Source organism: Cervus elaphus, chromosome 20 (genome assembly GCF_910594005.1).
Source record: "Cervus elaphus chromosome 20, mCerEla1.1, whole genome shotgun sequence".
Lineage (NCBI taxonomy): Eukaryota > Metazoa > Chordata > Mammalia > Artiodactyla > Cervidae > Cervus > Cervus elaphus.
The window spans coordinates 128,389,185-128,459,199 of NC_057834.1; the positions used below are offsets into that span (position 1 = coordinate 128,389,185).

At 49.4% G+C, this 70,015-nt stretch overlaps 2 protein-coding genes and 1 long non-coding RNA gene across 5 annotated transcripts; 2 read left to right on the forward strand and 1 right to left on the reverse strand.

Annotated features, from left to right (window-relative positions):
- Positions 1-809: 809 nt before the first annotated feature.
- On the forward strand, positions 810-25,428 carry MEAF6 (MYST/Esa1 associated factor 6). 2 transcript variants are annotated; one of them, XM_043876649.1, is made up of 8 exons: positions 810-968; positions 2,162-2,277; positions 5,735-5,822; positions 6,013-6,058; positions 18,381-18,573; positions 22,447-22,476; positions 23,261-23,294; positions 23,798-25,428. In XM_043876649.1, exons 1-8 carry the CDS (start codon positions 879-881, stop codon positions 23,804-23,806), a joined length of 606 nt encoding a protein of 201 aa, XP_043732584.1. In that variant the 5' UTR covers positions 810-878; the 3' UTR covers positions 23,807-25,428. The 2 variants fall into 2 exon arrangements, with proteins under 2 accessions (XP_043732584.1, XP_043732585.1); XM_043876650.1 differs by lacking the exon at positions 22,447-22,476.
- Positions 25,429-28,891: 3,463 nt separating this feature from the next.
- On the forward strand, positions 28,892-35,203 carry LOC122677651. Its single transcript, XR_006335879.1, has 3 exons — positions 28,892-30,037; positions 30,659-30,753; positions 35,020-35,203. It is a non-coding gene; the product is annotated as an uncharacterized LOC122677651 (long non-coding RNA).
- A 1,573-nt stretch (positions 35,204-36,776) lies between these two features.
- Positions 36,777-46,503, reverse strand: ZC3H12A (zinc finger CCCH-type containing 12A). Of its 2 annotated transcripts, none has more exons than XM_043877840.1 (6): positions 46,345-46,503; positions 45,010-45,484; positions 40,606-40,745; positions 39,408-39,642; positions 38,800-38,906; positions 36,777-38,393 (listed from the first exon to the last, which is right to left on the reverse strand). In XM_043877840.1, exons 2-6 carry the CDS (start codon positions 45,402-45,404, stop codon positions 37,519-37,521), a joined length of 1,752 nt encoding a protein of 583 aa, XP_043733775.1. In that variant the 5' UTR covers positions 45,405-45,484; positions 46,345-46,503; the 3' UTR covers positions 36,777-37,518. The 2 variants fall into 2 exon arrangements, with proteins under 2 accessions (XP_043733775.1, XP_043733776.1); XM_043877841.1 differs by lacking the exon at positions 46,345-46,503 and adding an exon at positions 46,062-46,308.
- Positions 46,504-70,015: the final 23,512 nt, after the last annotated feature.

The following is a 70,015-nucleotide window of genomic DNA, read 5'->3' on the forward strand; positions in this document are numbered from 1 at the left end:
TATAATGAGTATAGTTTGCTGTGCTATAGAGTAGGTCCTTGTTGGTTATCTATATTATATATAGTAGTGCCTATATATCAATCCTAGATTCCTAATTTATTCCTTGCCCCCTTCCCCCTTTGGTAATTGTAAATTTGTTTTCTGTGTCTGAAAACACAACAGAATAATCATCTTCCAGACCTCAGCTTTGTTCCTCCTCCTCCATTTCTGCCACCAGCCAGGTGTCTGTTCTGGCTCGTTTGCGCCCTTAACCACCACACATACTTGTCTCTCTAAAGGGCATTAGGGAGCCACTGAAAGGTTTTTACCCAGAAAGTGACACATTTGTTTTATAAAAACAAGTCATCCTGGCACCACTTTGGATAATGGATTAAATGGAGCTAAGGATAGAAACAGGAGGCTGTTGGAATAATGTCTCCAAAAATGAGAGCATGGATGAATGAGGGAGGTGGCAGGCAAAAGAAAAAACAGATTGGCGAGCTTTGTTGGAGTCAAGTTCACAGGACTTGGTTTTGGATCGGATTAAGGGGGTGAAGAAGGGTAAGGTTGGTACACAGGTTTCTGACTCAAGTAATTCCGCGGACACTAACAGTCATTCACTGACGAGACTTCCGAGAAGTCTTATTTTGGACACGGTGAATCTTCAGTGCAGAAACGCGGCCGGGACCTAGGGCAGAGGCCACCCCCGGGGTCCTGCTGGCAGGGGCGAGCTGAGCCCGCTGGCGGGAGCTCTGCGGGGGCGCCCAGCGCGCCTCCGGAAACCGCGCGCGCAGGCGCAGTGTGGCGGCGGGCGCCCCCTGGCGGGCGGTGGCGCGAAGGGACCGCCCCCAGCCTGGCGCCGCCGCCGCCGCCGCCGCCGCCGCCCGCCTCAGCCCAACATGGCGATGCACAACAAGGCGGCGCCGCCGCAGATCCCCGACACCCGGCGGGAGCTGGCGGAGCTCGTGAAGCGGAAGCAGGAGCTGGCGGTGAGGGCCGGCACCGGGCGTGCCCGGGTGGGGGCCCCCGCGCTTGCCCCCGTCTCCGGGCCCGGGCCCAGCCGCTCCGGGCCGTTCGTTACTCCCCGGGCGCAGCGCGGCGGCTCGGAGTCCGCCGGCCTGAGGACGGCTGCGCGTTGCGCGGCCCGCCGGCGCCTCAGCTTCCCGGCCGGGCGGATCTGGAGCCGGGAGCCGGGGGCGGGGCGCGGAGCGGGGGAGGGGGAGGGAGGCTAGGCCGGCGGAGGCGTGGAGGGAGGATGGCGCCCGCGGGTGGGGGCTGCCGTGTGGGAGCCCTGCAGCGGCGAGGGTCCGCGAGCTCCGCGGGCTGGATGAGGGCGGGCGGCTCTGGGCTCTTGGAGCGATTGGGCGGCAAGCGTGCCGGCAGGGTGGAGGAGATCGGCTCGGGCTTGGCGATGGGCTCTGGGGAGGTGTGGTAGGAGACGGATGTGGGAGGGGAGACCCGCACATCCATTCTGACCTTTGGAGGATGGAGGGGCGTTAGTGTCTTTGCGGGGAATAGGAGTAGATCCGTTGGATGGGGCTTTTGATGGGCAGGCGTGGGATGTGTTTGGGGACATCTTAGAAGATGACAGGTGAGGGGGAGCGGACTCAGTCTAGGGAATTAGGAATTGTGACACGCGCCCGGGGCCCCTTGCTCCCTGGTGGCTAAGCCCTCCCTCCCCTTGCGTTTTTGGCTGGAGCACCGGGAGGCGCATCTTACCTGAAGCTGCCCTTCCAGGTTTCCATAGCAACCGGCAGCCCAGTGCAGGCGGCCTTTCGGAGCTTGCAGGGAGGGGAGCGAGTTGGCGCTGGAAGGCTGCTCACCCTTCGCTCTCAGGTAGCGGTATCTTTTATGCGTGGGAGTGGAGACTGCTCACCTTCCTCCGCGGAGTTTCTTGACAGCTGGGTTTCCACGAAGCCTCTGAGTATATGCAGGCGTTTGCCTGGGTGTACATTTTTCTGGGGACAGACTCTGTTTCATTTTATTCTTAAAGGCACCCAGCAAGACAGGTCTAGACCGTCTTGTCTAAAACAGCCTGCCCCTGCCCACGTCATCCTTCTCCACACGGCTGCCTCGGTGTCGTTGAACTTGAATTTCCAAGCCTGATACCAGGATTTCAGTTTGGTCCGACTTAATGCTTGCATGTAAAAGGCATCAACTGCTTCCTTGTCTTTCATCTCAGGAAACACTGGCAAACTTGGAGAGACAGATCTATGCCTTTGAAGGAAGCTACCTGGAAGACACGCAGATGTATGGCAACATTATTCGTGGCTGGGATCGGTATCTGACCAACCAAAAGTGAGTGATAGAGGCCTGTAGTGTTGCTTTGTGCCCTAGTAATGTTTGCGTTTGTGGCTTCCCTGGTGGCTCAGTGGTAAAGAACCCCCCTGCCAATGCAGGAGATGTGGGTTCCTTCCCTGGGTCAGGAGGATTCCCTGGAGAAGGAAATGCCAACCCACTCCAGTATTCTTGCCTGGAAAACTCCATGGACAGAGGAGCCTGGTGTGCTGCAGTCCATGGGATCTCAAAGCATCTGACACGACTTGCAACTAAGCAACAACAACTGTATTTGTGATTAGGACTATGTATGTATTTTTGGTAGTAGCTTTGGAGGGAAGCAGTAGTAAGGTGGGGTGGACAGAGGTCTGCATTTGAGCTTGGACTCTGGTTCAGCCCCTGCCTTACTGAGTAACCCTGGACAAATTCTACATCTGTATAGTAGGGGAAGTCTGGCCAATGGCACAGGGTTGTATGAGGCTTAAATGGAATACAGCATATAATACTTTATATACCAGCATGCCTGTTGGTATTTTGTACATTTTAATCAGTCAAGAGTTCCACCCTCACAGGATTTGCCATACCTATATGCCAACTGTGCCATGGTTTATTTAGTAATATTATTATTAAAAACTTTCTAATTTTTTTTGAAAATTTTCGAATCTAGAGAAAAACTGAAAGAATAGTTCGTGATCTTTTGGTACCCTTCACCGATCACCGGTTGTTAACTTGTTGCCACATTTGCTTTCTCGCTTTTCTTTTTGTGTAATTTATAAGCACACATCCCTCTGCAGGCATGCCTGCTTAGTCGCTCACTGGTGTCCAACTCTTTGTGACCCCATGGACTATAGCCTGCCAGGCTCCTCTGTCCATGGGATTCTCCAGACAAGAATACTGGAGTGGGTAGTCATTACCTTTTCCAGGGGATCTTCCTGACCCAGAGATCGAACCTTGGTCTCCTGCATTGCAGGCAGATTCTTTACCATCTGAGCCACCAGGGAAGCCCATTCATCCCCAGATCTATACTTAAAATTAAAAAAAATTTTTTTTGGAAATAATTATAGATACATAGGCAAAAAACAATACAGAGAGGTTCCATATACCCTTCACTCAGTTTTCCCCAGTGGTTGGGTTTTATGTAACCATATAGTACAATGGTAAAACCAGGAAATTGACATTGGTACAATGTGTATGTTTAGTTCTGTCATTTTATTAAGTGGGTAGCTTCCTATAGCCACCACTGCAGTAAAGATATAGAACTCTTCTGTCACCACAAAGATCTCCCTCATGCCACCCCCTGTAGTCGTATCTCTCCTTTCTTCCATATATATGTATATATACTTTTTGCTAAACCATTCAGAAGTTAAAAGCAGATCTTGCGACACTTCGTCCCTAATTGTGTCAGCAGATACCTCCTAAGAATAAGAACATCTTTCTTAACGTAACCACAATTATGCCTAGAAAATTAGCACTGCATTAATAGTATTATCTAATATACAGTCTTTATTCATATTTCCCCTAATGCATTGCTATAGCTTGTTTTGAACCAGGTAGTGTTTGTGCATTGCATTTGGCTGTTATGTGTCTTTAGTCTCTTAATTTAGGATCTTCCCAACCTTTTCATGGAGAAGGCAATGGCGCCCCACTCCAGTACTCTTGCCTGGAAAATCCTATGGAGGGAGGAGCCTGGTAGGCTGCAGTCCATGGGGTCGCTAAGAGTCAGACACGATTGAGCAACTTCACTTTCACTTTTCACTTTCATGCATTGGAGAAGGAAATGGCAACCCACTCCAGTGTTCTTATCTGGAGAATCCCAGGGACGGGGGAGCCTGGTGGGCTGCCGTCTGTGGGGTCACACAGAGTCGGACACGACTGAAGCGACTTAGCAGCAGCAGCAGCAGCAGCAACCTTTTCAGTGGTGAGCTTGTTTATGACATTATCTTGTAGAATGTACAAATTCTAGGTTTTTCTTGCTGTGACTTCATGAGGGATCCTTTAAATATTTTTGGCAAAAATGTTGAATTACTGATTGTGTACCTCTTGTTTGCCTCTAAGTTGTTTTTTCTTTTTTTGACTGCCCCATGCCGTATGCCGGATCTTAGTTCCCTGACCAGGGATCGAACCTGTGCTCCTGCACTGGAAGCATGGAGTTCTAACCACTGGACCACCAGGGGAGTCCCTGTTTACCTCTGTGTTATCATACAGCTCATAATGACAGATTGCCCCATTGTTGGTGCTGCTGCAAAGTTTGATTCTGTAATTTCACAATTGCCAAAGTTATTTTTTTCTCTTCATGATTAACAATTTCAGAGGTTATACTTTTTTAGAAGTGTGAATATGCTACTCCCCCAATTTTTGTCGCTGGTTTTAGTGTCCGTTGTTGATTCATATCTGAATCAGTTATTATAATGGAGGTTGCAAAATGATGATTCTAATTTTAGTGTTCCTTTTACATTTGTTACTAGCATTCCGAAAGAAGAGTCGTCTCTTTTTATTTTCTTTCCCTTTCATTCTGTCTTTCTCTGTCTCTTTAGAATCCTTGTAGATGCGTGGATATAAAAACAAAACAAAACCCAAAAAACCCCCAGTGTATTAGGGTCTAGTACTGTCACTTTTTTACGCTAGAGGTTTATTTTATTATTTAGTGTAAATTCATTTATTGAAATCTATACAAAGAAGTACATAAATCATGAATTTACAACCCACTGACTTTTCACACCGCAACACACCCATCATTATTGTTCTTGATGCTTGTTTGTCACTCATTTGGGTTCAACTCTGCAACCCTGTGGACTGTGGCCCGCCAGGCCCCTCTGTCCATGAGATTCTCCAGGCAAGAATACTAGAGTGGGTTGCCATTCCCTTCTCCAGGGTATCTTCCCGACCGAGGGATCGAACCCCGGTCTCCCAAATTGCAGGTGGATTCTTTACCAGCTGAGCCACCAGGAAAGCTTAATTTGTCCAAAAAGTGCCCGGAGGGAGCCTCCCCAAGCTGATTCCTTTGACATGACCCTGTTATCTGAGCACTTTGTTGTTTTCTGTCACCCTGTACTTTGCTTGTCCCAGGCCTGGTATCAGTCATTTCTCTGAGGAACCCTGGTTCTTTCTTTAAATTTTTAAATTCAGGTTATTAAACAGAGATACTTCATAGCACTAGTCTGTGCTAGATGTTTTTAATAATAGGCATTAAAATAAATACATTTTAAATACATATTGAATACATGAAAATGACTCTGAACTTTAAAGCTAAAGTAATCCCGTGTGTCACAGTGGATCACATACCATACATTGGAAAACACTGCTATGTATGTAGGCATTCAGCATGAATGTCATTTTGGTCAATCCAGGTGGTGTGGAGGTGTTTCCATAATCAACTTCATAATTAAAAAAAAGACTTCCTTATATTTGTCCTGGGGCGTCCTCAGCTTGAACCATAGGAGTAGCTTGGTGCTTACAATGAGTTTCTTGTGTGTTTTAGAAACTCCAATAGCAAAAACGATAGAAGGAACCGGAAGTTTAAGGAAGCAGAGCGGCTCTTCAGTAAATCCTCAGTTACTTCAGCAGCTGTAAGTGAGGTGGGGGGCGTGGGGGGAGGATCTTTCTGTGGCCCATTGTTAAGGAAGCCCTCAGTTAAACTCCTGTGAGTTTTCCCTTTCCCTTCTGTCTATGAGTAGGTTGTCTCTTTCCTTTCTGTCTGTGAGTGCTCTCCTGAGACCTGTAATAATTTTTTTGGTAACTGGTAGTTTTTTCTTTTAGGCAGTGAGTGCTTTGGCAGGAGTTCAGGACCAGCTCATTGAAAAGAGTAAGTTTATTTACTTATTTTTTTACTTTTTCATCAATTTATATTTGAGCTACCATCACTCCTGTATTTAACTTCAGTCCAACTGTGTATCTGAAGACTGCATGTCTTTTTCTTGCCTCTTTCTGGAAGTTAGGAGCCCTTTTGGATATCCTTAATCATGTCTTTCTCTGTGGAAGAAACTACCATGTCCCTCCTGCCTTTTCAGTCACTTGAAGATTCACTTTAGCTGCTCAAAGACACAGAAATATGTTTTCACTCCTGTGAAGTCTTAGGAAATTTTTTTTTTAGTTAAAAATAACCCTTCTTGTCATGGAAAAGTTCAGACATATCTAATAAATTCCTGTGTACCCAATTTAATCATTCTTAGGAAATTCTGATGCTATGAATGGAATGTACCTGTGTGTTCTTAAATTTAAAATGGAGAGCAGATTGTATTTACTTTGTAGAGAAATTGTATCATTCTCTGTACCTAAGCCACACAGTCTAACTCCTTTCTTGTTTCTAGTAATGAGACTTAGAGCTGCACGTTTACCTTTCTGCATCAGACTCTAGGCAGATGCACTGGGTGCTCTCCCTGTGGGTCGGGTCACTCTGAAACTCACCCTGCCTTTTGTACTGTGGCTGGGTACTTGCCCACGGCATGTCTCGGTGTGGGATCCAGTTGTTTTGTTTGCATTAGGGCACTGGTTTGAGGAAAATGGGTTTTGGTAGTTTGGTAGTTTCTAATTAGAACTACCCAGTGGCTTCTATTATTATCTCTATATACAGATTTCTGAGTTTTTAGCCTCGTCCCTAACTCACTTCCCTGAGCTTTAGTCCTGCATTTCTAGAAAATTCTATAAAGTGTCTTCTAGACATTTCCACTCAGTCAGACTCATTTTGTCTAAAACTGAGCCATGCCATTTTCTTCAAAGTGTGTCTGCCCAATTATTTTGTTAAGAGTACTCTATTCTCCCGCCTTCAAAACTTGGTAGGTGGCTTTGACTCCTTTCTACCAACATCATCAGTTGGACTAAGTCCTTTTTTTTTTCCCCTTCACTATGACTGTCAGAATGGTTTGCTTTGCCTTTCACTCTTTTTTCCTTGGTATAGAATCTCTCCCTTATCCCCAGATTTTTGTATAACAGATTCTATGGAATGATTCCTGTGTTCTTGATCTTTGGTGGCACTGGAGGAAACAACCTTTTCTCTCAGAATTTGTACTTTTATGTCTTCAGATCTCAAGGATTTTGGAGTTTTGGAGTTTTGTATTTGGGGCATTTATTTTCAAACTGTTTTGAAAGTTTTCCTCAAACATGCATTGCTTTTGTTTCCTTTGGCTTCTTATGTACCTGCACTAGGAAGAGAATGGATTAGCATAGTCCCAAAGGGGAATTGTATGCTAATTAGTGAAGCATTGTATATTTTTGTTAAAAGAATAAAGTAAACCAAGAATGAAAAACAAAACAGGCAGATTTTATCCAGTTCTCCTGTAAAAGGATCAGCAGTCTCCCCTGTCTGTTTTACTGGGCTTCTCTGAAGCTTTCATCAAAGCAAACCCCTCCAGCATCTGCATCCTTGCGCAGGTAAGTGATGCTTGAGTGTAGTTCTCGGTGTCTTACTTTCTGCCTTGTAACGTTTCATGTTGATCTGAAGTCACTGCCTCAGACTGTTCAGTAGCTAGTCTTTCAAGTAGAGTGTCTCATTTGTGGATTTATTTAACTTAAAGTCTGATGTTACTTGCTGTAAGAATGAGTCGCTCAGTTTTATGTCAATGAGAGGCAGACTCGTGTGTGTTTTCATGGTGGCAGCGTCAGTCAACTGACCACCTTACTGTTGTACCCTGAGATATTGTAACCCAGTTCTCTTGCTGCCACTTGCCTTCTGCTTCCATGAGCTGAGGAAGAAAACGATTACTACTTTGTGGTTTCACTTTGTACTTTAACCGTGGTTAATCTAGTCTCCCTAGCTCCAGTCCCTCTTACAAACTGCTTCTAGCCTAAAAATCCTAAAACACAGATTTGCACAAAGAATGTAATACATATTAGTTGTTTGGTGTTACTTCCCTGTTCTGAAATTCAGGATGACTTCCTCTCCTTCTCGCAGCTCTTTTACTGCACATAACCTTGACTGATTGTTTGGAATTTGACTTGTGTGTTTGTAGATCTCAAACATGTTGAGATTTGAACACTTACTTCTGTTCTGGACACGAAGGAAACACTAGTTTGCATTATCTCATTTAATCTAAAGCTACTCCTTGAGGATACACATAGATTGTCAGTTCCTTGAAAGTAGGGAACATGGCTATAGCCCCCAGTGTCTAGCTCAATGTCTTAATCATAAGAGATACTCAACACATGAGAGACAGAATTCCTGTTTTAAAGACGAGAAAACAGGCTCAGAAAGGTTAAACAACAAATCAGTTCTTTTAACATCAGTTTGTATTGTCCCCCTAGATTAGATCTCCTAGTCTGATAGTTATGACTTCTCTCAACTGCCACTTCTCAAGCTCTCTGTTTAAGAGGTGGTGTTTGACTTATTTGTTCCAAGTACACCTTGTGTTTTCCCACCTCTGTGCTTTTGCTTGCGCTATTTTTTGTACTTATTTTGGCCTCTTGTTTCTTTCAAGGTCCAGTGTAGATTCCACCCCTGCAGTGAAGCTTTTCCAGAATAATCCACTCTTTTTTCTCTGACTCCCATAATACTTAGTATCCATATCAACCATTTAGAACATCACTTACTGCATAGGCTCTCAATTCTTAGGGCTTTGATTTGATGAAGGCAGCTTTGTGTTTGCACGTGTGTGGGGGTACATGTGTACCGGCTTTATAGAATATGACCAACTCATGCATCCGTTGACTCAGAATTCCCATAGCAACTGCCCCCAAATGAGTCAGCAGTTGATTTTGCTCCCGAATGTATTTGACTAGAACTGCAACATAGACAAAATTTGCCGTATCTAATTTGCCTTTTTCTTAACTTGTCTCCCACCTTTTTAGTTAAACCTTCTCTCTCCTGTGCCCAGCCCCTCCTCCATTAGTCCCATGTCCCTTCTTTCATACTGGGATCCAAAGCTTCCTTATTTTTTCAAATTTTATTTTATTTTTAATTGGAGGATAATTATTTTACAGTATTGCAATGGTTTCTGCCATACATTACCGTGAGTCAGCCATAGGTATACCACGTCCTCTCCCACTCACCTCCCTCCCCATCCCACCCCTCTAGGTTATCACAGAGCACCGGATGCAAATTTTTTGTGACCACATGCCCTGTCAGCCTAGTCCCTCCCCAGCCAGCGCCTCCACCACTTACGTTTCCAGTGATGGTTATTTTATTTTTTTAAATTTTGGCCGTGCTGGGTCTTTGTTGTGGTGCACAGGCTGTCTCTAGCTTTGGAGAGTGGACTTCTCTTGTTCTGGCACTCGGGCTTTCGAGTGCGTGGGCTCACTAGTTGTGGTGTGCGGGCTTTTCTAGTTGCAGCGTGCTGGCTTAGTTGACCCACTGCATAGACAAGTGTGGATTCTTAACCACTAGACCTCCAGGGAAGTCCCGGGAGATGATAAATTTTTACTTGAATAAATAGAATTGGGTAACAGAAAGAAAGACCGTCCTAACCATACTTCTCCATCTTACACTCATCTTTTTATATTTCATTAGATTTTTTTGGGCTTCCCTGGTGGCTTAGACGGTAAGGAGTCTCCCTACAATGTAGGAGACCTGGGTTTGATCCCTGGGTCAGGAAGATCCCATAGAGAAGGGAATGGCCACCCACTCCATTATTCTTGCCTGGAGAATTCCGTGGACAGAGGAGTCTGGCGGGCTACAGTGGGGTCACAAAGAGTCGGATACAACTGAGCCGGAAAAATAACATGTTCTCATTACGAGTGAGGCTATTCAGAGGTGAATGTGAAAGAGGTTATTTGTTTCCCGAGCTGCCCAGCATTAACAGCTTGGTTTTAATCTAACATATATTTCTGGACATAATCACACACACACAGAGCTGGAGTTTTTTTTTTTTAAATAGAGATAGTGGATCGGTGCATACTGTCTGCTTTTTACTGTTTTGTCACACATGGCCCTGCCAGTTCAGTACACACATTGAGAGCAGTGTTGAGTTGTGATTAAAGAGTGTGATTTGGAATTAAGCCATCTGGTTTGAATCCCAGCTCTACAGCTTCTGAGCTGTGTAACTCTAGGCAGGTTCCTTAACCTCTCCAGCCCTCTATTCCTTTCTCTGTAAAATGGACATCGTAACTGTAGAGCTTTTGTGAGGGTTCCGTGTATTAATATATTTAAAGTGTGTGCAGCAGTACCTGGCTTATGGTAAGGACCGTTGTGTCAGCTGTTGTTAGTGTCTTATATTCTTTTCTGTCTTTTTTTTTCTGGCCATGCCATGTGGCATGTGGGATCTTAGTTCCCTGACCAGGGACAGCTAGGGAAGTCCCATAAGATTTCTTTTTTTTTTTTTGGCTGCACTGCTCGACATGTGGAAATTCCCCAACTAAGGATTGAACCCATGCCCTCGGAACCCATGCCCTTTGCAATGTAAGCATGGAGTCTTAACCACTGGACCACCAGGGAGGTCTTAGCATCTTACACTCGTTTTAAAAGCTGAAAAATACCTGCCAGTCTGGTTGTGCTTCCTCTGTTGATGAATATTCCCATCATCTCTATTTTCCCCACTGTGAACAGTGTCACAGTAAACATCCTTGTAACCATATGCTTTTTTATAATGCAGTTTTAATTTCTGTATGACAGTATCCCAGAAGTGGCATTACCATATCAGAGTGATATTCATAAATATAGTCCAGTTACTGTCCGTGGCATCAAGGGCAAGGTGTATGTGGTCTTTGTCCCCTTTCCTGGCACAGAGCTCCTAAAACTCTAGGATGTTCCAGAATATAAAGAATGACTAGTATGCAAAAGAGCAGTCAGAGAGCTTCAGATGGGGGCTGTTTCCCTGAAAGACCAATCCTTGATTAGAAACTTGGAACTTTGAGCCTTACCCCTGAAAACTCTAGGGAGTGGTGAGTTTGAGATTGGAGGTTGAGTTAATTAATCATACCTGCATAGTGAATGGAAAAGGAAATGGCAACCCACTCCAGTGTTCTTGCCTGGAAAATCTCATGGACAGAAGAGCCTAATGGACTGCAGTCCATGGGGTCACAAAGAGTTGGACATGACTGAGCGACTGACCACGAGTAGTGAAACTTCTGTGAAAACCCCTAAATGATGGAGTTACTGTTAGTGAACATGATGCGGCGCTGGAAAGGTTCCCAACCCAGAGAAGGCAAGGGACTCTACTCGCCTTCCCATGCCTGGTCCTGTGTGCCTCCTCCTTTGGCCTGTTTCTGACTTGTATCCTTTATAATTAACCAGTGACAGGAGTAGTGTTCCTGAGTTTTGTGAGCTATTCTAGTGAACCATCGACCTCTGATTTATAGCTGGTCTGTTGGAGGTACGGGAGGCCCAGGATTGTGGTGTCCAAAGTAGGGAGCTCTCTTGTGGGACTGAGCCCTTAAACTGTCAGGTCTGCTGTGACTTCAGTAGTTAGGATCAGAATTAAGTTAAATTGTTGGTATCTGGGAAATCAGAGAATTGGTTGCCGGTGTTGGGAAACAACCGTGGACTTACCAAAAAGAATCTTGTCATTCCCATTCTTAAAGGCATACCTTGGGAGGAGTCATTGGGATAAAATAAGAGAGAAAAAGACCATTTTATTATTACTCTTTATTAGAGTAAATTTTCAATCTACACAAATAGAGACAAAATAACGAACCCCTGTGTACCCGTCACACTGCCTCCCAACCATCACACCATGGCTCATCCTGTCTCTTCCACACCCTGCCTGCTCTCAGCCCCACCGCCTGTGTCATGTTGAAAATCCCAGAAATCTACACCTGCTTCTTGTGTACACTTCACCTGTATCTCCTGATGGTCGTTTTTAACTTGTGGTGAGAACACTAAGCAGAAGATTTACAGATTTTTTAAGCGCACGACGTGCTGTTGATACCTGTGCAGAGTTGCAGTGCAGATCTCTCATCAAAGAATGACACCCCACTCACCCCCTCCCCCAGCCAGCTGTGCCCCCCCTTCTGCTCTCTGCCTCTGCGAGTTTGACTGTTTTAGATTCCTCATAAAAGTGGAATCGTGCAGTATTCATTTTACTGTGACTGGCTTATTTCATTTAGTATGATTTCCTCCAGGTTCATCCAGGTTATGGCACATGACAGGATTTCCTTCTTTTTAAGGCTGAATACTGTATTCCATTGTTATGTGTATATCATATTTTCTTTACCCAGTCATCTGTTGACAGACAGTTATATCCTCATCTGGGCTATTGAATGATGCTGCAGTGAACACAATGAGAGTGAAAAAGCTCACTTAAAACTCAACATTCAGAAAACCAAGATCATGGCATCTTGTCCCATCACTTCATGGCAAATAGATGGGGAAACAATGGAAACAGTGACAGACTTTATTTTTTTGGGCTCCAAAATCACCGCAGATGGTGACTACAGACATGAAATTAAAAGACACTTGCTCCTTGGAAGAACACCTATGACGAACTTAGATGGCATATTAAAAAGCAAAGACATTACTGCCAACAAAGGTCCATCTAGTCAAAACTATGGTTTTTCCACTAGTCATGTATGGATGTGAGAGTTGGACTGTAAAGAAAGCTGAGTGACGAAGAATTGGTGGTTTTGAACTGTGGTGTTGGAGAAGACTTTAAAGTCCCTTGGACTGCAAGGAGATCCAACCAGTCAGTCCTAAAGGAAATCAGTCCTGAATATTCATTGGAAGGACTGATGCTGAAGCTGAAACTCCAATACTTTGGCCACCTGATGCAAAGAACTGACTCATTTGAAAAGACTCTGATACTGAGAAAGATTGAAGGCAGGAGGAGAAGGGGACAACAGAGGATGAGATGGTTGGATGGCATCACCGACTCGATGGACATGAGTTTGAACAAGCTCCAGGTGTTGTTGATGGACAGGGAAGCCTGGTGTGCTGCAGTCCATGGGGTCACAAAGAGTCGGACACGACTGAGCGACTGAGCTGAACTGCAGTGAACACGGGAGCGCAGATACCTCTTCAAGATCCTGATTCAGTTCTTTTGGATAAATAGTCACAAGTAAGATTACTGGAGCATATGTTACTTATGTAAACGGTACACCCTTTATACTGTAATTGCACTTTAAAAACCCTAAACATAGCATGTATTAGTACTGCATTTGTTTATTTGTTTAGTTTGGGCTGCATGGATCTTTGTTGTTGCTCACGGGCTTCCTCCAGTTGCAGTGAGCAGGGCTGCTCTTCACTGCGGTGCACAGGTCTCTCACTGGGGTGGCTTCTCTTGTTGTGGAACGCCAGCTCTAGACTCTCAGGATAAGTAGTTTGGTACCAGCACGGGCTTAGTTGTCTCATGGCATGTGGAATCTTCCCGGACCAGGGGTCCAACCTGTGTCCCCCTGCATTGGCAGGTGGATTCTTAATCAACCGGAGAAGTCCTGCATCTCTTTAATGCTGAATAATACAGGCATGCTTTGTTTTATTGCACTTTGCAGATACTACACTTTTTACAAATTGAACATTTGTGGCAACCCTGTGCAAACCATCTGACAGATGATGGTTTAACATTGTTTAGCAGTAAATAATCAAATTGCCAACATCCCCTGGATCATGGAAAAAGCAAGAGAGTTCCAGAAAAACATCTACTTTTGTTTTATTGACTGTGCCAAAGCCTTGGACTGTGTGGATCACAACAAACTGGAAAATTCTTCAAGAGATGGGAATACCAGACTACCTGACCTGCCTCCTGAGAAATCTGTATGCAGGTCAGGAAGCAACAGCTAGAACTGGACATGGAAAAATCGACTGGTTCCAAATCGGGAAAGGAGTATGTCAAGGCTGTACATTGTCACCCTGCTTATTTAACTTACATGCAGAGTACATCATGCGAAATGCTGGGCTGGATAAAGCACAAGCTGGAATCAAGACTACTTGGAGAAATATCAGTAACCTCTGATACACAGATGACACCACCCTTATGGCAGAAAACGAAGAACTAAAGAGCCTCTTAATGAAAGTGAAAGAGGAGGGTGAAAAAATTGGTTTAAAACTCAGCATTCAGAAAACTAAGATCAAGGCATCTGGTCCCATCGCTTCATGGCAAATAGATGGGGAAACAATGGAAACAGTGTCAGACTATTTTTGGGGGCTCCAAAATCCCTGCAGATGGTGACTGCAGCCATGAAATTAAAAGACACTTGCTCCTTGGAACAAAAGCTATGACCAACCTAGACAGCATATTAAAAAGCAGAGACATTACTTTACCAACAGAGGTCTGTCTAGTCAAAGCTATGGTTCTCCCAGTAGTCATGTATGGAGTTGGACCATATAGTGAGAGCTGAACTATAAAGAAAGCTGAGTGATGAAGAATTGATGGTTTTGAACTGTGGTGTTGTAGAAGACTCTTGAGAGTCCCTTGGACTGCAAGGAGATCCAACCAGTCAATCCTAAAGGAAATCAGTCCTGACTATTCATTGGAAGGACGATGCTGAAGCTGAAACTTTGACCACCTGATGCGAAGAACTGACTCATTGGAAAAGACTCTGATGCTGGGAAAGATTGAAGGCGGGAGGAGAAGGGGACGACAGAGGATGAGATGGTTGGATGGTATCACCAACTCGGTGGACATGAGTTTGAGCAAGCTCTGGGAGTTGTTCATGGACAGGGAAGCCTGGTGTGCTGCAGTCCATGGGGTCGCAAAGAGTCGGACACAACTGAGTGACTGAACTGAACTGATTTTTAAGTTAAGATATGTACATTTCTTTAGACATAATGCTGTTTCACACTTACTAGACTACAGTATAGTATAAATATAACTTACATGTATTGGGAAACCAAGAAATTTGTGTAATTCTCATTACTTTGATACTTGCTCTGTTGTGGTGATCTGGAACCGAATCCACAAGATATGCCTGTATTCCATTGCATGGATATACCATTTTTGTTTATTTATGTATTCATCAGTTGACAGACTTGCATGCTTAAGTTGCTCAGTCGTGTCCAACTCTGTGACCCCATTGATTGTAGCCCACCAGGCTCCTCTGTGTGTGGAATTTCCCAGGCAAGAATACTGGAGTGGGTTGCCATTTCCTTCTCCAGAAGATCTTCCCAACCCAGGGATTGAACCCATGTCTCCTGTGTCTCTTGCATTGCAGGTGGGTTCTTTACCCACTGAGCCATCAGGGAAGCCCACGGTGAATAATGCTTCTGTGAACATTTATGACCAGTTATGTGTGAACATGTTACCACTTCTCTTGGATATGTACTCAGGTGTAAAGTTGCTGGTAGTTTGTTAACTCAATGTTTAACCTCTTGAGGTGTTTTCCAAGGTGATGGTACAAGTTTACATTCCCATCAGCCCTGTTGAAAGGTTCCAGTTTCTCCACATCCTCACCAACACTTGTTACTGTTTGTCTTTATATTATAGCCACCCTAGTGTTAGGAAGGGCTATCTACTTGTAGTTTTGTTTTGCATTTCCCTAATGACTAATGGGAGAAGGCAATGGCACCCCACTCCACTACTCTTGCCTGGAAAATCCCATGGATGGAGGAGCCTGGTAGGCTGCAGTCCATGGGGTCACTAAGAGTGGGACACGACTGAGTGACTTCACTTTCACTTTTCACTTTCATGCATTGGAGAAGGAAATGTCAACCCACTCCAGTGTTCCTGCCTGGAGAATCCCAGGGACGGGGGAGCCTGGTGGGCTGCTGTCTGTGGGGTCGCACAGAGTCGGACACGACTGAAGCGACTTAGCAGCAGCAGCAGCGATGACTAATGATGTTGAGCATCTTTTCCTGTGCACATTGACCATTTGTGTATCTTCTTTTGAGAGCTATCTATTCAAATCCATTGCTGAACTGTTTATAATAGCCAGGACATGGAAGCAACCTAGATGCCCATCAGCAGACGGATGGATAAGGAAGCTGTGGTACATATACACCATGGAATATTACTCAGCCATTAAAAAGAATTCATTTGAATCAGTTCTAATGAGATGGATGAAACTGGAGCCCATTATACAGAGTGAAGTAAGCCAGAAAGATAAAGACCAATACAGTATACCAACACATATATATGGAATTTAAAAACATGGTAACGATAACCCTATATGCAAAACAGAAAAAGAGACACAGATGTACAGAACAAACTTTTAGACTCTGTGGGAAAAGGCGAGGGTGGGATGATTTGAGAGAACAGCACTGTAACAAGTATACTATCAAGGGTGAAACAGATCACCAGCCCAAGTTGGATGCATGAGACGGGTGCTCAGGGCTGGTGCACTGGGAAGACCCAGAGGGATGGGATGGAGAGGGAGGCGGGAGGGGGGATCGGGATGGGGAACACATGTAAATCCATGGCTGATTCATGTCAGTGTATGGCAAAAACCACTACAATATTGTAATTAGCCTCCAACGAATAAAAATAAATGGAAAACAAAAACAAACAAACAAAAACAAATCCATTGCTGATGTTTTTAATTTTTTTGTCTTCTTGAGTTCTAAGAATTCTTTATATATTCTAGATACAAGTCTTTATCAGATATATGATTTGCAAATATATTTTCTCCCATTCTATGGGTTGTGTTTTTTTTAAGGTAGCATTGATTTATAAGTGCACTATGTACAACATTATATTTTGACTTGTGTATATACTACAGCGTGCTCACTACCAAAAGTTTAGTTTCCATATGTGACCATATACTTGACCCCATTTGCCCATTTTGCCCCTGCCTCACTCCTGTGGGTTGTGTTTTTACTTTTTGGGTGTAATTTGTAGTTCAAGAGTTGTATATAAATGATATAGTTCACTTTACTTATTTTTTCTTTTGTTAAGCTTGGTTTTGTGGTCTTATCTAAGAAACCATTGCCTAATCCAGTGAGTTCTAAGAGTTTTACAGCTTCTACATATAAGTCTCTGGTTCAGTCTGAGTTAATTTTTATATATGGTATGAGATAGTGTTCCAACTTCATTCTTTTGAGTGTGGATATCCAGTTATCTCAACACCATTTGTCAAAAAGACTGTTCTTTTTTCATTGAACTGTCTTGTCATCCTTGCTGAAAATCAGTTGACCACAAATGTAAGGATTTATATCCGGACTCTGAATTCTGTTCTCTTGACCTATATGTCTGGTCTTAGGGCAGTACCACACAGTCTTAGTTAACTGTAGCTTTGTGTAGTAAGTTTTGAAGTTCTTGTGCTAATTTTTTATGAAATCCACTTTGATTTCAGGACAGGATTGGTTAGTATACTTTTTCTAGCTTAATAGTATTAGAGCTGCCTCTTCAGTTTTCATATAATGTTCAAAGGCAAGGATTTGTCACTGCTGAGATCTGCTTCCATTTCTCCCTTCTGCTTTTTGGGGACTGCCTGTTTGTTTTAGCTCTCATATCCTTGTGCTGCTCAATTTGAAATCTCTTCCTAGAAGTTTATATTACAAAGATGTAACAAGAAGAAAACTAATCCTTGGCTCTGCTGTTCACCTAACTCCTTTTGAAAATTTTTAGAAACAGGTAATTTACACATATTTAGGATTCTTCATCAGTTCAGTAAAGTGAAAGTTTTCTCCTCCCCCATCCTTTTATATTACCAGTTTCAAGGAATTCCTCTCTGGAAGAAAAAGTGTACCTTTGCCAAAGTATGTGTAGTTTTTCTTAAAAACATGTATTTATACAAATTGTTCTTGAATTTGGTTATTTAATGTATCTGAGGGATATTTTAAAATTGGGAATATGTGTCAACTGAAAGGTATTATTACCACTTTTAAAATAATATTCTTAAGGCTTCTCAGAGTAACTTAGGTGGTGGAGCTCTTTTCCTCCTTGGCCCTTTTTCTTGATGGAAAGTCAAAATTCCTGTGTAGTTTGGCAAGAAACCAGGGCCAGCTGTAGGATCTTTTCCCAAGGTCATCTCTCACCTCCTGGAGACCTATGTAATGTTTTTGATAATGCTTTTTGTATAATTGTTAATCCCATTAGTGTATTCTGTGTTTCAGTAACTGCTATGTAGCAAGGTTATCTTGTGTGGTCCAATCTCTCAGCTGTCCTTAGATCTGTTGCCTCTGGTTACACTGTTTCAGATTACAAGTTTTTTAGCACTCTGGTAACTTTGATGCTTTGACTGAATGTATCTTCCTGTCAGTTGGAATATGTGGTCCTTGAGAGTAGTACCATATATTTTGGTGCTCGAAATTTCTTTTCCAGACTCATGGACAAACTGCCTGAGGAGTACTGATGATGCTTTGGGGGCCTTGTGTTTCTTCCCTCCAGGGGAGCCAGGAAGTGGGACGGAAAGTGACACTTCTCCAGACTTCCACAATCAGGAAAACGAGCCCAGCCAGGAGGACCCTGAGGATCTGGATGGATCTGTGCAGGGAGTGAAACCTCAGAAGGCTGCTTCTTCCACCTCCACAGGGAGTCATCACAGCAGCCATAAAAAGCGAAAGAATAAAAACCGGCACAGGTCAGTGGCAGGGACCACACTTCCCCAGCCCCTGCACCTCTGCCCCGTTCCCAGCCACTTAGAGCTTCCACCGATCATTGCCGTGAAGGGTCTTTACTGGAATAAACATTCTTCAGGATTAGTGTGGTCTTTCTGTTGCTGATGGGAAGAGACTTATTTGGTCCAAAAGAAGCAGGCTGATTTTTCTCTAAGGAAGGAGTTGGTGGGGATTAGAGTAACTGTGAAGGGGGGCATCCTGCTTACTGCTTCTAGTGTGAAAAGTGAGAGTCATTCAGTCCTGTCTGACTCTTTGCGACCCCATGGACTGTAGCCCGCCAGGCTGCTCTGTCCATGGAATTCTCCAGGCAAGAATCCTGGAGTGGGTTGCCATTCCCTTCTCCAGGGGATCTTCCAGACCATAAAACTTTTGTTTAGTACAGTGAATTTGAAATCCTCTCAGAGGAGGAAAAGGGAACTAGAAATGGAATCTGTGTACTGGCATTTGGAAAATGCCACTAGCATGTGTTGGCAAGCTGTGTGCGTGCGTGCCAGGTCACTTCAGTTTTGTCCGACTCTTTGGCACCCTGTGGGCTGTAGCCACCCAGGCTCCGCTGTCCGTGGAATTCTCCAGGCAAGAATCCTGGAGTGGGTTGCCATGCCCTCCTCCAGGTGATCTTCCTGACCCAGGGATTGAACCTGTGTCTCTTATGTCTCCTGCATTGGTAGACGGGTTCTTTACCACTAGCGCCACCTGGGAAGCCTGTTGGGAAGCTGCAGAATGGGCTAAGTCATTTGCTCCTAGTCCTGATCCCTGCCTACCGTTATTCCCTGGAGGATGGAGTGAATGAGCTGATGAGCCTTTTTGCTTTTTAAATACAAGGTTTGTGATTGCTTATGATTTCTCTGTATATCTTCACAAATTGCTGATTTGAGTGTCAGAGGAACAATATAAAGGCTGTTAAGATACAAGAGCTCCTTCCTAGATAATGTTTGTTCACTGTGTTTTTTTGTAGTGCCTAATGAGCTAGGAATCACACCAGTGGGCAGAGAGGTCAGGTGTTACCCAGAGAGGATTTCAGCATTCACTTTGCTTGGGGTTTGTCTGATAGTGCTGGGGCCTCCTAGCTCAGGTAATTTGAACTCGTCCAGTTGCACTCAGGGAAATTCTTAGTTTTTCCGGGAAGGAATCTTGTCCTGGCCTCAAACCTTCTCCTGGGAGGTATGAAAACCAGACATCCAACAGCCTGACTTTTGTCCTGCCCTCTTAGGAGCCTGCATGCTGAGGAGATGAAGGGGGTGTGCAAGGGATGGGGGGGTCCCCTGTCTTTCAGTTTGCCTCTGGCTGAGCGCTCCTGTAGAACATGCCCTCACGCACCCGGGGTGTTACGTTGTTAGCTTGATGGATGTGGCAAGCAGGGATAATATAGAATTAACTCTTAACAGGTTTAAGCCTCCTTGGCATCAACTGATTCTTTAATTCTTTTAAGAGTTTTTCTTGTCATTGGTGGTGGTGGTTTTTAGATGCAGGAGCAGTATATACTCCAGACAGTGACTGAGGACCGCAACTTAACCTTTTCCTGCAAACCAAAAATCACCACACCAATCTCATAAGCGTAGTAAGAGAGAGCAAAAGTTGCATCGCTCTGTCTCCCTTTTTTTTTCTTAAATAAGGCTACAGGTTATTTGATTACCATGACAGGACCGATGCCAGTTTATGGTGAATATAGCAGAGAACCATACTCTGAAAAGTATTTTTTTTTAATTGTCAAGATAAAAAGGTTATGCTCTGTGTTGCTTTCGTTAAATTTACTCCAGTGTAATTTTAAATGTAATAATTTATTTTCCTATTTCAGAGTATCTAGAGGAGGGGATAAATTCCTTGAAAGTTTCTGGGACATTTTTTTCCATTCCTGGTACGACAGACTCTCTATAGCTGTTGTGTATTTCATGTTATACCTTAGTTTCCTTAATGATACAAATAGCTGATAAGAAGGAATTAGACATCGAACTTAACTTTCTCCTTGCAGATTGCTAGTAGATTTCTATAGGAACAGCTTTTCCTGCCTTTCTTCTCCTGGCCTTAGGAGCTAACTCCTTCCAGAAAAATACTAGGATTTAAAAAGATCTTCGGTGTTAGTTATTGCCTTCACAGTGGGGCTTTTTGTTTGGAAAGCAGAATCCTTTTGTCATCCCCCTGGTTTAGTGTCTGGCTGGATTTCTCTGTGGGCCTTAGGGACGACTCACCTGCCACAAGGGAAGAGAATGGAGTTGATGTCCCTTCCTTCTGGAGAAAACATGTTTAGCACACCTCGGATTCCTGCCATCTTTAGTCTGGAACTGTGTGTGGCCCGAAGCCCTCGTCCCTGACCAGTGTCTTAGTGGGTCTGACAGATTGGGGTGGGTGGGGGTGGGAGGAGCACTTTGTCTGCACTTGTTTGTGATTTTACTCCCAGAACAGTATTGTTTCTCCTCCAGTGTTCCACACTCCGTATCGTCAGATAAAAGTCAATGGTAAATTATTTCAACAAAGGTATGAATACCCACCATGTGCCAAGGCATTGTTTAGTGATGAGTAAACAAAGGGGAAGTAAATGGGTACCTTAGCAAAAGAAATAACTTTTATTTGACCTTTTCAAGAATATGAAAGTCTATCAAATAATCTTTAGCATTCATAAATGATCACAAGATTCTAAATTCTTATGCTTTACATGATGTCAGAACAGTAAATCACAGTGTGTTTAAAGAAAAAAGTTGAAATTACAACCTATAGCTGCTCTGACAGGTTTTTATTACTATACCAAGCTCTAGAATTCTAGGTAGTTATATGAAATTTTCATTAAGTAGGTACAGTCTACTTCTTTAGTTTCTGATCAAAGTTAGACTGAAAGTTAAATTTCTGACAGTTCCTGGTTTGTACACTTACTGTATACTTTTCCCAAATGTCTTAAGTGAAACTGTTGCATAAAGGATGTTGAAGTTAAGCTTTATTCCAGCTTTGCTCTTGCAAACATTAGCTAGGAGGAAATAACAATAGTTTTGCATATTGTTTTACTATCTGTCTACAGCCTGAAAGGTTCTGGAACCAGCTAAGGACGGGTATCATGCCCCTGGTTAATGTCTGCTTTGGAGGTCTGCCCCAGCCCATTGTCCTTTAGCAGCGATGGCCCAAAGTTGCCTCCTCTGGGCTTTTCCCAGTTAGACTCCTGTGGCTTGGGTGCTTGTAGATGTTAACTTCCCTGCAGACTTTGGTGTTCCATAATAGTAGTACTGACATAAACAGTTAACTTGCCTTCCACCATTTCAGGGGCACGGTAATATGGCCCTATGATTTATGGAATAAGACTCTGATTCGACCCTTGGCTTCTAGCACGAATGCTGGGAAAAGTAATACCATGTTTGAACACAAATATAAAACCTGAGTCAGAAATTGCGAAATGTTTTTTATCTCCAAAAATTTATGATGTTTTAATCTTTCATTTTAGTGAAAGTACATTATGCTGAGTTGTTGTTACTGTCTTCAAAGCCCCTTTCATTATGTGACTAAACCCTTCTTTCTCTTTTTCTTCTAATCCCCTGTTTATTTTTCATTACAATTAAATATTTTAAAAGTTCTAACTCTCAATCTAGCAGCTAATAGAAGGCCTGTAGGTATCTATAGTTTTCTAATGAAATAACTTTTATTATAGTCTTTTCTTCTGACATGGAGTCCACTGAAGGAAGGGAGTCTCCCAACCCCAGAATCTTTGGTGCTTTGATATTTGAAACTTTGTGGCTTAAGATTCTTAAAACTGATATTGTTTCTACAACCTTGCTAGGGTGGCTAATCAACTAATTTATTCAATTAGTATATTATTAACGTCTATTGCTTTCTTCCTTTCAAATGCTGCCCCTCAGCCCGTCTGGCATGTTTGATTATGACTTTGAGTAAGTTTGATTTGAACTAGTCTTTGTGCTGTGTTGTCTAGTGTGTAGAGACAAGTATGCCTTTTCGAGACCTTTCTAACCCATAGTTTATCTGTTTAATTATAGGTATGTATATTAGGTTAGGCTGGGAAGTTTTTTTAAAAACAAAAACGTGATGGAGGTAACATTTTATTTAATAAGTTAAGCAAAATTAAGTAAACTTCACTTTTATGCATTTCGATTTCTTGAAAAGATAACCTTTACTTTAATTCATATTTAAATTGATGTCCCGGCTTTGCTTCATAAGGAGGTTAATAGTTTAAGATCTTGATATTTTGCTGCGGGAAGATTTAAAAATTGAAATTTGTTTAATTTCTTTTGTGTTTCATGTCCAGAAATACAAACTCCTAGTCTGTTTCCTGTTCTTAATTACTCTGTGTCTCAGACAGTGATGTAGTTCCAGAACTAGTATATTAACGTAGAGCATGTACTCTTAATCCAAGCCCTTTAACATGTCATTTTGGAATAATTTATGAAAATTGTATGGCATTCATAACTGCTGTTGTATATTTCTCTTTGAGTCATCTAAGTTTACCTTGTGGCAAGAGTTTCTGCTCATGTTTTTAATAAATACTTGCTCAGTAATATCTGGGTAAACAACTAAGTATGACTTAGTCTAATGGAGAATGTGGATTTTACTTAACCAAATAGTCTTTGTTATAGCTTGTGCCCTATGCAGTAGCTGGTTCTTGGACCCTTTTTCTGTAAATTAAAATGCAAATATCTTTTATCTTTCCCATCACAGGATTGATCTGAAGTTAAACAAAAAACCACGAGCTGTAAGTATCAGCCACACCATTTCAGAGAGGCTGGTAAATTTTGAAAATGGTTAGAAAGATGTATTTGCCTTCAGAGCTTGAGTGTTCCTAATCTGGGGTCACAGTTCTCGTTTTAAAGTCTGGGGTGTCCATGTGGACACAGTTCAACTTTTAGATTGATGTTCTTTTGTTATATTTTGAAGAGAGAATGGGTCACACATTTTTAACTGAAGAAAAACTCCATTTGATTAATTAATCAACTGTTCATACTAATCTTTCTCACATCCTCGTCCTCCCCACCCCCCGCCATGCCTCTGACTGGTGAGTTCTCAGGTCTAATTAGTAAGAATTGATGCTTCCGTCCCTTTGTGGGACTCAGAAGACAGGCCACTTTCAGATGTGAAATGTCCATTGCATTTGAAACAGAATCTTGATTACAGAACAGTCGCCTGGCAGGGTTGTTGGTGAGAATTTATCAATGTTCTGCTGAGGGTAAGTTGAGACTTTTGTTTTTCTCTCTTCAGGACTATTAGAAGACTCATTAGTGCAGACGCTTCCAGGCTGTAGAGCCCTGCTTCCCTCCTCCGACCTCACAAAGATGAGCATCCTTCACCTGAGTGCGTGGCCATCCACCTCTGCTTTCCCAGACCCCAGTGCCTGTGACTCTTGAGTCGTTTGTTCTGAAATGTGGTGACAAACAAGTCATTTCCATAAGACCACATTGGATCATTTACTTTGTGTCATTTTTAGTAACCGAACTGCAGGGAGACACACGACATGGTTATACTCCCAACAAGTTGCTAACCATGCATTCCTCCCTTCTTGGAATGAATGTCTCCCCCCACCCCCCCGAACTGGCTGGCACCAGCTTCATCCGTCATGCGCATGGAAAAATGTTCTCTGGGTTTGTTTTATGCTGAATGTAGAACACAGGTCACATTTCAGAGGGAGGCTGTAAATATCTGACGTTTTCTTATTTTGTTTGTGTTTTATCATTTTTCTATTATTGTTTTTACCATCTTATTTTCTTTGGGGACTTTTTGTAATGCCATTGTACAGCGCATACCTTCCTGCTGACATATCTGATAATCTCTTTTGTGCAGTTGCCAATATTCTTCACTGAATATAATCTGGTTTACCATAAATAGAATGGGACTTGGCTTTTTGTTTTTCTGCAGAGGGAAGGTAAAGAGTGTTTATTTAATAATTACCTACCTGAAATCTTTCTGAGTTGAAAGCAGTTTCATGTTCAAGGAACAAAAAAACTGAAAAACATAAGTTTGAATCAACCCTTTTAAAATATTTTTATTCTTTTGTATAAATAAAATTTCACAGGCTTTGACTTCTCATGCTTTACTTTTTAAAAAAACTTTTTAATTGAAGGATAATTGCTTTACAGAATTTTGTGTCCTGCTTTACTTTTAAAACTGAGATTGTTTTTTGTTTATTTTCACTTATTTATTCGTATCATGCCTTATGGAAATTTTTCTTTTTCCAGCTTTTCTTTCTTTGATGGTATTTGCCTGGTTAAATACTGCTGTAAAAATCACTAAGGCAAATGGAAGGGCTCCAAATTGTACCCAGAACTGGTAACGCCTGGAGTTCTAGAGCAGAGTAAATGACAGGTTCATGGAGAGGCCACGACCCCAGCAGATGCCCCTTCCTAATGGAGTGGATGGGCTGAGGAGCCTGCTGGTGGTCGTTGCCTGCCTCTGGAGCAGTGGCCACCCACCTTGGCTGCGCATTGGAACCACCTGGGATGCTTAGAGAAACACCGATGCCGGGTCCTACCCGCCCCGCCAGGACTCTTATTCGAGTAGAGTCTGATAGTGGAGGTATTCTTCCCAAGAGTCCCTGGCATTCTGATAGGAAGCCAGGATGAGAGCCCCTGCATTAGGAGACTGGATTGTTCGGGTTAAGTCCTATGTCTTGTATCAGTCTAAGGGATAAGCTGTGGGGCCTCAACTTTCCTTTGACTCTATTTAGTCATAGCCCTTTACATACGTCCATATCTTTGTTAGAAAAAATATGTCCCATTTGTGGTAATATTGGTAGAGTTAAAATATGGATGGTGGCTATTATCAAGACACATCTACCTTGTCAAATGTTTGCAGAAGCTTTCACTCTTGTTCTCAAATAAACTTTCTTTTTTTGACTCTGTGGCTATTTAGATGTCTTTACTTATGTCTTTGGTAGTAGAACTTTAGGGATCTTTTTAGGAAATAGTTACGGCTTCCCTGGTGGCTCAGAGGGTAAAGCGTCTGCCTGCAATGCAGGAAACCCGGGTTCGATTCCTGGGTCGGGAAGATCCCCTGGAGAAGGAAATAGCAACCCACTCCAGTACCCTTGCTTGGAAAATCCCATGGGCGGAGAAGCCTTGTAGGCTACAGTCCATGGGGTCACAAAGAGTCGGACACGACTGAGCGACTTCACTTCACTCACTTTCTTATATATAGACCTTTCCAAAAAACACAGACAAACCCCACTAAGCTGAAGACAATGGAAACCAGAAACTTTCTGCATCCTTTTTTTTTTTTTTTCTGTTTCTCCTTTCCCAGAAGGAAAAGATGAGATCTCTGCGGTTTCCTTAACCCGGAGGACAGCACGCAGCAATCCTGAAGATAGTTTTGACTCTCATAATTTGACATTTGCTAGAGACAGAATAAGTGAAAATCGCTCAGTCCTGTCTGACTCTGGGCAACACCATGGACTGTAGCCTGCCAGGCTCCTCTGTCCATAGAATTCTCCAGGCCAGAATACTGGAGTGGGTAGCTGTTCCCTCCTCCAGAGAATCTTCCCACTCCAGCTCTCCAGCATTGCAGGCGGTTTCTTTACCGTCTGAGCCACCAGAGGAGCCAGAGATAGAATGTCTACTCTTAAAAAGGTATATTACTAAGAGCATATCTATGTATATGAATACCTCTGTATATATATAAAGTCATGAATAGAGACACAGGTGGCTTTATACATATTTTCTCTGTGAAGTTTCATCATTGATTAGGAGACCTCCAAACTTTTCTGTAAGTTGGCCAGGCGTACTGAAGATACAAGAGCTTTAGAGGTTATCTAGGTTCCCTGGTTTAGGAAAAAACCATCAGGAGGTCTCTGTCTACCGTGCCTGTGATATTTGTAACTTTGGTTATCGGCTAAGTTTAAGTTTGCTTGACTTTATATAAAAAGAGGATAAGGTCATGACTTTGACCTTAGCGACCATGCTAGTGGAGGAACTTGTTTATTGAGGTGGCAGTTGCCTTCAAAAGCTCCCCTGTGTAACATGTGGTGGAGGTGGTCTGCTGGGTGGCCTGCATCCTCCCATCCTAGCAACCCCACCAGCCCTGAAATGGCTGCCAGGACCACCGGAGAAGTGCTGCCTTCTCCAGGTTGGTTGTGTTTGGAGTTCTACTTGGTTTCCTGTCTTTAACCTTCTCATCTCTAAGATGGGAATAGGGTGTCCTTTGCTCCTTACAGTAGTTATAAAACATGGACAAGCCCAAGCACTTTATGTCTTATTCTGGGAGGATGGTGCCTGTACAAAGCTTCCGAGGGAGTCTCAAATGCATATCTTTCAGGAGCTGAGGACTAGCTCACAGTGTTGTAAACACCATCAGACCCTCAAAGTTGAACATGGAGAGTGGGAACAACCCGGAAAGTAGAAGCTGAGAAGCTCTTTGGGGCCTGGGGAGAGACCGAGGGAAGTGTCATGAGGGCCAGGGAGGGTGGAGTACATGGTCTATCCAAGATGCTGTCCCCATCTTGGGGGCTTTCGGAGTGCTGTTGGAAATTGATCTGGAAATAGGTGAAATGTTTTCACAATAATGAAGTTTATTCTCTTTACTTAGAAGAAAATCCCTTATGGAAGAGGAGGAAGCAGGCATTAGCATTACTTCTGATTCCCAGGCTGGATCTTTGCGTGCTGGGGTAATGTGGGTACCCTGTAAGTGTGTATTCTAAGAAGGGCAAAGTTGACATCTTGAGCTATGTGGTAAGTAAGGGAACTGAAACCCGGATTACAGGGCCTAAGCTTGAGAGCAGTTAAGTATGCTGTTTTGAAACACTGTGACTTAGTTTTTGCTTTTATTCTGACTCCTCTGCCCCTTAGCCTTACTCCAAATTACTGAGGCATCATTACACTTAAAAACTCACGTCAGGGGGACTTTCCTGGTGGTCCAGTGGCTAACACTCCGAGCTCCCAATGCAGGGGGCCCGGGTTCAATCCCTGGTCAGGGAACTAGATCCCACATGCCACAACCAAAGACCCTGCATGCTGCAGCTAAGACCCAGCGTGGATAATTACAGAAATAAAAACTAAGGCCTCACGTTGGAAGCCTGACTCAGGGTGCTGCCTGGTTTGGCCATGGTGTGGAGAGGGAGTTGGACTGTACTTTGTACACATTTACTTTTCCCAGGCTGGGCTCCTGTTCAGTGCCTGCGAGGGCCATGTGCATTAGAGACGCAGAGATAAGAAGAAGGGGTTGGGGTCCTTATTCCTGTGTTAATCTAAATTAATGTTATCAAGCCTGCAGTTTATTAAGTGGCAAGCTCCGTAATTTGAAACAATTTTCCCATCTGTGGAGTAACTATTTTCTCCCACTGAGATGGGCTGTAACAAAGTTGATTCTGATCCCCACTTCAAAGGGTGGTGGTCCCTAAGGAGGGTGGTGGGGGCTGGGAAGAACATGGGAGCCTTTGGTTTATGTTGCCTTTCAGGCTCAGTCTTATTTAGCTCTTCACTTTGTGTTATAGAATATACAGAAATATTCATTTATTAGTACTTGTAAGAGAATTTATAAGTAAGTATTAGGGTTGAACCACAAGCAATCAACCATGTTGATCTTCCAAAATGGCAGTTATCATGGTTTAATAACATACATGTGTTGGGGGTAAGTGTGCACCAAGTTTTCACTGATCATGCACAAAAATAAACAATAGCTGGGAATTCCCTGGAGGTCCAGCAGTTAAGACTTTGAGCTTTCATTGCTGTGGACCTGGGTTCAATCCCTGATTGGGGAACTAAGATCTAATAAGCTTCGCAGTTACAGGAAGAAGAAAAAAAAGAGACCCCTGGCCAGTACGGCTCTCCTCAGACTCCCATCCCCACCCCCATAACTTATTTCTCTGCCCAAGGGTGTGCTCAGTCACTCAGTCATGTCTGACTCTGATGCCAGGGACAGTAGCCCGCCAGGCTCCTCTGTCCGTGGGGGTTCTCCAGGCAAGAATACTGGAATGGGTTGCCATGCCCGCCTCCGGGGATCTTCCCAACCCAGGGATTGAACCCATGTCTCCCGCCTTGCAGGCGGATTCTTTACCATCTGAGCCACCAGGGAAGGTCCTACCCAAGGATACTTTAAACTATCTAACTTGAATAATACATTCAAATGACATGTATTCAAATGGTACTAAAGTCAATGGAAAGTTGGTCCACCTGCTCTCGGCTCCCAGTTGTCCTTCCAGAAGAAACTTGTACTTATATGAGCAACATTCACACATATAACAGAAGTGGTAGCATACTCTTAAAAATTAAACAACTCATTTATTTTTCGCTGTGCTGGGTCTTTGTTGCTGCCTGCGGGCTTTCTCTAGTCGGGGGCCCCTTGCTTCCCAGACTGTCATACCGGGAGGAGCCAGCAGGTGGCAGGCAGAGCACCCCAGCGCCCCTGGCCTTCGCTAGGCTCTTCCCTGGAGAAGAGCCAGGATAGGAGCCTTTGGACCTTCCCAGTGACCTGCCTCCCAGCAACAAGCCTAACTCTGTGTGGTGGGTGGGTTGCCCAATTCTTCCCCCCCACCCCCACGTTTTACAGCCGTTTCTTAAATGAGTGGGCCGTTTAAGATCACCAGCGGCGACCTTGAGCTGGGCTTTGAGGCCGCACCGGAGAATGAGCCCGGGCCCTCCTCCCCCTCCAGGAACTAGCCGGAAGGATTTACATACCGTGGCCTGGCAGGGCTCCAGTTTCCTTAATTGTAGGGCTCCACTTCCTGTCCCTTTTTAGCCAAATCTCCCACACCCTTCCATGAAATAGGAGGTCCCCAGAACAGGCTCTTACTCACCACCCTTTACCCACTCTACTGTGTATATGGTCTAGGGAAAAATAAATTAATAAATAAACCAGAGGTTTGAGGATCCCTGCGGCAAAAATGCTAGGACCCCAGGACCACTTTCTTGAGGGGTGGGGCCCCGGTGACCAGCTGGGTCCAGGGCTTGGGCTGGTGGCCCTCCCCCTCCCCCCAACTCTAGATTCGTGACTTACTGAATCCCAGTTTTTCTGCGACTTGCTCTCTCTCTCTCTGAGATAGAGATCCACCCAGCACCTCCTTCAGGGCAGGCAAGGGGCTTGCTCTTCTGAAGGGCAGGGGAGACACTCTCTCGCTTTCCCAGGAGACTTGAGGGGAGAAGGGAGGGCACAGAACATCACTGGTGGGAACGGGGAGGGCGTGGCAGCTGCGATGGTGACTGGTGACCTCTCCCAGCCACTGCCCACGCCACCCTGCAGGAGACCAGTGTTGTTTGGGGCTCTTAGCAGCCCTGGGGGTTGGGGACGGGAGATGTACCTAGTTTAGGTCCCCAGATCTTTAGGGACTGCTGGAGTCCCTCAGGCGGGCTCCGTGGGATGGGGACAAGAGTGGGCAGGGACATCCAGGCAGGGAATTTCATCCAGTTCTCTGCCAGGGGGTGGCCGAGGTTTCCGTAGTCGTCTGCGCTCCCGGAGTGTGGTTAACCCGTGCGCGGGACAGAACTTGCAAGAAGACTCAGGGTCAGGCCCCAGCTGGTGAGAGCCCAGGGTGGGGTGGGTGGGGTGGGGGGGCCTGCAGGGTTCCGGGAAGGGCTGGCAGGAGGCCGTCCTCCGTGAGTGCCCCAGGATCATTTCCCAATGCAGGGATTTGCATATGCTCTGTTTTCCCCATTGGCTTCTCAGTCTCTGGAACCAGGAAAACAAAAGCAGGAAAGAGGAGGCTGGGCAGTGCCCGAAGCACCTCAGTGACTCGAGCTCCTGTCTCAGGGTCACGTTCTGGCCCTCCTGCCCTCCACTTCACACCTTTTTCCCCCAAGTGTTTATTTTTTAAATTTTTTATTGGAGTATAGTTGATTTACAATGTGTTGGTTTCAGGTATATAGCAAAATGATTCGGTTATACATATATATACACCCGCTCTTTTTTAGATTCTCTTCCCATCCAGATCATCCAGAGTATTGAGCAGTGTTGCCTGTGCTATACGGCAGGTCCTTAATAGTTACTTATTTTATATATAATAGTGTGTATGTCACGCCCAGCCTCCCAATTTACCCCTCCCTACCACCCCTTTCCCCCTGGCTAACCATTAAGCTTGTTGTCTACATCTGTGACTCAAACTTCTGTTTTCTAAATAAGTTCGTTTGTACCCTTTTTTAGATTCCGCATGCAAGTGACATCATATGATCTTTGTCTTTCTTTCACACTTCACAACCAAGTAGTGTGTGGCTCAAGAAAGCCAGGCTGTGAGAGAGGTGAGTGCGGTGGCCAGAGCCATAGAGCCAGTGGCGGGGACCTGGACCCAGGGCTGCTTTATTCTGAGCTACTACCACACAGACTGAGGTGTCCTCTTGCCAATTCTAGGGAGAAGCAGGGACCATCACGTCCCTGTCATGGGAGGGGACGCTGAAGCCTTGTGAACAAAGATGTTTCAGCGGGTGGGGCGGGAGTTGGTGGGGAGAACGTCACAGTTAAAAACCCAACTCGTGGGAAAGAAACATGCTGGGCATTGGGTCTGGCAGCCTCTAAGCAGCTCTGCCTGGAAGCCAGATTGAGAAAGAGGCCTGGAGGGGAGGCTCCGAACCTCGGATGGCCCCAGCCAGGTCGAGGCTGCCGGGAAAGTACAGATGACAGGGCACTGAACTGACTCAGTCCTCCAAGAGCCCGGCCCCAGCTGGCACTGGCTGTTTGGGCTCTGCTGCCCTTGTCTGTGCCTGCCAGAGAGACAGCAAGGCCAGGCATGGCCCCTAGGCGGCCCACCAGCACCCAGACCTGCCAGCCCTGCCCACTGCCCGCCTGCCTGTGAGACCTACTTCCCCAGACACGGCCCCTAGGCGGCCCACCAGCACCCAGACCTGCCGCCCCTGCCCACTGCCCGCCTGCCTGTGAGACCTGCTTCCCCAGATACGGCTCCTAGACAGTCTACTAGCACCCAGACCTCCTGCCCCTGCCCCCTGCCCCCTGCCTGTGAGACCTGCTTCCCCAGACACGGCCCCTAGACAGTCCACCACCACCCAGACCTGCCGCCCCTGCCCACCTGCCTGTGAGACCAGCTTCCCCAGACACGGCCCCTAGACAGTCCACCACCACCCAGACCTGCCGCCCCTGCCCACCTGCCTGTGAGACCAGCTTCCCCAGATATGGCCCCTAGACAGTCCACCACCACCCAGGCCTGCCGCCCCTGCCCACTGCCTGCCTGCCTGTGAGACCTGCTTCCCCAGACATGGCCCCTAGACAGTCCACCAGCACCCAGACCTGCCGCCCCTGCCCACCTCCCTGTGAGACCAGCTTCCCCAGACACGGCCGCTAGACAGTCCACCAGCACCCAGACCTGCCGCCCCTGCCCACCTGCCTGTGAGACCAGCTTCCCCAGATATGGCCCCTAGACAGTCCACTACCACCCAGGCCTGCCGCCCCTGCCCACTGCCTGCCTGCCTGTGAGACCTGCTTCCCCAGACATGGCCCCTAGACAGTCCACCAGCACCCAGACCTGCCGCCCCTGCCCACCTGCCTGCCTGTGAGACCTGCTTCCCCAGATACGGCCCCTAGCCAGTCCACCAGCACCCAGACCTGCCAGCCCTGCCCGCCTGCCTGTGAGATCTGCTTCCCCAGACACGGCCCCTAGACAGTCCACCACCACCCAGATCTGCCGCCCCTGCCCACTGCCTGCCTGCCTGTGAGACCTGCTTCCCCAGATACGGCCCCTGACAGTCCACCAGCACCCAGACCTGCCGCCCCTGCCCACCTGCCTGTGAGACCAGCTTCCCCAGACACGGCGGCTAGACAGTCCACCACCACCCAGACCTGCCGCCCCTGCCCACCTGCCTGTGAGACCAGCTTCCCCAGATATGGCCCCTAGACAGTCCACTACCACCCAGGCCTGCCGCCCCCTGCCCACTGCCTGCCTGCCTGTGAGATCTGCTTCCCCAGACACGGCCCCTAGACAGTCCACCAGCACCCAGACCTGCCAGCCCTGCCCACCTGCCTGTGAGTCCAGCTTCCCCAGACACGGCCCCTAGACAGTCCACCACCACCCAGACCTGCTGCCCCTGCCCACCTGCCTGTGAGACCAGTTTCCCCAGATATGGCCCCTCGACAGTCCACCACCACCCAGGCCTGCCGCCCCCTGCCCACTGCCTGCCTGCCTGTGAGAGCTGCTTCCCCAGACACGGCCCCTAAACAGTCCACCAGCACCCAGACCTGCCAGCCCTGCCCGCCTGCCTGTGAGATCTGCTTCCCCAGACACGGCCCCTAGACAGTCCACCACCACCCAGACCTGCCGCCCCTGCCCACCTGCCTGCCTGTGAGATCTGCTTCCCCAGACACGGCCCCTAGACAGTCCACCAGCACCCAGACCTGCCAGCCCTGCCCGCCTGCCTGTGAGACCTGCTTCCCCAGACACGGCCCCTAGACAGTCCACCACCACCCAGACCTGCCGCCCCTGCCCACCTGCCTGTGAGACCAGCTTCCCCAGATATGGCCCCTAGACAGTCCACTACCACCCAGGCCTGCCGCCCCTGCCCACTGCCTGCCTGCCTGTGAGACCTGCTTCCCCAGATATGGCCCCTAGACAGTCCACCACCACCCAGACCTGCCGCCCCTGCCCACCTGCCTGCCTGTGAGACCTGCTTCCCCAGACACGGCCCCTAGACAGTCCACCACCACCCAGACCTGCCGCCCCTGCCCACCTGCCTGTGAGACCAGCTTCCCCAGATATGGCCCCTAGACAGTCCACTACCACCCAGGCCTGCCGCCCCTGCCCACCTGCCTGCCTGTGAGACCTGCTTCCCCAGATACGGCCCCTAGCCAGTCCACCAGCACCCAGACCTGCCAGTCCTGCCCGCCTGCCTGTGAGATCTGCTTCCTCAGACACGGCCCCTAGACAGTCCACCACCACCCAGATCTGCCGCCCCTGCCCACTGCCTGCCTGCCTGTGAGACCTGCTTCCCCAGATACGGCCCCTGACAGTCCACCAGCACCCAGACCTGCCGCCCCTGCCCACCTGCCTGTGAGACCAGCTTCCCCAGACACGGCGGCTAGACAGTCCACCACCACCCAGACCTGCCGCCCCTGCCCACCTGCCTGTGAGACCAGCTTCCCCAGATATGGCCCCTAGACAGTCCACTACCACCCAGGCCTGCCGCCCCCTGCCCACTGCCTGCCTGCCTGTGAGATCTGCTTCCCCAGACACGGCCCCTAGACAGTCCACCAGCACCCAGACCTGCCAGCCCTGCCCACCTGCCTGTGAGTCCAGCTTCCCCAGACACGGCCCCTAGACAGTCCACCACCACCCAGACCTGCTGCCCCTGCCCACCTGCCTGTGAGACCAGTTTCCCCAGATATGGCCCCTAGACAGTCCACTACCACCCAGGCCTGCCGCCCCCTGCCCACTGCCTGCCTGCCTGTGAGATCTGCTTCCCCAGACACGGCCCCTAAACAGTCCACCAGCACCCAGACCTGCCAGCCCTGCCCGCCTGCCTGTGAGACCTGCTTCCCCAGATACGGCCCCTAGACAGTCCACCAGCACCCAGACCTGCCACCCCTGCCCACCTGCCTGCCTATGAGACCTGCTGCCTGCCCGCTCCTTACAGAGCAGAAGCAGTGAAAGACCAGAGTTCAGCTCTATGCTGAACTGGGAGCCTTCGAGTCTATGGATGCAGGCTGCTGGGACGGGTGGAGGGGTGAAGGCACCCTACTTCTCCTTCCAGGCCTCCCTTGGGGCTCAGGGCCTTCACACCCCCACCCCGCCCTGTGGTATGCAGCGGGGTCAGGGGGCTGCATGGGTGGAGCTGCTGGGCAGGGAGGGTGTCAGGTCAGCTCTCGTGTTAGAGGTTACCATGTAGGTGTAAGGGCTTTCCTGGTAGCTCAGCTGGTAAAGAATCTGCCTGCAATGCAGGAGACCCCGGTTTGATTCCCGGGTTGGGAAGATCCCCTGGAGGAAGGATAGGCTGTCTACTTGAGCTTCCCCAGTGGCTCAGACAGTCAAGAATCCACCTGCAATACAGGAGACCTGGGTTCGATCCCTGAGTTGGGAAGATCCCCTGGAGGAGGGCATGGCAACCCACTCTAGCATTCTTGCTCAGAGAAGCCCCATGGACAGAGGAGCCTGGTGGGCTACATAAAGTCCATGGGGTCGTAAAGAGTTGGACACGACTGAGCGACTAAGCCCAGCACAGGCAGATGCAAACCTGTGTGGCTGTGAGGCACAGGGCTGCGGGCACCCCCATCACCTCCGTCCCTCTCAGGGGCCTGGAGTCACTGAGGACTAGTGTCTGGAGCATCCTGCCTCCCTCAGGTTTGTGGGACCAGGGAGCCCAAGCTGAGGCCCTGCCCAGTTTGTCTTCCTCCATGGGACCTTGGGCAAGTCAGCTTTGTCAGTGGCTGATAATGAACTGGACAGTCTGGTATTTTAGCTTCCCGTCTATAAACATGAAGGCCCGTAAAGGGCCTTTAATCTGGAATACAGTTCTTGACTGGTAAAGCTATTTTATAAGTAAGGCAACAACCTTTCTTGGTTGCAGATACAGCCTCCCGAGGTGGCCGGACGTCACAGGCCCAGGGCACCTACCTGGATGAGCACTGTGTGGGGACTTGGAAGTCTTGCTTGCTGAAGTCACTCCCATGTCACGCCTGGCTTCTTGCCTCAAGTGCAGGCTTCTACAGGGTGTTCAGCCAAGGACAACAGGGTGGGGTGGGAGGGCTAACAAGCAGAGAGATGGCCAGCGTCGCCTTTCCTACCACAGGCGCCATGGTTGTTCTGTGGGAAACCTATTTCTAGGGAAGGAAAGAAAAAAGTAGTATAAAAGCTTCACAGGGCTTCCCTGGTGGTCCAGTGATTAAGCCTGCCAAAGCAACGGGACATGGGTTTGATCCCTGGTCCAGGAAGATCCCACGCGCCAAGGAGCAACTGCATCTGTGAGCCACAAATACTGAGTCCACGGCGCTGCGACTACTGAAGCCTATGCGCCTAGAGAAGTCACTGCAACCAGAAGCTTGTGCCTGGCAACAAAGAGTACCCCCCGCTCGCTGCAACTAGACAAAGCCTGTACGCAGCACGAAGGCCCAGCACAGCCAAAATGAATAATCTTCTCCGAAAAAAAGAAAGTTTCACAAAGAGGAAGCGCAAATTAGTGAGATGCTTGAAGATATAATTATTAGAACTATTTTTGCCATTGCTGATGGTGTTTAGGGCTCATCTGACAAGTCTAGTTTTTCACTTACAGTATTTAACATTTATACCTCCTTTTTAAAACACGTTTTGTTTATTTGGCTGTGCCGGGTCTTAGTTGCGGCATGCTTGATCTTCGATCTTCATTTTGGCATGTGGGATCTATAGCTGTGGCGCGTGAGCTCTTAGCTGTGGCGTGTGGGATCTAGTTCCCCGGCCAGGGATAGAACCTGGGCCACCTGCACTTGGGAGTGTGGAGTCTTAGCCACCGGACCTCCAGGGAAGCCCCTATACCTCATTTATCTGGAAAAACAAACAAACAAAAACCCCAAACCCGAAAAATGCAGAACAAAATCCTGCCTGGCCTCTTCCCTTCCAGGGGCAGATGGGAAGGTTGAGACGATGGGGGAGGTGAACACAACATGGGGCCCTTTAATGAGCATCCAACATGAATGACCTCATGTCCTCTCTGTAAGGCACAACCCTGTAAGGTAAGTATATCATCATCCCCACTTCATAGATGTGGAAACTGAGACCCAGCGAGAAGTAGTCACTGCCCCAGGGGACATGCGTGGTGGCAGAGCCTATTCTTGGGTTTGGGGCCAGGACCCCTAACCTCCTGCTTGGTGGTTACCCTGGCAGGGCCTCTTCAGGACGGTTCTGCCCCAGGGCCTCCTACTCGGCTCCTTGCCTGGAGCAGGGCAACATCTGGGAGGATGGGGCAGAGCTGAGCCTCACAGCCACTCCCCAAGCTCTCCGAACGCTCGGCCTGGTCGCAGGGCAGAAGAAAGGGGACAGCCTGGTCCACCCCCCAGTCCCCCCAGTAGCACCCCTGCCCCCCCACACTGCAGCCTCAGGACTCCAAGATCTACGCTGCTGCTTTCTGACTCCCTGCCCATGAGTCCACAGCCACCTCCTCCCAGGGCCTGACACAAGCCTCGGGAAGGATGCTTCTGCCCCAAAGGACGGAGCGCTTTTTGTGGAACTCGGCAAACTTCCTTCTGAGAAGGGTCAGAGAGCAGGTGTGGAGGCAGACCCAGGGTGCCCACCTGCTGACCTTCCATCACCCAGAAGCCAGCTCCACCCCCAAGCAACAAAGACCATCACCTCTTAGAGCGCTCACATTGTACTTTATTGAAGTGTGAAGAGAGGCAAGGGCTTTCCGTGTAAAATATTTAACGTTTATACCTGTACACAAACGTATACATGTCCACCCACCTTGGGGAAGGGTGAGACGGCTCTGAATACAGAGGAAGTGGGGGCGGAGAGGGTGGGACAGACTGCCCTGGACCCCTGCAGGCACGGGGTCAGGCGCACAGAGTGGGACGGAGGTGGGTTATTAAGAAGCATCTTGCTTACTAACATGAAGCCGCGTACCGCACAGTGAGCGCGGATGAGGCCTCATTGGCTTAAGAGGAGAGCCCACGGAGGGCGGGCACACGGTGCCCAACGAGCCAGCCAAGGCCGGCGTCCCAGGGGCGGGGCGGAGGTGGGGGTGGCGTGCACAGGGCCCCCAGCCCAGGCCTCTGCTCCCCCCTGCCTCCCTCCCCGCCCTCTGAGAGAAAGGAGGGTTTGGGCCTCAGCCACGGACTGACAGCCGTTACTGGCAGCGTCTCCTGAAACTACAGATACAATGTGCATCAACAGGCTGATCGCTCCTGACCCCTCGGGCAGGGGCGGCCAGAAGGGCCAGAAGCAATCCTACAGGATCTTTGGTTTGGGGTTCCCTTCCCTACTCGAGTCCTCCCTCTGTCCGGCCTCTTGCAGTGGGCCTCGGGGCCGGGCTGCTCAAGGGCCCAGGCCCAGCCTGGCAGCTCTCAGAGGTGCTGTCCCCAGGGCGGCCGGGCCGGCTTTATTCACTGAGGTGCTGGGACTTGTAGGAGAGGATCTCGGCAGCCAGCTGCTGGGGGTCCAGGAGCTGCGGGAAGCGCGCCATCACGGCCTCCACCAGGTGTGGGGGGAAGACTCCACACAGCTTAGTGTACACACTGGCTCGCTCCTTCGCCAGCCTGCCTGCCCCGCCCCAGGGGCCCCTATCAGCCCCTGGGCCCGGCGCCCGGGGCTCCTGCAGGCCTGGGGTGGGTGGGGGCAGCTGGTATGGCTCAGACCAGTATTCCCGAGGTGGAAAGGCGGCCGGCGGGGGCGCGTAGTCAGCGGGGACGCTGAAGTGGCCGGCACCCAGGGCCCGGCTGAAGGCCGAGAAGGCCGGGGTGGCGGGGAGCTCTGCCCCATAGGTGCGGTAGCCGGCATAAGGGCCCCGAGGCGGGCCCGGCTCGCCAGGGCCCCCTCCTCGAACTCCCCAGAGTTCTGACATCTGGCTCTCCAGGGAGCCGATGCCCGAGTCCAGGCAGTCCTGGGAGGTGTAGGGGAGCGAGTCCGGGGTCTGCGAGAACCAGTCCGAGGGCCCAAAGCTGCCGCTGCCGCTCCCACCAGGTGGGAGGCTCCTGCCTGTCGGGGTGAAGGTCTGCATCAGGCCCTCCCGGGGGGCTCCGGGGGAGGCCTGGGCCCCCAGCTTCTTCCCGTCCGGGCTGCACTGCTCCTGCTCTGTTGGCAGAGAGCCGGGCTGAGAGGAGGGTGAAGGCCGCCGGCCACTTTTGTCCTTGCTCGTGGCCCTGGAGGGTGGCAGCAGGGCGTTGGCGCGGAGCTCGTCAGCCACGGAGCGCTGGGGCCGGCTTGGTCGCTCGGGGTGGAAGAATCGGCACTTGATCCCGTAGGTGCATTTCCTCCCTGGGAGAGAATTCAGGGGGGACCTAGAACCAGGGCTTCCCTGGTGGCTCAGAGGTTAAAGCGTCTGCCTGCAATGCGGGAGACCTGGGTTTGATCCCTGGGTTGGGAAGACCCTGGAGAAGGAAATGGCAACCCACACCAGTACGCTTGCCTGGAAAATTCCATGGACTAAGGACTATTCCTGGTGGGCTACAGTCCATGGGGTTGCAAAGAGTCGGACACGACTGAGCGACTTTACTTTCACCTTCACCTAGAACCAGGGGGTGGGAGACGGAAGGGGCCAGTCCAAGAAACATGGGGTGGGGGTAGGGGTCCCTGAGACAAAGAACATGGGTGCAGGCTGATTTGGGCGAAAGATCAGGGGACGCTGTGAGGATGGCCAGGGAGGCTGGGGCCAGGCTCTTACCATAGGGACACGGCTGCTTCCTGTGCTCCGCAGTGAGTGGCTTCTTACGCAGGAAGTTGTCCAGGCTCGGCCCGTGACGGCCCAAGGGGTCATCGGGGGGCATGAACCTGCAGAGGATGGGGGAGAGGTGATGGGGGACTTCCCAGTGCTGGGGAGGGGATGGACAGGGAGCCTCACTAGGACAAAGAGGGGGCAGCTCCTAAAATCAGTGTCCACCCAGCAGGATACCCCCAGACTCTGGGGGGGACTGTCCCGAGGCAGGGAGGAGGTCCCAGTCCAGAGGGTCACAGTCCGGGGTGACTCTCCTGCTGGGAGCTCGCTGAGGCCTGAAGTCTGGATCTAAGGCTGCATCCGCGGGCCTCTGGTCAGAGCCTCGGGGCTGGGAACTGGAGAGACCATCTTGAAGCACTGACCACATCCTGTCCCAAAGGCTCCTGACCCAGCCCCTAAACGAGAAAGGCCTGCCCTCTCCCAGCCCGGTCTGTGGGGTCCTGTCCATCTCGCGCTTGGAGCTGCCCAGGCCCAAGGCCACACGGCTCAGCCACAGAGCCGCCCCGGCCCGGTCCCTCCCCTGAGCCCCTCCTGCAGCGGCAGTGGCGGGGACCTACTTGTCATTGACGAAGGAGTACATGAGCAGCCGCTCCTCGATGAAGCGCTTCCACTCCTGCCGCTCGCCCTGCAGGTCCCGGTACGTGTCGTTGGAGACCACGATGCCGTCCGACTCGAAGGCCAGCTTCACAATGAAGCGGTCGTCGTAACAGACCACCCGCTTGCCGCCCACCCGCCGCGACGGCGTGAACACCAGGATCTTCTTCTTCTCCAGGTCCCGCAGGATGTGCTGGTCTGGGAGGCGGCAGGGGTGCACGTGGGTCAGGGCCCAGCCTGGACTCGCGGCCAGCCTGCGTGGCTCCCCGACGCCTGGTAGCCAGGCTCTCAAGTCCAGGGTCACGGGAGCAGGAAGGGGCTCTGTGGAGGCCAAGGACCCCCACACCTTGCTGGGCCTGGTGCCTTGTTTCCTGCCCAGAGACCAAGAACCCCCGAGAACAGGCTGGCGGGTCGTGCTCAGTGAAGGCTGGGCTGCCTCCTTCTCTCCCCTGGACGTCAGGCCTGGTCGCGCCCAGCCTGTCCTGGGGGGATCTGGCAATGAGCTCCAGCTTGAGCTGAGGCCAGATGAGTGTCTCAGCCAGGACAAACGGACCCACCCAGAAGGGGCCTCTTTTCCTCGAACGGGCGACCCTAGCCAGCCTGCCCGCAGATCGAGACGTCCAGAGAAACAAACTTGGGCTCTCCCCACAAAGGTCGGGAGCTCGTGTAAGAGCAATGGTAGCAGCCGGAATCCGTTATGTGCCAGCAGCTGGCATCCGCTATGTGCCAGGCGCTCTGCTGAGCATTTACTTCTATTAACTGCTGTGAGGCTGACACCCACCCTGCAAAGTTATCAAGCCCTCACCCCATCCCGTGTCTCAGATGAGGGGCAAGTGGCCTAGGTAGAAGGGACTGAGCCAGGATTACAGAGCCCAGGGACTTAGCCGCTATGTCATCCTGCCCCTGTGCCGCGGGGGATGTGGCGAGAGCCTGCCACCATTAGGTGAGGGAGGTGCCTGCTACCCGGAAGTAGAGGCTGCCCAGGGTGACCTCCAAGGACCACTGTTCAGAGGAGGGATGCTGAAGACAGCAAAAGCCGGGGAAAGAAATGCTGATTCCTGCTTGGGGCCTGGAAGCTATTGCTCACACCCAAAGGGTCTCGCTGGAGGAGAACCGGCTCCTGCGGCAGTGAGACCGCGCCCCGTCCGAGATGCCACTCACCAGTGATGGGCACATCTGCCCGAGGCTGCTCCTTCCTCCAGGATGGTACGAACACGGTGATGTCTGTGTGGCCCCGCTCCAGGAACCAGTTCACTGCCAGGAGGATCCCCCGGCAGGAGAAGACCTCCTTGTTCCCATGGCTGGCGGGGAGAGGAGGGCAGGGTCAGCCTGCTGTCTCCTAGATCTGCACAGGAGGGGGGCAGGCTGCCCTCCAGCCCCCGCCCTGGCTGGGGGTCCAGCACCTGTATTCCCTGCTGGTTCCCACACAGGCTGCGATGGCCAGACCTGGGGCTTTTTTTTTTTTCCTGAGGTTCCATCTCCCGACAGACAGCGAGGAGACGCCCAGGAATCTGGCAGCACCTGCTCCCCACGTGGGGGAGGGTCAGGCCGCTTACGACACATCTGGGGGTGGGGGAAAGGCGCTGGGACCACAGGGACACAGATGTCCACAGGCGGACTGACTCACCACCCCTCCCTCGCCGCTCGGCAGGGCTGTGGGTGGGGGCTGGGGAGGAGAAACCAGATTGCTCTGGATTAAAGTGGGATTAGAGTTCAGGCCTGCTCCAACCGCAGGGAGTGGGACTGAGGAGGGTGAGGGGGGAGCCTTGGGGGACTGAGGAGGGTGAGGGGGGAGCCTCGAGTCAACCTTCAATTAGGGGCTGGAGGCCGCCACGGGGCCCTTCAGTGTGAAAGTGAAAGGAGACTGCTTTTCCTCCCACGGACTGCCCCGATTCCCTAGATCGAACGCCTGAATGGCCTCACCCCTCCCAGGAGGGCGTGACCCGAGGTGAAAAGACGGGTCTGGAAGACTCTGGGGACTCTGCCAGCAGCCGAGCTGAGAGAGGGGACACCTACCCTGCCGTGGGCTGTGGACCAGACCTCAGCCCATCCAAACAAGGCTGCATCCAGAAGCAAGCCCTGAGGTTGCCCTGGCTCAGTTTCTCTATCTGAAAAATGGGCCTGGGGGTCCGCAGTCTCCTTCAGGAGGGCCCCCTGTCAGTGGACAACAGTCCTGTCTGCCTGAGGCCAGAGACAGTCCACCGAAGTGGAGGTTCCATCTGGCTTCCCAGGAGGGGACGGGGCCTCGCAGGTAATACTGGGTGTCACGGCAGGGCTCCAGGACCAGGCGAGGGGATGGGAAGGGGCCAGTTGGGCCTCCCTCCCCAACAGCCCCTGCCCCTCCAGTGAACAACTCAGACTCATATTTGGCAAATAAAACAGAATAAGCATTACGCAAAAGAGGCAACTCCATGGCCGACCACATCCTGTGGGTGGGTTTGGGTTGGGGGTGGGCAGGCGATAGCTAGAGCCCCAAGAGAAATAGAAAGGGAGGTGGGGCGGGCATAGGGGCTGTCTAGGAGTGAGGCTGGGGCGCCCAGGGCTGAAGGTCTCTGTAAATTGGAGATGAGTCAAAGTCCAAACTCAAGGCAGAGCTCATCCCTGCCAGGTGGGGCCTCCTCGCTGCCATCCACTGGCCCGCTATAATAAAAGTTAACATTTACTGAGAGCTGTGAGCCAGGCCCTGATCTCCGTGCTCCGTACTGAATCATCAGTAAGTCTCTGAGGAGGGGGACTGTCATGAGAGGACCTTTGCCCTTTTATTCAGGTGAGGAAACTGGTCCACAGAGGGCAGCCAGTCGCCAGCATCACAAGTAGCGATGGTCAAATAGAGATGCACCCCCAGAGGCTGTGCTGTTAACCCCTATGGGTGCTGATGCCCACATCGTCCAAAGACAAGTGACAGCCCTCTCAGCAGGCCTGGATGGATGGGCACCAAGCCCCTACCAGAGCCCAGGTGCATTGCATACCTCCTTGGCTTCATCCTTACAAGGCTCTGAGACGCATCTAAAGCTCCCTGGCTACTGGTAAGAGGTAGAACCTGAACCACATCAGACTGCCTTCTGATCCCTAACAGGAGAGCTAAGGTTTCTTTAGGAGAGGAAAAAAACCCAATCAACTCCCAAACTTGAGTTTGAACAAAAGGGTTCAGTGGGTGGGGCAGGCTGGGAACAGGGAAAATCACGCATCTGGCAGACTCCTGCTCCTTTGTCAGGACCCCAGGTGGGATGTCACTGCCTCGGAGAAGCCTTCCCTGACCTGGCAGGATGGCTCAGGCCCCTGGTCTGTCTGTGCCTGGGCCTTCTGCGGTCTCCCCAGGTTCCCCCTGCCCTGGGCCTTCTGCGGTCTCCCCAGAACCATGGCGGGGTGATCCTCTTGGGCCTGGGTCTCTGTCTCACGTCCGCAGTCTGAATCTACAGATGCATCTACCTGCCTCCTTCTGTGCACACGTGTGTACCTGCACACGCCCCCTCCCAGGCCAGTACCCGCAAGCCCTGGGGCTTCAGCGTCCACTAGGGCTTCCGGGACAGAGCACTGCTTCTGGGAATCAGAAACTTTAGCTGGGGACAAGTCTGCTGTCAGTCGTCCCAGCCCCCAGAATATTCCTTAAGCAGGCGGCCAGAGCCTTACTCTTGGCAGAAGTCGAACACGTGTGGTGGTCCCTCGAGTCAAGCCCAGATCCTGCCCTCCCAAGCCAGGAGCTCCTGTCTGCAGCTAACTTCAGTCCTTCTCACTGCTGTGGAGGAAGCTCTGCTGGCAGAGGAAAACCAGACATCCTCTCACCTCACTGCAGTCCTGCTGGCCCAGAAAGTCAGGGCCCCTCAGTCTAACGAGACACTGGAAGTGCTTCTGCTGGAGACTCCAGACTCCCGCCCTGGGTTGAGGGCAGGGCCAAGGCAGGCTACCCAGGTGAAAAGATCAGCCTGGGCTGGGCCCAGCGAGTGGAGAAAAATTCCCTTAGAAGGAAACAAGGGGTGAATTTCCCCACGATTTGCATATGGTAGGGGCTGGCCCGCCTGCCCTGGGGCGGGAGGGGGCAGGAGGGTAGGAACCCAGCAGCAGCTGAGACAGGAAGCTAGAGGCTGGAATTCCCCTTTTGCTACTGCCCCAGCTCAGAAAACCCCGAGCGGCTCGGCCTCTGGCCAGCCCCTCCACCACCTGCCCCTCCTCCTGCACGGCCCCTCCTCCTCCGGCCAGGATACAAACACACACTGCACATGGCTGCCCCCGGGGCTCAGCCCACGGGCCCACGCCCCCCAGAGGAGGGAGTCGCTGAGGGATCCCAACTCCTCACCCAGTCAAATGCTACTGCAGCCTGAGAGGGGGCCCCCCAACTCTCAAAGCACGTAGGGTGACCAGCTGCCGCAGGCCTGTGGATGCCAGCTTGCCTCAGTTTCCACCTAGGCTCAAATCACTTCAGAGATAGGATGGCTGACCCAGAAGCGGCTGTAGGAGGGCCACCTGCACATCTACTGCGCTGGGACGGGACCCCAGCCAGACAGCTGGGCTCGGCCAGGTATGGGAGCGGCAGACAGGGGGTGGGCAGAGGTGCAGAGGCCTCATGAAGCCCATTTGGGAGAGCCCTCAGGGAAGCGGGGAAAGGAGCCCTTCCCACCCCACACCCATGTCTGGGGTCTCCCCATCCACACCCACAGGAACTTTTCCTTGTGAACTGACCACCCAACCCTGACTCACCAGCCTGCCTTGAAAGGACAGGGAGAAAGTGAGGCCAGAGGGCAGGGCCTAAATGGAAGGGAGGTCTGGGTTCTCTGGAGTCAGCGGCAGCACCCCCAGCCCCCCCGGGAGAGCCTGCATGGCGGGGGAGATGGTTACTGGGGCCCAGGCCTAGCTCCGGTCCCTGGGGGGCCCCGAGAGCCCAGTCCAGCCCAGGCGGCTCCAGCAGAAGCAGAGGTGACCCAAGCCATCGAGCCCCTGGAGCCAAAGCATCAAGCTACCCGCCCACACCCCTGATGTCACCAGATCCTCAAGGTTACTCTTGGTCACAGCTGCAAAGACCTCAGTAGCTGGGCCGGCTTCCACGCGAGCCCAGGTCTGAGACAACAAGGCCCCAGCAGTCCCAGACCCTGAATAACAGTAATGATACAACAACTACCAATGACGAACAAGCCCTTCTCTCCAGGTTCCCAGCATTCATTCCTCACAAGCACCACCTGAGGGGTGGGTGAGCCCTATCTCATAGAGGAGGAAGGCTCCTATGTGAATAAGCTGGAGCCCACAGTCTGATCTCTCATGGAGAGCATAAGGCAGCTCTGGAGTCAGAAGGACCCGAGTTCGAATCCCTGCTCCGGCACTTACGAGAAGTGGGTCCCAGATTAACTCTTTGAATCCCCTCAAACAGCCCTAAAACCCACTTCCAAGAAGCCACAAGGATTAAGGGAGACTCCTGGCACACAGTAGGGCCTCCATAAAGGGCTTTCCCTTCCTCCAGATCAGTCTGGAGAAGAGACCAAACTCCTTCCTGAAGTCCTCTCTACCAGAAGTGTAGAGACATGGCCACCAATCCCGGCCAGAGGCCACAGTCTTGGACACAGAAGTGACATGTACCTCATGGCCACGTTGCTCCCATCGATGACCACGGGTCTCAGGTCACTGCCCTCCTTGTCTTCCTCGGGTGGAGAAGTCTCCACGGTGGAAGTCTTGGGTGTGCCCCCGCCCCGGGGGACCAGAGGCAGCTGAGGGCAGGGGTCTGGTGATGCCTGGCGCTCCCGCTCGGCCACTGACCCATGTTTCACCAGCTCCCCCAGCACTGTGTTGGTGTCTGCCTGGACGCCCAGCTTCTGCAGGACACTATGGATCTCTGCAGATGAGTAGCCCAGCTTCCGGAAGAAGTCAACCTTCATCTGCAGTTCTGCAGTCGTTGCCTCCTCGGCCGTGGGCTCCTGGGCCAGCCTGGGGGTCCCCTGGCAGCTGCGGCGGTCTTCAAGTTCCCACAGGCTCATGGTGGGGCTGGCTTCCTGCCTGGGCCTCTCTTCACTGGCCACTCACAGCTCAGATTGGTGGAAGGCACTTTTCACAGCTCCTGTAGGACAACCACGAGGGTTAGGGATGGGATTGGATTTCCTGCTCACCCCCTCTCCTGTCCCTCCCTCTCCATCCAACAGTATGAGCTGCAGTATGCAAAGCCATCTTGGCCTGTTACCTCTATTATCCTCTACAAAGCCTTCCCAGCTAGACAGCATCACTCCCATCTTATAAAGGAGGAAAGTTCAGCTACAGACATTAAGAACTTGCTCAAGGTCATCCAGCTGTTAGTTGGTGGCGCAAGGATTTGAACTTGGGCAGTCTTACTCCTCCTCCCACTCCACCCCCAGCAACAACTCCCCCCCCCCCCCGCCCCGACCCGCCAACCCAGGGGACCCAGAAATCGTGGGAGGCCTCCGAGGACCTGGCCGCGCCCCCATAGCAAGCGGGGCGGGGCTCTCAGATGGAAACCCGCTGGGTTGGAAGTGCGCTGGAAGGGGGTGGCGGGGGCTTCCCCGTTGAAGCCATCGCCTCCTCGCGTCCGCCTGCCCACTGCTCGAAGCCCAGGCCGGGAGGCGCGGGGCCCGTGGCCGGACTCCCGGACCGGGGGAGGGGAAGTTTTCAGGGCGACTCACCAGCGAGAAAAGTTGCTGGGAAACTCTGGTTGGCCTCCGGGCTCGGTGACGCGGAGGGTGTCCCGGCCCAGAACCTCGCTCTCGCCCGATTCCCACTCCGGACCTCGGTCTCCCAGGATCCTCCGACTTGGGCAAAGTTGGAGGAGGCCCCGGGGATCGGCAAGGCCGGAGTGGACTGGCCCCACCTCCCTCCCGCTCCGGTCGGTCTCAGCTAGAGCCCTTCCCACCTCCTCCTCCTCCCGCCCCGGAGGCCTGCTCCCCCTCCCAGCCGCGCGCGCCTCACCCTGCCGTGCGCCAGCCGCGGCCGGCGGCGTCTCCATGGGGCCGAGTCCCGGGGGCCAGGCCGCCGGCGACTTTATACGGGGCGAGTGGGCGGGCAGGTGGCGCCCGGGACCGTGACGCGGAAGCCGGGCAGGGGAGGCGAGAGCCGAGAGCCGGCTCGGGCGGCGAGGGGCGGAGCGGCCACCGCCCCTTCCTGCTCCGCCCCCGCGCCGCGCCGCCCCGCCCCGTCCTGGCCTCCGGCCCCGCCCCCGCTGCCCCAGAGCCGCCGGCCCGGCCTGGAATGGGGGCAGGGGGCTCGGGCAGCAGCCCCTTACCCTGAACGTCTGGGCCCTGGCGGTGGGGAGATCGTCAGGGCAGGAGTGCACGGCTCGCAGGCGTGAGGTAAGCCCAGGCTAAACCAGGTACGCACATCGAGTCAGCCACGGGCGGACCGAGTGTACGGCTACACAGGCACAGATCCGCTTACGTTCAGACCTAAGTGTGCAGAAGGTACCGTCCGGGACGATCGAGTGAACTGGGTATACAGTTTGGTTCACATACGGTTGGAGGCAGAGCCATAGTTATCAAGACAGGTACACCCAGGCAAGTACTTTTCACATTGAGAATCAGGAACACTCAACAGGTACACCGTGACTGGAACAGGTACACACAGAACTGGGCCCCACCCAGGGCCAGGCACAATTTTTTTTTTCTGAAATAAGGACCTCGCCAGAATAGAAAGGCAGGTACAACCTGCCTTGTCCCAGCTGGAAAGACTTGCACCCAGGACCAGGAACTTCTATTCCGGTGCTCCAGGTGCTGCGTTTGTCGCTTTTGAAACCCCCAGTGACCCCACCTGGCCAAGTCCCTGCTTTGTTGGCCGGTCATCTTAAAAAAACCCCAAATATCTCTTCTTTTGTGCCTCCCAGGCACAGCAACCCCAGGGGCTGGCCTCCAGGAGAGGGAGAAAATGAAGCCCCCTCCCAAGTTGCTCACCGCCACTCCTGCCCCGTGCTGTGTGCCATAGACCTAATCTTCACAACAGCCCCTTTTATAGTTGAGAAAAGTTCAGTGAAAAGTGCAGTATAGTTAGACATTTATTCATAGTAGTCACTCCTTTATGGTAGTAAAAATATTAAGTAATGAGTCCAGGTTAATAGCCATAATGAAGATAAGCCAACCACAGCGATAATGCCTGGCATTTATGGAGTGCTCACTGGGTGGTGGGCACTGCGCCAACACTGTGTAGACACTTCCGTGCCTTTGCATCTCCTGTCGGGGCCGGGAGTGCCCTCCCCTTCTTCCCCCGCTGCTGCTGCCTGGCCAATTCTATTCCTCTTTTTGATGATGTCACCTCCTCTGTGAGGCCTGCCCAGACTCCTTTGGTGCTGAGTTGCTTCCTCCTCGGTGCCCCCGCAGCACCCTGCCTGTGTCCCTACGTGCTGGATGTAATCGCTGGCCAGGGACCGCCTTCTGGGCCGGGACTGGGATGGGACTCTGCCTGTACTCCCGGGCCCCGTGCCCCTCAGCGCTGCCAGAGGGAGCCGGCAGTGCTGGGCGATGAGTCACACAGCCCTGTGTCCTCCCTGAGTGAGCCGCAGTCTCGCTCTCTTCCGGCTCATGGAGGCGGCTCTTTCCCAAGAAGCTGACTCTGTTCTGCAGAACCCAGGACTGCTCCTGGGGAAACCCTGCTCCACTTGTAGCTGGAATGGCCACAATCCCCAGGAGCCCTCTGGATCTAATGTGCCCAGCCTTTCTCCCTCCCCCAACCATTCTTTGCACACCTGTCTTGCCAACTTCCTTCCTGGAGCCTTCCTGCTCTCCTGCCACCTGGCCAGCCTGGGTGGGGTCTGCAGAGGTTTAGGACTGGTCACCATGGGTGGGGGACAAGGAGAGGCTGCAGAGGGAAGGGTCCCAGGAATTACCTTGGCCTTTGGAAACTTTCCCCTACAATGGCTCAGTGGATGAAGAACCTGCCTGCAATGCAGGAGACACGGGAGTCTGAGGTTCGGATCCCTGTTTTGGGAAGACCCCCTGAAGGAGGAAATGGCAACCCACTCCAGTATTCTTGCCTGGGAAATCCCATGGACAGAGGAGCCTGGTGGGCTACAGTCCATGAGGTCATAAGGAGTCGGACACAACTGAGCAACTGAGCCCACCCGAGATGAAGAAGAGAGACTGGACCAAATATGTTTTTTTTTTTTGGAAGCTCCACTGGGCAGCTCAGACTGGGAATGACACAGGAGCTAGATCCCTGCTCTAGGAAGGGTGGGCAGGCTGCCCCCAAGCCTTGACGGTGGGCTGCAGAGGTTCAGTTCCACAGGGCCTCCTGGAAATGCAGAAAGGGCCAGTTCCCTCCAGTGTTTTGAGGCTCCTAATATACCTTAAAAAGACTTGTCACACTAGAGCTATAAAAATTGAAGTATGTTTTAACATTTAATTGAGCAAATTAACTCTTTCATCACCTGTTCAAATTCAGTGCAATGTATTTGGACTACTGGACAAGACAATTGGAGGATTTGTTTTTAAAAATATATTATTTCCTTGGCAAAATGGCTGATTCTTCAGCAGGGACAGGGCAAAAAGTGAGCCTTGGAGGGTCCTGTGATGCCAGAGTTAGGAAGTGGTCCAAACTCAAAAGGATAGGGTTGTGTCATAGGGTCTCAGGAGCCTGAAGCTCCCAATGGCCAAAGCTGCAACAATTAGAGCAATAAAATGTGTAACTGAGTGTTTGGTTGTAACCCAGAGTATAAAAATCTGTATCCCTGAGTAGGCACTGGTAGAAATAAATTATTGGATAAATAACTAGCTGGAGGAGGAGAGACAAATCTTCCAAATAACATGTGGAGGTTCTCACTCCTCCAGGTTAATTATCCCTTCCTCTTCACTTGAATGTACACTGGGCTTGCACGAGGGCATGCTAAGTCGCTTCAGTTATGTCTGACTCTTGGTGACCCTATGGACTGTAGCCCGCCAGGTTCCTCTGTCCAAGGGATTCTCCAGGCTAGAATAATGGAGTGGGTTGCCATGCCCTCCTCCAGGGAATCTTCCCAACACAGGGATCAAACCTGCATCTCTTATGTCTCCTGCATTGACAGGAGGGTTCTTTACCACTAGCTCCACCTGGGAAGCCCCACATTGGAGCCGGCAGTGCTGGGCCATGAGTCCAGCACTTAATGACTTCTAAATAATAGAGTAGGGAAAGGGAACAATATTAAGTTTACAGTGGAGACACCTGGCAGACACCACCTGGACCGAGTGATCAAAGTTACCACCCTATCATGTGCCCCCATCAGTACGTGATGAGGTGCGTGTAAGCTAAGTCGTGTCAGTCATGTCCGACTCTTTGCAACTCCATGGACTGTAGCCTGCCAGGCTCCTCTGTCCATGGGATTCTCCAAGCAAGAATACTGGAGTGGGTTGCCATGCCCTTCTCCAGGGGATCTTCCCAATCCTGGGATCGAACCTGTGTCTCATATCTCCTGCTCTGCCAGGTAGATCCTTAACCACTGTACCACCAAGGAAGTCCTCAAACGCTGACTGAAGGACATTATACAAAATACTTGACCAGGACTTCTCAAAACTGAAAAAGATCTCAAAAAGCACAGAGAGACAGAAACAGGCACAGACCAGAGAACCCAAGGAGACACAGCAGATGGATGCAGTGTGGTTCCTGGGTGGATCCTGGAACAGGGAGTGCATTCATGGAAAAGCTGGCAAAATCCAAATAAGGTCTGGACATTTTTGTTTGTTTGCTTTGGCATGCAGCATCTCATTTCCCTGACTAGGGATCGAACTCACAGCCCTTGCATTGGAAGTGCAGAGTGTCAACCTCTGGACCACAAGGCAAGTCCCAGGGTCTGGATTTTAGTTAATAGAGATGTACCAATGTTTTTTTTCCTGGCTTTGACAAATGTACCACAGTGGTGTGAGATGTGGGAACTCTGTGTACTATCTTTGCAATTCTTCTGTAAATTGAAAATTAAATCTGAAATTAAAAATTTATTTTAAAAACCCCTAATTCATGGGTACTGTAGGTGGTCTGTTTTGGTAAGAAGTTCAGAAGGCTTTGTTCACTTCTGTTGGTGTCTGTTTGTCTGTCTGTCTGTCTATCTCTCCTGTGGTTGAGTATTATCATTTGGACATAGCCTCCAAAGTCTAAACATAGAGGCTTTTGGTTCACGAGGCCCTGGCCAGACCGTTCCCCTGCCACCCCCCTTCCCCCACTTCAGCCACTCCTGCTCCCTCTTTGCTGAACCTTGAATGCTTACATTCTGGACTGTTAGAGCTGGAAAGCCCCAAAGAGACTGGTTAGCCCAGAACCTTGGTTTTATAGATGGAAACACAAAGCAGGAAAGAGATTTGCATCTGGCCACATGGCAGGTTAATTTTGGCAAAGCTGAGAAAGGCATTAGCCAGGTTTTCTCCATTCCAGGCATCCCTGGGCCCCTTTGCCAGACACAATGGGGGTCAGACCTACACAGGTGCTCAGAAATACTGGTGACTTACTTAAGAACCTGATAAGGGCAATGTCTTGTTTAAAGGATTGGTCTTGTTCAGGTGTCTGTTGGAGGGAGCTGTTGCAGGGGACCCCTTTGGCCTCATCATGCGCTCTCTTAACCAGTGAGTCCCATCTGGTTTTGAAGTTCCAGAAAGAGGCCGAGCTAAAGGTGGGCAAAAAAGGTGATTTGGCTTGTCCCCCCTCTCCACTGCCCGCTCCTTCCCAGTCCCAGAGCCACTGGGGCCAGAGAGAATCCTGTAAGGCCCTGATGGTGTGCAGAGGCTTGGGTCTTCAGTCCTGTGGTTGAACCCTCCCCAGTCCTTCCTGGGGGACACAACTTTGGTGATATCCTTGAAGCTACCAGAGCTAGCTTCCCTCAGGCCAGGAGAGTCCGGGCTAGGCTGGGTGGACATTCATGCTCTGTGGCCTGGCCTGGGGAGGGCCTGTTCCTGTCCTTTGCTGTCCACCTCACTGTGTTTCCACACCGAACTGTAATATTCTGGGGCGCCACTGCCTCCCACCCCACTGTGGCTCCTTGAAGACAGGTTCCCAGGACAGGTCCTGGCACAGAAGTTGGTAAACCTGTGGTGAGTCAGTGAACCAGGCAACTGGGGTACTTTCGGGCATGTTTTGCTGTGGGCATCACTGTTGCATCCTCTTTTCAAGTCCAGCTCACGGATGTCACCTTGTATCTGAAAAGAGCAGGCATAGACTGGGAACTGGGGAGTCCGGGGTTCACCTGGGCCTCCAGCTGAGCCATCTCTGAAGGTCTGGGTGGGAGTAGAGAACTAGACGTTTCAGAGATGAATTTGCGTTTGGGCCAGGTCTAACCACAGCTAGGTTGACATCTGTTCACACGGCCAATGTGGGCATCCACCTATGGGGTTGTCACTGAGACCAGTTCATAAGGCCCTGGAGGTCATTAATGTGCAGCTCACATGCTGGTCAGAAGTTCTGATGGGCTGTTTGAGATATCACTGGTCTATAAACATGCCACAGGAAACTGGCTGGTGTCTCTCCAGCACATTTCACCCGATTCCCCCTTCCTAATAGTGCTGGGAATTTCCCAGTCATGTGGTCTTGTTAGAAATGACCCCATTCCAGATAACTAACAAAGACCTACTATATAACACAGCAAACTCTGATCAATGTTATGTGCAGCCTAGATGGGAGGGGAGTTTGGGAGAGAATGGAGACATGTACATGTGTGGCTGAGTCCTTTTGCTGTCCTCCTGAAACTATCACAACATTGTTAATTGACCATACTCCAAAACAAAATAAAAAGCTTAATAAAAAATGATTAAAAACAAACAAACAAAAGGCCCCATTTCAGCAGCAGGTCCTAACTGGCTTAAGCAAATCAATATATCTTATCATCCAGACTATGGCAATTGGTCAGGAAAGGTTACGTGACCCAAATCAGGCCAACCAGGATAATGAGTCTCAATCCTGTGTCTTTTCTTCATGTTAACTGGGCAGCAAGCTCTCTGTTTCTTATACCAGTCACACATGATAAAAGCAAGTAGTCCCAAGAGTTTCTGGAAGCTACCTTGTGACACTTCAGAGGAGGCAGAGCCAAGAGACTGGAAGAACATTGGTCCTTAGTAACAGCTGCTGGATCAAGCCTTGCCTGAAGCTATTCCAAGTTCTAGACTTTTTATCTGTGTGAGTCCATAAATTCCGTCAATCACAACCAAAAATATCCTTTATGATAGTAACAATAATTGCTTAATAGCTCTTAAGTATATACTAATTATCTAAATACAGCTTGGGATTTCCCTGATAGCTCAGTTGGTAAAGAATTTGCCTGGAATGCTGGAGACTCCACTTCGATTCTTGAGTCGGGAAGATCTGCTGGAGAAGGGATAGGCTACCGACTCCAGTATCCTTGGGCTTTCCTTGTGGCTCGGCTGGTAAAGAATCCACCCGCAATGCGGGAGACCTGGGTTTGATCCCTGGGTTGGGAAGATCCCCTGGAGAAGGGAAAGCTATCCACTCCAGTGTTCCATCTATGGACTGTATACTCCATGGAGTTGCAAAGAGTCGGATAGGACTGAGCAACTTTCACTTCATTTTACTTCAAATACAGCTTAGGGGATAAAATCTTACAAAATATGAGGCCTGTGGGGGTGGTTTGGCAATAATAAAATAGTGGTGAAAAGGTCAGCAAACTGCTGATCTAATTCAAGCTCTGACGTTTGTTGTTCAGTTGCTCAGTTGTGTCTGACTCTTTGTGGCCCCATGAACTGCAGCACATGTACCAGGCTTCCCTGTCCTTTACCATCTCCTGGAATTTGCTCAAACTCATGTCTGTTGAATCGGTGATGCCATCCAACCATCTCATCCTTTGTCATCCCCTTCTCGTCTTACCCTCAATCTTTCCCACCATCAGGGTCTTTTCCAATGAGTTGGCCCTTTGAGTCAGGTGGCCAAAGTACTGGAACTTCAGCGTCAATCCTTCCAGTGAATATTCAGGGTTGATTTCCTTGGCACATGGTAAAACGAAGGCCCAAGGAGAGGTCATGAGATTTGCTTGAGGTTTTATAGCTGCTCGGTAGAGCCTCCAGACTCATTCTTGTTGTTTAATGGTAATAATTGGAATGCTTGAATTTCTGTGCATTTCCTGTGAAATCATGACTTTATGTTTTCCCTCTCTTTTTCTAAAAGGCAGGGAAAGAATGGCAGTAATCCTCTTCATTTTGTAAATAAGGAGGCAGAAGCCCAGAAACTTAAAAGATTTGCCAAGATCACACAGAAAGGCAGGGGTAGAACTAGTCCCAGAAGCCAAATGTCCTGAATGTCACTCAGGTTCAGTGGCTTCCACCTGTCCCCTTGTGCTCATCACCTCTGCCTCCTTTAGGGTAGGAGTAAAATGAAGGGCCTGGAGGGGCCCCTTCTTCTGGCCTTGCTTCTAAGCTGCAAAGTGATTAAGGAGGACTTTGAGTTGTATATTTGAAGGAGGTGATTCTCAACCCAGGCAGATGGTCCTCGCCACCCAACCTTAGGAAAACCAAGGCTCTGAGGCTCAGAGAAAACTTCGGCTATTTCTGTTGCCAGAGCTTCCAAAAGGGAGGCTAGTCTGGAGAGATGGGAGGTTGCATGCATGAGTTTCTGGCCTCCCAATCTATGTGACCACAGCCCTGACACCTACAATTCCTTGTTCGAAAGCCTGCCACAGTCCCCATCGTTTTCAGTAGCCACAGGATTGATATGCCCAGTTGCACAGGCAGTGCATTGCACAATTTGAATTATGATCTGAATGGCATCCCCTGTAGTTGTACAGTTCGCAGCTTACACAAACATACACGATGAGCCCAGGTTACATTTCTCAACATATTTGAAGACTCAGATTGTTTTCATAGTGATCAGTGACCTCGAAAACCCTTTTTTGAATAAAGAAGATAATTTCATTTTTCTGCAAGATGAAAAGGTATTTTGAGAAAATTTATTTTAGATCAGTCTGATTCCAAAGATTGTATTAGAAAGTTTGTATTTAACAAGACTTGTTATTTTAAAGGCTACTTTGGATCCTCTCCTATTTAATAAATGATGCCAACTGTTTAATAGAATTTAAATTAATTTTATAGGGAAAAATTGAGATTTACAGACAAATGAATTGAAAATATCTTGTTAGCCTTGGATTGGAGACTGAATGTATGCTGAAATTGTCATTATATGTTGAAATTTAACTACATGCTATGAATTAAAAAATATATTTGTTTTCAATACAGAGGAGTTTAGAATTTTTGCATCTTGTGCTTCATTTTTTCTGATCTATTTGGTTATTTTCAAAACACATTTTATGCCTTGTTTCCAAATGAAAAGATGAGAGAGAAAATATCATCTCCTCAAATAAACCATTTCAGGTATGAATAGCTGTTATTTTGAAAGATGAAAAGCTAAAATGGCTATATTTTCTCTTTTTCCTGCAGTTTTTGAAGTACTAGAGGCATCTTGATGTTGTACATAGATTATTTTGTTTGTTTGTTTGTTTGAGCAGGTGTTACATAAACAGTGTAAAAGATTCAAAACGTACAGGTGTGCTTTTTTTTTAAAATGAGACATTTACTTTTTAAAAATAACATGTTTACCTATTTATTTTGGTTGTGCTGGGTCTTAGTTGTGGCATGCAGAATCTCTCCTTGCTCATGTGGCAACTTTAGTTGCGGCATGTGGGATCTAGTTCCCCAGCCAGGGATCAAACCTTACCCCCCTGCATTGGGAGCTTGGAGTCTTTGCCACTGGACCACCAGGGAAGGCCTGGTACAGGTGTGTTTTGAGGAGAACCCAAATCTCCTTTCCATGGTCCTTAAAGTGATTCTATTCTCTAGGAACAGCTGAAGATAGCAATTCCTTATGTATCTTTCTAGAGAGAATCTGTGCAGCTACAAGCATATATTTGCTCAAATACGTTATACTTTGTTTCTCTTTATTTTTATACAGAGGAAGCCCTCTCTATAACCAACTGCACCTTGGTTTTTTTTGTTTGTTTGTTTGTTTGTTTACCTCTTAATAGACCTTTGAGATAATTCCAATCAGTATGTGTTATGCTGCCTCATTACTAAAAAATTTTCAGCTGAAGAAGATTCCATTGTAAGAATGTATGATCATTTATTTAGGCTATATGTGACTGATAGACATTTAGGTTGTTTCTGACCTTTAGCTATTACAAACAACACTGCAAGTAGCTGCCATCTGCTCACCACTTTGCAACTGTGCACATACAAACAGGATGAATTCATCTTACCGGGTCAAAGAATGTTTTAGGGACTTCCCTGGTGGCCCAGTGGTTAAGAATCTGCCTGCGAGTGCAGGGTACACAGGTTTGATCTCTGGTCTGGGAGGCTCCCAACTACCTGCTGGCTTAGATGGTAAAGCGCCTGCCTGCAATGCGAGAGATCTGGGTTCGATCCCTGAGTTGGGAAGATCCCCTGGAGAAGGAACTGGCAACCCACTCCAGTACTCTGGCCTGGAAAATTCCATGGACAGAGGAGCCTGGTAGGCTACAGTCCATGGGGTCGTAAAGAGTCGGGCATAACTGAGTAACTTCACTTTCACTGGGAAGCTCCCAAATGCCTCAGGACAGCTAAGCCTGGGAGCTGCAACTACTGAAGACCCCCCTGCCCGAGAACTGTGCTCCACGAGAAGCCACCGCAATGAGAAACTGGAGCGCTGAAACTAGAGTGTAGCCTCCACTTTCTGCAACCAGAGAAAGCCCACACACAGCAAGGAAGACCCAGGGGAGCCAAAAATAAGTAGATAAAATAAAATAAAATAAGAGTGCTTTAGTTTGCTAGGCTCCTGTAACAAAGTACTACAAACTGAGTAGTTAAGCAGAAGAAATTTATTATTTCACAGTTCGGGAGGTGAGATGTTTGAGATCAGGTAGGGGCAGGGTGGCTCCTAATGAGAGCTGTTGGGAACATCTGTTCCAGATCTCTCCTGTGGTTCCTGATGGTTTGCTGACACTTTTTGGTGTCCCTTGGCTTGTAGCTGCATCACCTCATTTCTGCCTTGATGTTCACATGGCATTCTTCTTGTGTGCGTATGTCTGTGTCCAAATCTCTCCTTTTTATAAGCATAACAGTCATATTGGATGAGAAGCCTCCTCCACCCGGTATAATCTCATCTTAATTCCATCTGTAATGTCCCAGTTTCCAAATAGTGTCACATTCTGAGGTACTGAGGATTAGGACTTAAGCATGTAAATTTGGTGGTGGGGGACACAATTCAGTCCATAACAAAGGGTGTGTGGGCACTGACTTTTAGAAAAATATTGCTAAATTGCTCTTCATATATACTGTACCATTACCTGCCCACCAGCAAGGATGAAAATGGCCCATGTCACCGTATCCTTGCCCCACCGTGGTCACCAGACATTTGATCTTTGCTAGCCTAGTAGATGCAAAATAGTACCTCATTGTGTTTCCCTTATTTGTAAGTGAAGACGAAGGTTCTCTTTCTTACATTTAAGGCTGATTTGCACTTTGAGGGGTGGCCAGTCATTTACATCCTTTGCCTATTTTTCTGTTGAATTATTGATCTTTTATCCTTATTGATTCATAGGATCGCTTTATAGATAAGGAAAATTAGCTCTTTGTAATAGATTTAAAATATTTTCCTTTCCTATTAGTCAGTTGTCATTTGACTTTGTATATGTGTTTCTTTTTTTCTTAACTCAGGAAAGCATTTTCAATTTTATGTAGAGAAACAGATTATTTTCTTTTATGGTTTGGGGGTTTTCTGTGATACCTAAGAAGGCCTTTTCCACTCTAGGATTATGACACAAATTTGCCCATTTTTCTAACACATTTATATATATATATATATACACTTTTATATATATATATATACACATATATATACACACACATATATATATATATACACATATACACTTTTATTTAAAATTTTTATTTTTTAAAATTTATTTTGGCCAAGTGGTGCACCTTGCAGGATCTTACTTCCCTAACCAGAGATCGAACTCGGACCTCCATCAGTGGAAGTGTGGAGTTCTACCCACTAGACCGCCAGGAAATTCCTACATATATAGTTTAAAAAAATGTTTGGAATTAGTTTTGGTGCAGGTGTAACGTAGGGGCCCAATTTAGTTATCATGATGGATACTTAGTGGTCCCAACAGTACTTATCAAATAACATATGAGAATTGTGATCAGATGTAAGTGTGCTGCTGCTAAGTCACGTCAGTCGTGTCCGACTCTGTGCGACCCCATAGGTGGCAGCCCACCAGAATCCCATCCCTGGGATTCTCCAGGCAAGAATACTGGAGTGGGTTGCCATTTCCTTCTCCAGAGCATGAAAGTGAAACGTGAAAGTGAAGTCGCTCAGTCGTGTCCAACTCGTAGCGACCCCATGGACTGTAGCCTACCAGGCTCCTCCGTCCATGGGATTTCCCAGGCAAGACTGGAGTGGGCTGCCATTGCCTTCTCCAAGCAGTGTGTAGATGGGAGGAATTTTCAGAAATATTTTTTTTTATTTATTTATCTTTTATGCCAGGGTCTTTAGTTGTGGCATGTGAGATCTTTAGTTGCAGGCATGTGGGATCTAGTTCCCTGACCAGGGAACCCATGCTCCCTGCATTGGGAGCTTGGAATGTTAACCACTGGTCCCAGAAATATTTTCATTAATATTTTTTCCCTTTTAACTTGTATTTCTATTTCAGTATCAAATTTTGCTTTTTAGGATTTTTTTCTTTAACCAGTGGTTTCTCTCCTGGGCATAGTCTATAAATTTTTTATTGTAATAAAAACAATTTAAAATTGTTTCATAGGCAAAGCTACACCAGGAGCTGGGAGTGTTCAGCCAAGTGATAAGAGGACTGAATAACTGCAAGTCATTATTTGACAAGCCCTCTTGTCTCTCAAGCCATTCCCTTTAAACAATACAAACTGTTTCTGTTTTTCCTTTAATGTTTATTTGGCTGCACCAGGCCTTAGTTTCGGCATGCAGGATCTAGTTCCCTGACCAAGGGTTGAACCTGGACCCCTGCATTAGAAGCATGATGTCTTAGCCACTTGAGTCACCATGGAAGTCCCTACAAACTATTCCTTAATTGATTAAAATACAGAAATTGAAACAGAAGCTAGTATTGTGTTTAAAGACATGAATCTCCTGGGAAGACTTAAGCCCTTGTTGATTCATCCGAGGGGGTTAAAAGTTTGAATCCTGACTCACTGACTTCCGGCCCTGACGCCTTGGGTAACTTGCTTGACATCTCTGTGCCACATTTTTCTTCATCCTCAAAATGGGGAAAACAAAAAGAGAAGGTTCTGTAGGGCCTGAAGTTTCTGAAGTTTAGGCAGGGGAACCTCTTAACAACTACAAATGTGAAGTGAAGCACTGTCCCTGTAGGTTCTGGGGGGAGCCTCTCACTTGCAGATTAAAGCTTTTTAGCTTCACAGCAGACCTCTGAAAACAGCATCTTTTTCAAGGGCTGTTGGGAATATGGAATGAGGCCATATGGCTCTGGTTTTGGGGTGTGGTGGGCCTGACTCGCAGACTAACTCAGGTGTGTAAGAAGTATCGCTTTCTTTCCATACAAATACCTGCCTTAGGTTCTGACGCCAAGCGTCCCGATTCCACCAAGCTGGCAAACACCTTCATTTCAGTCATTCTTGCAAGCTTTTACTCCACCTCACTCTGAAGGCATATTGAAAGGGGGGCAGGGGCCCATTTTTCTGTGATCATCATTTGTCTTTGGTCATCAGTACCCACACAGATACCTCCACAGACACCCTTACAGACTCATAGACACACACATGTCCTAACTGAAGCATCTGCTATTCCTTGCTGAATTCCCCTTCAACTTCCAGCTCTATACTGCTTCTGATCCATGCATGCATGGGACCTGGGGATCTTGGAGGTGTGCCCTAGGAGTGCTGTTTAATAACTTGTAAGAAGACTGCTGTTGGGGGCCCAATGGCTCTATTCTGCATCATATCAAAGATCCAGTTCTCTGAAGAGGCAGTGAACCATTGGGGCTGAAAGCACAGGGCTGGGTGCCAGACAGAACCAGGCTCAAATCCGGCAAAGCCTTGTTTTTCTCATCTGCAGAATGGGGAGGGTGATAATGTTTCCCTCACAAAATTGGTGAGTCATCAACATCGAGGTTAATTAAGGTTAAGGGCTTGTCTTAGCATCTCCCACACTGTACACAAACTCTAGTGCTAGAGTTCGCCTCTTCACTTTTCATTAGTGGATGAGGAAACTGAGTCCCAGAGCCACTGGCTGGCTGGGTGAGGTCACCATGCAACATTCTGTAAACAGTGTGGGTAATGGTGCAGAAAGCATGCTTATTTGATTTGCAAATGACTTAAAACTAGGTCTGGGAGCTGGTACTTTTTTTTAACATTTATTTATTTGAGTGCACTGGATCTTAGTTGTGGCACATGGGATCCAGTTCCCTGACAGAAATAGAAAGTGGGCCCCCTGTATTGGGAGTGCAGAGTCTTAGCCATTGGATCACCAAAGACGTTCCAGTGGCTGGTGTTTTAAATGACCGTACTAGGGTTCAAAAGCACCAAAAGCAGGTGAAAGGATAGACGAAACCCCCTGAAGTAAAACGGAATAAGGATGGATGTAACATGAAAAGATTTTGCGTGAAAAAGGTTTTGGCTGAAGTTTCAGTACAATCCCATGTTAAGATGGCTGCTCCCAATCTAATGTGATCTCAGGCAGCATCTCTGGTGGTATAGATTGAGGATGAGAGAGGTGACAACAGGAAGGAAGGTTGGGTTCAATTCTGGTTGCCGTACCTTTGAGGGTGCAGGGAGAGACCAGAGTCCAGTTTGTGGAGGGGCAAAGGATAGTGAGGAGCTTGTCAGGTAGCTCAGTGGTAAAGAATCTGCCTGCGAGTGCAGGAGACATGGGTTCAATCCCTGCATCGAGAAGAGCCCATGGAGAAGGAAATGGCAACCCATTCCAATATTCCTGCCTGGGAAATCCCATGGACAGAAGAGCCTGGTGGGCTACAGTCCACGGAATCACAAAAGAGTTGGACATGACTTAGCAACTGGAAACAAGAGCAAAGGATGGTGAGGAATGGGGGATAATGACTTTGAAGAAGAGACTCAGAGGGGCAGAGGTGGGAGTAACAGTAACCCTGCCTGGCTCCGAGGCCAGAACACGGCTATGACAAAGCTCTGAGAACCAACTCCGACAGAACTGTCCCTCCATGAAAATGATTGTGTTTGGAAATAGTGAGCACCCCATCACTGGTGGTATGCAAGTGGAGTGAGGAAAGGATTCCTGCTTCGAGCTCCCAGTTTCAGCAAAATACTGGCCCTACTGATAAAACCATCCTTTGTCTGCTATATATACACACATCATAGTCAACAGATATGTAATCCATATTTCCCCTATTTTAAGGTGTACTTTAAGAAATGAATGTTTCTGAAACTGGGGCTGTCTTAAATCAGTGTGTACGCTTCATGCATAATGCATCCTTCTTTCTGAAAAGTTGTTATTCAAGCTTTTTTGAATCAGCAAAATGAAGTGTACACTTTGGGAAGTTGTTCTGACAATCTGTATTTCATCTTACATTTGCCCTATTAGAATGCATGTCTTGACTTTAAAGAAATCTATCTAAATAAATGATGTGTACAAAAAAATAATATCCAACTTTCTCGTCTTAGTGAAGCCATACTCAAATGTATTGAATCCAGCAGCAGGTGACATTCCACCTTGTTGCTGCCATCCTGGCATCAGAAGTGGAAGCGAGACAGGCTATTAAATCGGCTTTTAACAGATTCAGAACAGAAGGTTCTTGGCTAGGGGAAAAAAATTCCACTTATCAAGAGATGTTATCTCTTCAAAGGATGAGAAACTATTTCTTCATAAAGAGAGTTTGGAGAGAGCTTTTTGTTCTGTGAGGACAACATCTGGATTTGAATATGTCCATCCTCAAAAGGAGATTTTTCTCATAATGGATCGGACTCAAAACACTCAGAGCATAAGGATCGGTGCTTTTTCAAAAGGAGACACTTGCGGAGGCGTGAGGGGGGCCCTCGTGTCTCCGCAGCGCCAGCTCTGGAGGTCCAGGAGGGCCCCCCGCGCCCTTGACTAACGTTCACACTGAAAGCCTCTCCATCATCTTCTGCCTCCCCACCCTACTCCGGGAATTTGGGACCTGAATTCATTTTGAAACATTTGCGGTTTCAGGAGGCTTTCTTAAAAAAAAAAAAAAAAACAAATCTGCCAAGGATATATTACCATGAAAGATCATTTGAGAGGCTAGAAAGAAGGAAGCCAGGCCAAGGCCCGCGCGGGCTGTGCTGTAAGTTTGAGAAGGATGCTACGCGGAGCCGGGCCACCTGTGGACCACCCAGACAGACACATGCCCGCCGACGCGGGTTTGAATCCCGGCTCTGTGGGTCCCTTCCGACGCGACCTTGGGGGAAGTTGTGTAACCTCTGCGCCCAGCGACGCTCTTTCCTGGAGCCTAGAACTGGAAAGAAGCCCCTGGAAGCCCTGACATCAGAGGTGACGCGAGCCTTCGCAGGCGATGACTAGGCAGAACCCGTCGCCACTCCCTTTCCCGCCTCCCGGCCGCTCTGCGCGGGTGTGTCGCCTCCGACCAGGTGGTTCTGGCTCCTGCAGCAGCTTTCTTTAGGTCCGCGCGCCCCAGAGCCCCCGGGCTCCCGGCTTACACGGCCCGACTTCTAATAACACGGCCCCTGGGCCGGGCGGTGGCGCCCCCTCCCGGTAACGGCGGGGAGGCGGTGCACGGAGGCGTCATTGCCACATCTCAAAGGAAGCCCTTTCTGGGGTTCAGCCTCGACCTCTCCCGGGGGGCCGTTTGCAGGATTAAAGGTCATATGGAGCTCAATAGTCCCTTTGCCAGGCTAGGCTGGAGATCACCTTGAGGCCCAAATGGAAGGGACCACCTGGAGTAGGACCCTGCCAGCATGTCTGCTGAAAGAGACTTTTGGGGAGTTGTAGGCTAAGGACTATTGTGCTGGGCGGTGCGAAGGTGAGGGGGTGGGTAGGAGGGGTGGGGGTACTGGGGGGGATGGTGAGGGGGCGGTGCATGAGTGAAGATCTCAGCTGGGCTGTGGGGAAGGCCCCAAAGGAAGGATTGTAGCTTAGGGCTTTGAGAAAAAAAAATAATAATAATAATAATAAGGGCAATAATAAGGGCCAGGAAGGGAGCCTGTGCCTGAGAGAGGGATTTGGTGCAGCCCCCAACTCACTGACCTGGTCCGCTTCTCCCCCATCTCCTGGGACAGATTTTATCAGTGTCTCAGCGGAAATGGCAACCCACTCCAGTATTCTTGCTTGGAGAATCCCAGGGACAGAGGAGCCTGGTGGGCTGCCGTCTATGGGGTCGCACAGGGTCAGACGCGACTGAAGTGACTTAGCAGCAGCAGCAGCGGTATTGGGGAAGGTCTTCAGTGAGCCATTTTTCTTCATAAAGAAAGTGAGAGGGACTTGCTAAACCCCGGGCAGAATGTCACAATGATGAGAGATGTTGAAAGTCAGACATAGAAGCAGGGGGGGACCTTACCATGGAGCTAAGCCCCCAGGTGAAGTGGGGTCCAGACAAAAGTGAGGTGGCACCCCTGAAGCTCCCTAGGGTGCCTAGGGTGAAGCCCTTGGGGGCCCAGAGTAGAAAGGCCTCTAATGAGGTCCTTGGCGATTCTCACCCTTGAGGGTGGGATGGACCTGGGCAGGTGAGAATGGGCTGGGGGAGGAATCAAGGTTTAGAGTCATTGCTGACCCCCTGCTGCCCCACTTGACAAAGTTATCTTCCTTCATCACTCAACTTGCCTCTGCCCCAGACAGTTCCCGGAGAGGTCCCACTGCCAGCCCCCCCTCCCCACCAGTCCCCCAGGTACTCCTCTCCTATGATGGCCAGCTCCAGGCCGTCCTCCCCACTGGGCTGTTGTTCCATCCCAGCTCTCTCCCCAGCACCCAGCATGCTGCCCAGCACATGGCTGGTGCTCAGCGAATATTTGATGACTTCAGTCGATTTGGGAAGGGCTCTGGTTCCTCCTTGGCTTTAGACTGGATTTGGGCAGGCAGAAGAGGAGGCTTGCAGGGTAGTGATCTGGGCTGTCCGTCCTCTCTCTGAAGGGCCCCTGTTTCAGAGTCTGATTTCCCAGGCAGGGTTACCCTCTCCCTCCGTTAGCCCCCTTCTTATGCCGCCTTAGGCTCCCAGCCTGGCCCCCTCCTCATCCCGCTTGGCCTCTCATTTCCCACCCTGGGCCCATCCCCTCTGCGTGACTGACCCCTCCATTCCTCACCCTGCTCAGCTTCTGACACCCGCACCAGGCTGCCCTGTGTGTGGATGCCCCCTCACCCCATTTGTGCTCTGACACTCAAGGCCAGGCTGTCCCTTCGTGACAGAGGTTCTCCCCACCCAGCTGGGGCTCTGACACCCCGTACCAGGCTGCCTCCCCTACACGGACCCCTCCTCACTCTGCTGTGACACCCCTTCTCATCCACCATGTTTCCCCCAGCCCCACGCTGGTGTCTGGCCTGCTCTGCTGCCCCTGATGGTTTTAGGACTGAAAGGTTCAGGAAGATCAGAAGAGAAGAGGAGCAGAAAAAGTATTTTAACAGTGGAAATTTTTGCACAAGCAAAACCTTAGGAAGAATATATAAAATAGAGCTGCTCTGGAGCCTCACCCACTCTCGAAAGTGTCATTAAATCCTGCGGTGGGGAGAGCATTTCTTGGTGTACAATTTGGGAAATACTAGGAAAGAATTCTGCCTAGAATAAAAAGGATGTTGCTTTGCAGCAACTTAGATGTCCTCTCTGAGCTTTTCTGAGAAGGTGACTTCTGCCGATGGGAGGATGGAGCTTGGGGGCAGCCGTTGCTGCTGCCTGGGGGCTGGGTCTCTGAGGGGGCTGGAGGGCCCTGTGCAGGTGTTGGGGGCCTGTGGGAGGTGGATCAGGGTCTGCAGGACAGGGGCTGTGAGTTACAGGACCTCTGTGTGCGGAGGCACCAGCCCGACCACCCCCTTCCTCGCCTGTGCCCCTCTGTGACCCTCTGTGTCCCTATCTCTGGTCACCTCCAGGAAGAGAACCAAGAAATTCTACTTTGGTGGCTTAAGCAAATGTCAGTGACCTCCCGATGGTTCTCATCACACCGTGAGCAACACTTTACCGTTTGCAAAACGGTTTCACATCCAGTTGTGGGTTTGATCTGATCTCTACAGCCGTTGGTAGAGATAGTGCTGTGGCTAATCCCTCCACCCCCACCTCCCCTGGAGAGAAGAGGAAGTTGAGGAATGGGAGTTGCAGGAGTTGCGTAAATTGCCCCAGCGGCAGACAGGAGGCCCGGAATCCCAGACTCCATTCCCAGTACCTTCTGGGCATGGTTGGCCTTTCCTGGGCCTCTCCCGGGCCTCTCCCCACCCCGGCTCTATCACACTCATTGAGGTAATGAGCTTATTCAGCCTGAACCAAGCGTGAGCTTAGGGCTTAGGCATAGGATTCTGTAGTTGGGCAGAAAACAGGTCAAGAGTCAGGACCCATTTCCCAAAACCCCGGGGGCAAGCTCCAAGGCCCCCTCACTGGAGTAGGGGGTTTGGAGTAGGATGACCACATAATTAGTCATCCAGATTAGAACACTTTTGAGAATGAAAGGGAGCGCTGTTAATAACGACTCCATGGCAACAGCACTGAACAGGGAGCTGAGGTCACTATTATGGTACCACCTGCCCAGCCTCTTCTTCATCTTCACAGCCTCAGACCCCCAGACCTGAAGCAGAACGGCAGCCATTCACTGGGCATTTAGTGGTGCTGGGTGCTTCTTAGAGCTTGTTTTATTAGATCTCCATGAAAACGTGTGGCTGATCCACTTATTGGTCCCATTTTATTAATCGAGAGACTGAGGCCCAGAAGACTCTTGCCCCCAAACAAACAACTAGTGAGTGGTGGAGCTGGGATTTGAGCCTGAGGGGTCTGGCTTTCCTTGAGAAGATTCTATTGCTAATAACATTTTAATGAATTGATTTGGCCCACAAGAATTGTCAGGGAATGGGTGTTCCCCATCTTTCATCAGACCTCTCCCCCCACTCCCCATCTCCCTAAGCTGTCTTTAGCTCAGGGACATCATTAAAAGGACCTTTGAGTAATGAGGGGATGTGTAGATGAGGAAGGTCAACAGGGAATGGAAGTATAGTGGCAGGATGAGTCTGGTAACAGCTGACATATTTTTTAGCTGTGTCTCACGGCAGGCAGGATCTTATTTCCCCAAACAGGGTTTGAACCTTTGCCCTCTGCAGTGGAAGCATGGAGTTTTAACTACTGGACCATCAGGGAAGTCCCAAAGCTAACATTAAATAAGCACTGCATACCAGACTCTGTTTCAAGTGTTCTCAGTATATTAGCCTGTTTAATCCTCATAACCACCCTATAATCATCAGGCGGTTTGTCCCTGAGGAAGAGGAAGCTGCTGGCCCAGTGGTGGAGTCCCTCCAGCCTGCTTCCTCTAGGTTTTAGAACTTGGAAATTCTGTGTCGGTGGCTGAAGCAGATGTCACTGACCTCCTAATGGTACTCATCAGACAGGGAGCAACACTTTACAACTTTCAGGGAGGGGGAGAGTCCACGGTCCAGCCTTCTGGGGGTGCCAGCCAAAGTGTTCACTGATTCCTCCTCCTGCTCCACCATCTCCCTGCAGAGGCAGAAGGTGGGCAGAGGTGGAGCCTGGTCTCCACCGGTGGCTCATTTTCATTCATTTTCTTTAAATGTTTCTTGCTCTGGTTTTAAATCTAATTTTTCAGCTTCTTTTTTATCTTCACTCAAGTTGCTTTAATGAAATGAAAATGTGTCTGTTTCCCTCTGCTGGAGCTGCCTGGGGAATTTCAATATAAAACAAACAAGTTGGCTTTTAAAATTAAAATTTTATGGGTGGCATTTCCTCACTTAATGAGAGGCACAAAAGGCTGGAGTAAAACCAATTAACACGGGGTTGGGACTCGGTGTTCAGCAAAATTAAGCAGCAGGGGCACGGTGTGCTGGGAACCTTTAGGGTGGGGGCTGGGGGAGACGTGCTGACAGGCGGCGTGGAGGCCGGTGGCCCCCCAGGACCCCTGTGCTCCCTGGGTGGCCCTGCACATGTGTACGTGCAGCCCCCAGCCCCCAGCCCCCGCCCCCAGCACCCCATGCCCAGGTGCCTGTGTGCACACCTGCTCTGTACATTCACATGACCGGCGAGTGTGTGGATGAGCAGACGGGGCTGGGGAATGGCTGCTTTGGATTCCTGGGGTCCGGGACACCAAGTCTGGACAGGCGTCCTTGAAAGTAGCTAAGGTGTCCGCACAGACACACTCAAGAATTCACGCCCCTGGGACAGCATGAGTCCAGTCCTGTCTTCATCACAGCTGTGCCCCGGGGCCCCCAGACAGCCAGGAGTGGTGTAGGTGCTCCACAAACACACAATGACTGCATGAATGACTTCATTTGGGCAAACACTGTTAATGGAACTCAACAGTGAATCACTCAGAGTCCTTATCGCCCAGCACAGGACTCTTTTTTTTTTGTTGTTGGAAATGGTGAAAACGCCACAGGATCCTAGGCAGGAGGGGGCGTTGTGGTGGCACTACCGAGGGAGAATGGCTTTGTGATACCAGCAAAGGCGTGAATGGAATGCATAGCTCCAGAGAGAAGGCAGCAGGCTGGGGGTGTGGCAGGACCAAAGGTCTGGGAATGAGAGCTGGGCACGGCTCAATCTGGCCAGAAGGTAAGGTGTGTGCAAGCGGAGGACTCTGGGGAGGTCAGAGGCAGCCAGGGTGTGAAGAGTTGGCGCTTTGACTTTAACTCGTGGGCAGTGGGGATCCCTTGCAGGTTCCAGAAGCTCAGAGGTGGTTTCTGGGAGACTGATTCTGGAGGTTGGTGGGAGGGAAAGGAGAAGTCCAGGCTGGTTGGGTTGGCATTGGTTCAGGTTGAGCTGAGGATCTCAGGCTGGGGAGTCAAGGGGCTGGTGGGGCCCTCCTCTGAGCTGGGGAGCCCTGGAGGAAGAACAGGTGGGGGAACTGGGGGTATTCAGTTGGCAACGCCAGCCCACCCTCCCAGGCATGGACCTGACTGTGTTGAACACACAGGAGGTAGATTTCACACTGACATTTACAACCCAATTCTGTAAATTCCTGGCCTTGATACCATAGCCCCCAGGGACCCCCTGGGTGAAACAAGCCTCATAGCTTCAGAGAAAGAGCCTGGGCCACCTCTCCTGCTCTCTTCATCTCCCTTTCCTGCCGCCCCAATCGCCCTCCTCCCCAGAGATTCCTTCTGTCCTACACTGGGACAGCTTTCTCCCCACCCTTTCTGCCCTCTGATCCCCGATTCTTTGGAGAGGGTCATTCTGGTCACTAGAATCCCCAGAGTGGCAATAAGGTGGGGAAAGCTGAGTATCCCACCTGCTCTGAGCCAGGACATCGAGCTGGTCGCTATGGCCACCATGAGCATCCTTAGTCTTCCCCAGTTAGGCCTTCAGACTCACGAATGCTCTCCCAGACAGAGTCCTGAAGGCATGTGGGCAGTGGGGGCTGGGTCCTGGCTCTTGGGAGAGTGTCTTTGAAGGAACCTCTCCGCGTGCAATGCAGAAGACCCCAGTTCAATTCCTGGGTCAGAAGATCCCCTGAAGAAGGAATAGGCTACCCACTCCAGTATTCTTGGAATTCCCTGTGGCTCAGATGGTAAAGAGTCCGCTTGCAATATGGAGACCGGGGTTCAATCACTGGGTTGGGAAGAGCCCCTGGAGGAGGGCATGGCAACCCACTCCAGTATTCTTGCCTGGAAAATTCCGTGGACAGAGGAGCCTGGTGGGCTACAGTCCATGGGGTCGCAAAGACTTGGACACGACTGAGTGACTGAGCACTGAGGCTGGAGGAAATGGCTTTCTTATGCAGGTCTGTGTGTTCTGATCTGTGCCCATTGAAGGATCCCTCTGAGGCCAGTGTGAGGATCCAGGTGAGGGTCCCTTTGAGACCAATCTGAGAAGTTTGAGGTTTATTTGTAAGTCTCTTTGAGGCCTGTCTGAAGGCCTAAAGACTGGGTTGGCTTGAAAGTCCGTCCTGTAAAACCAATAAAAATGGCCTGAGACTAAGGGTGACATTAACCCTTCTCCCTCCATATAACAAAGAGTAAATCTGGCCAAGATTGCAGGGAGTTCTTATGGCCCGGGGGCTGGTAGAGAGGCTGATGCCTTTCCTTTGGTGATGGATGAAGTTTACCCCAAACCACAAAACGGTTGACCAGAACCCCCATTCTATCCCAATAAGCAGCTGACTGATCTTGCTGAATCTGGCAGAGACAACACACTTCTTGAGGACCACAGCACCTGCCATCTTCCTGGGGAGAGTGCCACTATGTGCCCTACCTGAAATGGGCTTTTAAGTATGAATAGGAGTTCACCTACTGAACAAGGACTGAATTGAGTGAGTGACACTGGTGAAGACATAGAAATGTGGAACAGTTTTCTGTGGGCCGAGAGAACTACAAATATACCAGTTTCCCTGGAGTCAAGAACTTGCAAGAGGTAGGCATACAAGTATCAGACAAGATAAAGTAAGAGAGAAAGTGAAAGTGTTAGTCGCTGAGTCGTGTCCAACTCTTTGCAACCCCACGGACTATAACTTGGCAGTCTCCTCTGTCCTAGCCGGTAGTCATTCCCTTCTCCAGGGAATCTTCCAGGGATGGAACCTGGGTCTCCTGCATTGCAGGCAGAGTCTTTACCATCTCAGCCACCAGAGAAACCCTAAAGTAAGAGAGAGGGCCTTGGAAACTATAGAGTGCTACACAAAATGAGGCCTTGCTCTTACCACCCAGCTTTCTTACTTGTCACGGGAACCAGATGACTCGGAGTGTGTGAAGTTGCATTGTAAACTGGAGAGTATTTGTGAAAATGTTAATTAATATATTTAGAGAGTAGGTAGATTAAGTGTGAGAATGTGGAGATGGAGTAGACAATTAAAGTATCTGCTAATTTCTCTCTTGAATTCACATTTTCGGCAATGTTTGTAAACTGAGAACTCTAATTACTTTTCTCCCTCACACCTCTTTTCAGATGAATACGCTGTAGGAGAGTTATAGTAGCTATTAGAAATATTGTCAATTTCCTGGAAGATCAGTTGGAACTCTTTATATTAACAAGTTAACAGAGTATAACTCTTTATACTCAGAGTTAACAATTTAACTCTTTATATAAGCAAGTTAACAAGCAAGGCTTCCCTGGTGGCTCAGTGGTAAAGAATTCACCTGCCAATTCAGGAGATGCAGGTTTGATCCCTGGGTCGGGAAGATCCCCTGGAGAAGGAAATGGCAACCCACTCCAGTATTCTTGTCTGGAGAATCCCATGGACAGAGGAGCCTGGCGGGCTACATTACATGGGGTTGGAAAACAGTTGGACATGACTTAATGACTAAACAACAACAAAAGACGCGGAGCAAACCAGCTCACCCAGTAAAAGGAATGGGTGATTTTTTATGTGATGTGAAAGTCCAAAGTTACCATCAACCTCAAGATGAGTTTGGTTCATTCAGGGTTTGTTAATCCTGATGCTGAGGCCTGTTTCTCCATGTTGGATACTGGTAGTTTCTAGGTCTCTTCCTTCAAATCTTGGGAGAGAGAGGGGTATCCCTTTGGCCAACCATCCAACAAATTTCCTGAGCGTCATGTCTGTTTGGATTAACTTGGGTCATGGGGGTGGGGAATGCCAGG

What these genes read in the sequence shown, in the direction of transcription:
- MEAF6 (XM_043876649.1), top strand. Translation starts at nt 879, where the DNA reads ATGGCGATGCACAACAAGGCGGCGCCGCCGCAGATCCCCGACACCCGG. An exon ending in AGCGGAAGCAGGAGCTGGCG is followed by an intron (nt 969 to 2,161) that starts GTGAGGGCCGGC and finishes CTTTCATCTCAG; the next exon opens with GAAACACTGGCAAACTTGGA. An exon ending in ATGTTTGATTATGACTTTGA is followed by an intron (nt 22,477 to 23,260) that starts GTAAGTTTGATT and finishes TTCCCATCACAG; the next exon opens with GATTGATCTGAAGTTAAACA.
- ZC3H12A (XM_043877840.1), bottom strand. Translation starts at nt 45,404, where the DNA reads ATGAGCCTGTGGGAACTTGAAGACCGCCGCAGCTGCCAGGGGACCCCC. An exon ending in GGCAGATGTGCCCATCACTG is followed by an intron (nt 39,643 to 40,605) that starts GTGAGTGGCATC and finishes GCCGCCTCCCAG; the next exon opens with ACCAGCACATCCTGCGGGAC. An exon ending in TACTCCTTCGTCAATGACAA is followed by an intron (nt 38,907 to 39,407) that starts GTAGGTCCCCGC and finishes CATCCTCTGCAG; the next exon opens with GTTCATGCCCCCCGATGACC.